The sequence below is a fragment of the Notolepis coatsorum genome, assembly GCF_963971535.1.
Source record: "Notolepis coatsorum genome assembly, chromosome: 18".
NCBI lineage: Eukaryota > Metazoa > Chordata > Actinopteri > Aulopiformes > Paralepididae > Notolepis > Notolepis coatsorum.
This window is the reverse complement of record NC_140182.1, coordinates 17,476,372-17,548,460: the sequence shown is the minus strand read 5'-3', so window position 1 is coordinate 17,548,460 and position 72,089 is coordinate 17,476,372. Positions and strand designations below refer to the sequence as shown.

At 43.9% G+C, this 72,089-nt stretch overlaps 1 protein-coding gene and 1 long non-coding RNA gene across 2 annotated transcripts in view; both read right to left on the bottom strand.

The window, feature by feature from the left end:
• Window positions 1–13,917, bottom strand: part of LOC311245245 (receptor-type tyrosine-protein phosphatase beta-like) — a gene marked incomplete at its 3' end in the record, with an annotated part of 16,668 nt that extends 2,751 nt beyond the window's left edge. Inside the window, exons 1-5 of the mRNA XM_084335080.1 lie at window positions 13,431–13,917; window positions 13,034–13,322; window positions 8,935–9,240; window positions 3,731–4,039; window positions 1,389–1,652 (exon numbers count right to left, since the gene is read on the bottom strand). Of these exons, the coding sequence (XP_084191206.1) occupies window positions 1,389–1,652; window positions 3,731–4,039; window positions 8,935–9,240; window positions 13,034–13,322; window positions 13,431–13,490 (1,228 nt within the window). The 5' untranslated portion in view covers window positions 13,491–13,917. The remainder of the gene's footprint in view (window positions 1–1,388; window positions 1,653–3,730; window positions 4,040–8,934; window positions 9,241–13,033; window positions 13,323–13,430) is intronic.
• Window positions 13,918–26,546: 12,629 nt separating this feature from the next.
• On the bottom strand, window positions 26,547–32,418 carry LOC311244679. The gene is made up of 3 exons (XR_014620711.1): window positions 32,309–32,418; window positions 32,145–32,192; window positions 26,547–26,608 (listed from the first exon to the last, which is right to left on the bottom strand). It is a non-coding gene; the product is annotated as an uncharacterized lncRNA (long non-coding RNA).
• Window positions 32,419–72,089: the final 39,671 nt, after the last annotated feature.

Genomic DNA, 72,089 nt, shown 5'->3' with positions numbered 1-72,089 from the left:
AGGAGGAGGAGAGAAGGGGAAAGGAGGAGAAGGAGGAGAGAGGGGGAAAGGAGGAGGAGAGAAGGGGAAAGGAGAAGGAGGAGGAGAGAAGGGGAAAGGAGGAGAAGGAGGAGGAGAGAGGGGGAAAGGAGGAGAAGGAGGAGGAGAGAGGGGGAAAGGAGGAGGAGAAGAGAAGGGGAAAGGAGGAGAAGGAGGAGGAGAGAGGGGGAAAGGAGGAGAAGGAGGAGGAGAGAGGGGGAAAGGAGAAGGAAAGGAGGAGAGAGGGGGAAAGGAGGAGGAGGAGAGAGGGGGAATAAATTCACTAATGAACAGTATATGAATTTGGAGGATTTCTGAAGCAGGAATGATGATAAAAAAAATGGTAATAAACCTTTTCTGTTATTAATTAATGTCATTAATGTGTCATCACAGCAAACAGCTTTACGTTTGTTTTAGATGATAGTTTCTTTTAGTAGATTAGATTAGATTAGATTAGATTAGATTAGTTTCAGTACAATGAAAAGAAGTTTGGCATCCAACCAGAGTGCAAATGTAGCGGTAAAGTGCAATAGTAATATATAATGTACAGGTGATTAAACTGGATATAAAATATATAAATTAGTACTACTGAGTAATAGTGCTAATCAGATGTATGTACAGAGTTGTAGTATTAACATGTGGGTGCAGTGATACAGGTATAAAGACACTATGGTAGTAAAAGGACCGTCATATATAGATAGGCATTAAGGGCACCACGGTCCCTATCTGAGGACATCTTGTACCAAGGTTTTCTCCTGGATCTGAAATATCTATGGAATTAAGTAGGGGACTCACCAGAGGAGGAAATGAAACCTAGGATCAACATAGGATCTCTTCAACCTCTAGTGAATTTACTAGGGATGTCCGATATTATCGGCCGACCGATATTATCGGCCGATATCGGCAGTAAAATGTGATATCGGAAAATATCGGTATCGGTCAAAAAAAAAGAAAAAACAATAACAATATATGTATATATATATATATATATATATATTTCTTTTTTACATTTATTTAACCTTTATTTACCCAGGCAAGCAAGTAAGAACCAATTCTTATTTTATTTATTGTCAAAAGTATGCATGTTGGTTTAATTCAACAACAAGAGATATGTAATGTTAATTTTTACTTTTTTAATTATCATATTTTGCACAGATAATGCTTACATTTAGAAAGCCTTTTGAATGCATCCAGTGAAATGATTAGTTACCTGAAATTATTCAGTTTTTTGGGGGGAAACCCTGCATATATCGGTATCGGTATCGGAAATTAAGAGTTGGACAATATCGGAATATCCGTATCGGTAAAAAAGCCAATATCGAGCATCCCTAGAATTTACAATCAGTTAATTTCGCTTGTTGGGACTGTACCTGTCCTGCCGCTGCTCTTGGCCTCGGTGCTCTGCTCCCCCGTCCTGGTCCTGACAGACAGCTGGTAGGCACGTCCTGGCGTCAGGCCCCGGAAGAGTGCGTGTGTGGCGTTGGGGGCCAGCCTGCGCTCCTGGGTGGCGGTGCCCAGGGCCGACAGGGACACCAGGTAGGCGTCCACCCCTCCTCTGGCCGACACCCAGGAGGCTCTCAGAGCGTCCGAGCTGCCGTTGTTGTCCAGCCGCAGGTCCGAGACCGCTGCGGGCACTGGGGGAGGGGGGGGGGTTTGACAAGTAACCTGTATTGAACTGAAGCACGAGAGATGAGACCAGCCTTGGTGTAAAGAAGGGCTGGGTGATGTGCTACACTCCAAAAGGATTAAATGAGGACTTTGACTTGCGGCCATTTCCGTAGTGAGTGCTAGACTCTGTGTATGCCCTGTGTCTTTTGGTTTATGATATGTCCTGTGTCTTTTTGATTTATCATATGCCCTGTGTCTTTTTGATTTATCATATGCCCTGTGTCTTTTTGATTTATCATATGCCCTGTGTCTTTTTGATTTATCATATGCCCTGTGTCTTTTTGATTTATCATATGCCCTGTGTCTTTTTGATTTATCATATGCCCTGTGTCTTTTTGATTTATCATATGCCCTGTGTCTTTTTGATTTATCATATGCCCTGTGTCTTTTGGTTTATGATATGCCCTGTGTCTTTTTGGTTTATCATATGCCCTGTGTCTTTTTGATTTATCATATGCCCTGTGTCTTTTTGATTTATCATATGCCCTGTGTCTTTTTGATTTATCATATGCCCTGTGTCTTTTTGATTTATCATATGCCCTGTGTCTTTTTGATTTATCATATGCCCTGTGTCTTTTGGTTTATGATATGCCCTGTGTCTTTTTGGTTTATCATATGCCCTGTGTCTTTTTGATTTATCATATGCCCTGTGTCTTTTTGATTTATCATATGCCCTGTGTCTTTTTGGTTTATCATATGCCCTGTGTCTTTTTGATTTATCATATGCCCTGTGTCTTTTTGATTTATCATATGTCCTGTGTCTTTTTGATTTATCATATGCCCTGTGTCTTTTTGATTTATCACATGCCCTGTGTCTTTTTGATTTATCATATGCCCTGTGTCTTTTTGATTTATCACATGCCCTGTGTCTTTTTGATTTATCACATGCCCTGTGTCTTTTTGACTGTTCTGGTGTTGACATTATATCCTCAAATGTGTGAGTTATATACTTCCTTTGCTCAGCAAGGCCGCAGGCGCCTCGAGTATCTAGTATCTATTTCTTTTATTTTTATTTTTTTAATGTCCTTCTTATCTTTTACATGAAACATAAAACATAACACACAATATAATAATAATAATGATAATAATAAACAAGATGTCACAGGACAATAATAATAATAACAATAACAATAATGACGGTAGCATGACAATAGAAATAACAAAGATTGTAATATTATCTACTTTGTGAGAAGTAGGCATCAAAGTCTGAACGTCTCGTTCTGGAATGAAACGTCCCATTTTCCCAGAGAAGAAAAAGCTGCGCTTGCAACAACCCGCTATCAGATTCCAATCTCTCTCGGCTACGAACAGATTTACAGTGAGACAGTGCGGGGGGCAGGAGGGGCAGGAGGGGCAGGGCTTTAGATGGGGCAGCCAGCTGCAGACAGAGGAAGGGCGGGGAAGAGAAAGGCCTAAAATATCCTGGAAACAGCGACAGAGAGACGGAGAGCGTGACGCTGAGTGCTGTGTGTGAACAGAGAGAGAGAGGAGGGCGCAGCGGCTGGAAAGCAAAACAATGAACTTCCAAGTGAGTCGATTGTGTTGTTAAACCGTTAACATAACCGTTAACAATGCCCTGCTCTCTTGTTAGAGTTGGAGATGAACACACAGGGCTTGAATCGCCCACTTCTCCCCTTTTTTCGCCAGAATTCCTATAATAATTCCATGACTCAGGCAATAGAATTGTGAATTGTGAAGAAGTGCTGAATCCAGGCTAAGTATATTATTGCTCTGAACAGGGTAAATCTGCATTTCGTTATGATGCCCCTCTAGCCGATCAACCTATCTCAAACCTCGCCCTCTTTCCTTGATCCTCCAATCACAACCGTTTTTTTCCCCCCTAAACACTGAAGTTCTGCAAAATTGTAACTGTTCAATTGTTATTCTGGAATCTTAACAGTGGTAACAAAAGTCCTATATACCTTTATCCATAAAAACGGTACTCTAGACTTTTTGTATGGTAATCTAGCGACTCCCTCTGCTAAGATACCGTAAAAGAGACAACGGTGATGGTGACTGTCATCAAAGCTGCTACTGTAGCTACCTGTCACTGACTGTTTGGACACAGAGCTCTGCAGGCCAACAGCTTCAGTCACCACGGTGACGGTATACAAGGTCCCGGGTAGCAGGTCGTTGAGGTCGACGGAGGTGACAGTGTGCAAGGTCCCAGGCAGGTCGTTGAGGGCGACGGAGGTGACGGTGCTCTGCAGGGTGATGTTCCTCACCAGGTCCCCCTCCTGGTCCCTCAGAAGAACCCTGAATAGCTCACTCCTGCCCGGGCCGGCCTGCCAGGAAACACTGAGGCTGTCTGGGGAGGAGGCCGACACCTGGAGGCCTCTGACGGAGGATGGAGCTGGGGGAGAAAATTACAGAAACTCAATATAGACACTGGGTAAAATACAGAGAAACATTTTGATGTTTGAGACTTTTATTTATTATTTATTATTTATAATTTTCTTGACAACCTTTTAGATTAAAGACTTGGCAGTGTTGGGGGTCAGTTCAAGCCCCACCCTCTTTTCTTGATCCTCCAATCACAACGGTTGTTCAAGGAAAAGCAACAGTTGTGATTGGAGGATCAGGAAAAGAGGGCAGGGTTTGAGAAAGGGTCAATAGACCGCAGAAGTGACATTCCATTTGGCTCTGCCCGCTGTCTCAAAAGCTCCTATACTTTATTATGGAGACTGTATTATATTTTGCAATAATAAAACACAGTATCAGCTTGAAACTGTCATAAGCACAGTTGCCATTGATTTCACCCCTTTTGTTGTGCCATGGGATATAGAAAAGCTGTCTCCTAGGGCGGCTAGGTGGTGTAGTGGGCAAGGCACTCGCCACCAGTGTGGAGACGCTAGGATTCGCGTGTTCGAATCCAGCTCTCCACATTGTTTTCAGTTTAGCTGGTCGTCCGCAGTAATACACATTGGCCGTATTACGGGGAGGGAAACTGAAGGGTGGGGATCGAACGTTGTGAACAAGCGACTCCTACAGGTCGGTTGGTGCGCCTGCGCAGTAGAATCAGGAAGTGTCGGGGGCAGCGTGAGCCTCCCACGCGTTACTCCTCGACACTGAGAGATCGAGCTGCGCAGGTGAAAAGATGCGACTGCTGTTACCTCAAGTACCGGAGGGGACTTGTGCTATGTATGACTTAGTCCACATTGCAGCCGGCTTGTGGGAGGCAAGAAACAGCGTTTGTGACAGGGGAGGGTTGAATTGGATGATACGAAATTGGGATGGGAGAAAATATATAGAAAAATGGGAGAAAAAGTGGATCAAAAAAAAAAGAAAAGCTGTCTCCTCATTCACATTTACATTCATTTAGCTGACACTTTTATCCAAAGCGACTTCTGTATGACACGTCATCAGGAAGGGTACAACTCTATCAGCTGAGTAACAATGTTCATCAAAGTGTTGAGTGCTACAGTGTAGGTTAGTTTATTAGGACAAGTGCATGACAGTAAGGTTAGTTAGGGTTAGAGTTTTTTTTCTTCCATTTCAGATAATGATTGAAGAAGTGCGTCTTTAGTCGACGGCGAAGGATTGGACGGGTTTCGGCTGTCCTAACTGTGGTGGGAAGTTCGTTCCACCATTGTGGGGCAAGGACCGAGAATAGGTGACTTCTCTTTGATGACCCTCCCGGAGCTCGGATAGGAGTAGGTCTGAGGCGGCCAGAAGATGCAGAGCGTAGGGGTCTTGAGGGTGTGTCGTTAGTCCTCAACTACAAAGACATGGATTCTGGATTTATTTCTATCTATCTAACAACAACAAAAATCTGCTCAAATGGGGGGGGGAGGGGGTTCCCCAAGTAAAACTCTTATGAAACGGAGGTCTGTAGCATAATGCGTATACATGTTGGGGTTCTTGACAGGAGAAAGGTTGAGAACCACAGCTGTAGACATTTGACACAGAGAAACACACTCTGTGTAGATACTTTAGAATCCAATATCATAGATCAGGTGTTTCAAAAGCACTCTGTTTGTTTGGTTGTGCACCACATCGTGTTGGACAACTTCATAGGTAGTTTGTACCACAACCCATGTCAAAAACACATGTCAGAGGGCGGTCAGGTGGCGTAGCGGAGATTGTGCTCGTCACCAATGCAAGAGGCTGCGGTCTCGACTCCCGGAGAGTCAGCATTGCCTTGGCTTGGGCTGATCGCTATACTAACTCGTTTGGCTGAGTTAGGGGGAGGGAAGCCGTGGGTGGGTCCTGGGCGTTGTGGTCAGCGACCCCTACAGTTCGGTCGGGGCGCCTGCTCAGCGAAGGTAGGATCTGGTGAGAGGTAGTGCGACCTTCCACACGTTACACTCTCCCGGTGAGAATCTGCGCGGCCAGGCTGGCTGCCGGCTGGCTGCACATGCGTCGGAGGAAAGCATGTGACAGTCTCCGGCCTCTCGGACCAACAGTAGGGGGGGGGGGGGTGCGCAACAACCAGGAAGGGGGTTGGGAATTGGCATAACGACTAACAGTGGGATTGGAGAAAAATCTGAAAAAGGAGGGGGAAAAAGATAAGAAAAATAAAAAATAAAAACACTGGACACTGTGTGGTCTGCAAAAATGCCAGCAAAGTGAGAGCTTTGACTGTCTTCCGTTAGAGGCACGTACCACTTTGGGGGTTTTAGGATACTTCCTTTTCATCGAGCATAAAAAATCTATAAAGGAACTATCCAATCAATGGGACTCAATTTACCCAGGGGGTACAACATGAATGTGAATGTAAACACAATTCGTTCCCACACAGACACCTGTACTGTAAGACAATGAAGGTTACTGTAGTGTACGTTATTGTTTCTGCGTATGCAACGTGTGTCCCGTTGCATCCTGTGTGCGTGCAGATACACATCAGTCTCCTGGCGACATACATTCACATTCAGTGAAGTGCAGGATATGAATTGGCTAGCTTTTGGCATGTCCAAGGAGGCAATTTGTAGGGTGTGAAGCATAAAGTAGCTGAAGTTGTTGATAAAGGTGTCAGTTAAAGGAGTGAAACTCTGGAACAATATACCGGATGAAATAAAAAACAGCAGGAGTATTTTCAAGTTTAGAAAGATGTTTAAAAACAGGGTTCTAGAATCTTATAGTAAAATTTAACCTACAATATTTTTTTTTTTTTTCTACCATGAAACTCTGGTATTGAAGATGAATTTTAGATTTTCCTATGTTGGCTTATGTTCTTTTCAGGAACGTTTTTTGTTGATTTTTGATTGTTGATTTATTTTTTTGTTTGTTATATTTTGAAAACTTTAACTTTTTTGAATTTGTTTTTTGAATTAGGGGTAGGTTGCTCTATAAGCCTTCGGCTTCAAACCTATCCTTTTCGTTTGTTTATTTGTGAAAATGTTCGAAAAATTATTTGTTTGTTTATTTATTTGTAAACATTCGAAATAAAATAATTCATTCATAATTCATTCATTCATAAAATTATTCATTCATAACTTGATAGCTGTAAGCCTCACACTGATTCTATGTGAAATATCCCCTCACCTGTAGGGATGAGCAGCATTGAGCACGAATACGTGTTTTGTTACCAGCTACTCAACTAGTGAAACACTAAGATAAATTTGCATACTTCTTTTGTTTTCCCAAAACTGAACAGGAAAAAGTACTTTTTTCATACTAAGGTACCTACCTACCTCCATCAGACTGCTGAACGCCTACTGTAGGTCTGGTGTTATAGTGGTGTTTCTTACTGTAGTTTTAATGTAGTTGGTTTTTTTTTTGTGGTGAGTGTCTATGTATTGTGACTGTATGTTGTCTTTTAACCACTGCACAAATGAAGTTCTGAAAGGAAAATAAAGTAGTTTGAAGTTTGAAGTTGAAGTTAGAGAAACCGCTCACCTGAACCCTTGCATTGAAGAACCATACTAACTCCATGTTTATATTTGTTTGGACAGCCGTTGTAAAGTCCTTTCAAATCACTTGGAGTGTGAATGTGATATATCACAGGAAAGTACTCAACCTCTACTGAACACAACACTCCAACTTACCATCTCTAGGTAACACAGTATGAAAACATTATTCCTGTGAAAACTTAAAACAGAGAGGCGGCTGAGTGGCGCAGTGGGCAAGGCGCTCGCCACTAACGCAGGAGATGCTGGTATCGAGCCCAGCTCTCGGCGTTGCTACCGGCTTGGCCGGCCGTCATACTAACACAATTGGCAGTGTTAGAGGGTGGGAAAGCCGGTGGGTGGGGATTGGACGTTGTGGACAGCGACTCCTACAGGTCGGTTGGGTGACGCCGCGGAAACAGGAAGCATCGGGGGCAGCGTGAGCCTCCCACGCGTTACTCCTCGCCACTGAGAGATCGAGCTGCTGCGGTGAAAAGATGCGACAGGCTGCCTCCTCGTGTACCGGAGGGGGGACACGTGATGCAAGGCTTCTATCCTCACTACAGCCGACCAGTGGGAGGCATAGTCTAGCAACGTTCAAGACAGGGGAGTGAAGAATTGGAAAATACGAAATTGGGATGGGAGAAAAATTGAAAAAATAAGGAGAAAAAGTGGATAAAAAAAAGAAACTTAAAACAGAGTCATGCCGTATGGTTCTTCATCTGAGTCACTCGGTCGAGTACTCCTCCAGCACGAGACCACTAAATGGAACTCCCCATCCCTACTCATTCATTCAATCTTTATTTATACTCGATAATACACTGAGTAATTAAACTCATTTACAGTGCCGTCGAGATGTTACATACACAAGTGTCACAGTGTGTTCATAAATATAAAGACATCAGACAATCAGAATAATTGAGAGCACATTTTAAAATACATTAAAAAAAATTATAATAAAAAATCTTTTAAAAAGAATAAAATAGCTCAAAATTAAAACAGAGGTAATAATTTAAAAACAATTACATATTGTGGTGACCTGATTGGTCATTAAGGTTCTAAACCGACCCATAGACACTAGAGTGTCTAGTTTCAGTGTTTCCATGATGTAGGGGCAGAAAAGCCAAAAGCAGATCTACCAAGTTCAGTACAAACTCTAGGCACTCTAAGTGTAAGCCAAAAACTGGATCGTGTACGACAGGGTCCAGTGGTCCATTCCAATAAAGAACTAATATAATTTGGACAATCTCTAATTATGGCTTTATAGATAAAAAAGATTGCAATGCAACTTACGTCTCTCTGCCAGAGAGGCCCACGCGACCTTATTATATAGGATACAATGGTGAGTACCATAACTATCACCGGTGATAAATCTAATGGCTGAATGATAAACAGAGTCTAAGGGCTTAAGAGTACTCACCTGTGACTGTGGTCGTCTGGACCGGTGGAGCCGTCTTGTTGCCCGCAGTGGCGACCAGGCTGAGGGCATACAGGGTGCCAGGGGTGAGGGCGGTGAAGCCGGACCGGGGCGCAGCGGTGCCCATGACGCGGGTGCTGCGGCTGGCTCCGGTAATAGCCTCCACCAGAGTGAGCTCGTACCAGTCCACGTGCCCCGGGGAGGGGGGCCAGAAGACCCGTAGGCCCGAGGAACCGTTCTGAACCCGAGACTGACTCTTATACTGGGCCTCGTCCGGTTGGACCTCCAGCCTGGCTGGGCCCACTGGGTCTGAGAAAGAGAAGAGACGACAGGGGGGTTTAGGAGTTTGTCTCCTGGGTGGGACTAACTGGACTTATGCCACAACCGGTGGCATGGTATATCCCTGACACGTCCCCGATCCTCATGTGACACCTTTTGACCATGCTCCCAATGTGGTCAAACGGTCTGGCATACCAACCTACAGCTTATAAATGGTAAATGGACTGCATTTATATAGTGCTTTTATCCAAAGAGCTTTACAATCGATGCCACACACATTCACACATTCAAGCAACCATGCAAGGTGCCAACCTGCTCACCGGGAGCGGTCAGGGCTTAAGTGTCTTGCTCAAGGACACTTCGACTGGTGTTTTCCACCAAAGGTATAGGCGCTTCTTTTCACCTGACAGCGAGGAGTTTCACCGGGGCAACGTAACGCGTGCGGAGGTTCGCGCTATTTCCCCCCAGATCCCCTCCCTGCTGAACAGGCGCCCCGACCGACCAGTAGGAGTCGCAGTTTGCAGCGACCAGGACACGTACACCCCACCGGCTTCCCACCCGCTAACACTGCAAATTGTGTTAGTAGGTACGACTGACCAAGCCGGAGGTACCGCTGACAGCTGGATTCGACCCCAGAGTGTCTGCGGTGGTAGGTGAGTACTTAGTCCACTGCGCTACCCAGCCGCACCCACCAGATGTGCCATTCTGATGTATGTATTTAATGTCTTGCTGTATGATAGGGATGTAAGGAATGGATTCATCGATTTGGATTCAAAAAGGCAAAGATCCAATTCAATCACTGGAATGTTTGTATATCAAATCAGATCACTAACATATTGTAAATCAACTATGCCGTTCAGAATGCATTATTTCTTTGTCCAGATTCAGAGAATGGTGCCTCCATTTTTTTTCCATTCAAATGGGAAACAGAGCTTACAATAAAACCGCACTCTCTGTCTCAACCTCAGTCGGTTTATAGAAACGATGTAGCGCGCGATTTAACCTCGATCACAATAGATCAACCATGTTACAGAATCAAACTGAATCCTATCATAGTCAAATATCAAATGAAATATCAAATAATAGCCTTCGTGTTTTTGTCCGAAATGTGCACTGGATTCTCTTAAACACTTCTCTGGTGTTACACAACAGCACAGAGAGGCTATCCTGTCTTTGTGCCTCAGCCGAAGGCCAGTAGTGGCAGCGATGGAGGAGGTTGATAAGATTGTTTTGGTTGCTTAAAGAATGTGTCCTTTCTGCTGGGAGACCTGCATGTGTCTGCATTGAGTGGGAGCCTGGACACAGGAAACGGCAGGGAAAAAGAGCCAAAATGGAGAGGAGCGGAGCAGGTTGGGGCCTTTATATATAGTTCTATGGTTGGGAGGGACCAGCCCCCCCCCCCCCTCCCCACAGTTCAATGCTGAACTATAACCCTCTGTTAATAATGGCTTCCTCTCTGAGGACCCTTCTTTGCTTCCCAAGGAATCCTGTTGGCAGATCGACAAAACCCAGAGGACAATAATGTCCAATACAAAAGGCATAATGGGGCGACAGTTGCTCAGGAGGTAGAGAGCGGTCGTCTGGTAATCAGATGGGTCCCGGTTCAATTTCCGGCTCCTCCCGGCAGCGAGTCAAAGTGTCCTTGAGCGAGACACTTAACCCCTAACTGCCCCCGATGAGCAGGTTGGCACCTTGCACGGTCACTACCTCTGCGGTTGGTGTGTGAATGTGAGTGAATGGGTGAATGTGAGGCATAAGTAAATTGAAAAGCACTTTGGATAAAAGCTGCTATTTAAATGCAGTCCATTTACCATTTACCATGAATGCAGAACCCATTGAGAAGACCAATAGAAGCTATACCAATAAGCTATAGCAACAGGAAAATATGTCTGCAATATGTGGCTGTTGCTAAAACAAATATCTCTAGTCAAGGTTTTTGCGACTAAAGCCGTAATTACAGTTTCAGCTTCCAGGACCCACGCATGTCTTATCTCGTTCTTTATCCTCGACAAACAAAAATCTTCAACCCTTCTCTCGAGGAAAAGAATAACGTCTTGGATTCCCTGAATTCTCTGAACCTAATCTATCCGTCCCACGAAAACAAACGAATTGAAGGCCTCCTGTATCCGTTAGTACAAAGAAACAATGCAAGGCGGGAAGTGGCTCATGGGAGAGAGGAGATGTGTCTGGAAAACAAACACTTAAGATTAGATGCTCGGCATTGTTACCGACCTCTCGTTTTACAACCTAGATGATTGGAGTAGCGGTGTGTCCTAGCCAGGGGCTTTGATAGACTAGTGGACAAAACGGTTTCTGGCAGGAGCTTCTTGGCAGTACACAGAGGTTGTGGCCTTGACAATGTACAAAGGATGTACAGAGGTTTTAATGAAGAAAAAAATAGAGTAGGTCTTTGGCTGTGCTGGCACAGCTTGAGTTGACTGTCATCAAGACACATTAACTTGGATATTCAACTGAGAATACAATTACTGTATCGGCTACAAGGGCACAAATTACAATAATCAGTGAATTTGTGATTTTTGCTTGTTATCTCTTGTGGTGGCACGTGATGTGCCTGCAGCTGCATGGATGGTTTTCTATTTATAAAATAGGTCCATATGCTATATGTTGGCCATAAATACACTGAGATACATTTTCGTGATGTAGCCCTACAGTATAGCCAATAGGCCTAACTAAGTCAAAGAAAAACAAGAATAAATAATGTTTTTCATCTTCAAGAAAGACTTGTATCCTAATAATCTGAATATTTCAAACATTTTGAACCACAACCTTTCTGAGAAATGTTAAAAATCTAGGAGGCACCTGTTCTATAGTCTTCCATTAGTCGACACAAGGCATGGTATGAAAAAGGACATTAGGTTCTGCACAACAGACAATTAGTTTAGCCAAACCATGTAAAGGAATGTGAATCACTACCCACTTTCAAAACCACTCTCAAAGAACACCTACGGGAGACTGCAATTCGAAACGGGCCCCTGTAAATGTCCTAACCCAACCCCCTCCAATGTACAGTAAATGACCAAGTATGGTTTTGTCAATATTCCAATGAACAGTTTTGCTTGTACAATTGTACAATGTCCCCCACCCACCCCTCCTACCCAACCCCCCCACCCAACCACCTCCAATGTACAGTCCCCCCCCCCACCCCACCTACCCAACCTCCTCCAATGTACAGTTTCTACGTCAAATGTATATACTCTCTTTTCTAGACTCTTTTTGTATCACAAACAGTACTGTATTTGCAAATCTGGTATGTCATAAATGTATAGATGTAGCAGTACTGTCTATCTGTATGTCGTGTATGTCATATAATGTTAAGATGAATTGAAAATGGGGGACCCTGATGTAAACAAGACGAAAGTCTTTCTCTGGTCTGCATCCCCTTGCCTTAACAATTGTATGTATTGAGCTGTACTGTACCCATTCTGCAATCTGTTAATAAAGTTTTCAATCAATCAATCTTCCATTAGTCGACACATGGCATGGTATGAAAAAGGACATTAGGTTCTGCACAACAGACAATTAGTTTAGCCAAACCAGTTACAATAGTTGTTTAGTTAGAATAAAGTTCCACAATCAATTGTTCCACAAAATAATTCTACAGTGTGTCGATGACGAGGAGAAAGACTGCTTTTTAAAGGTATATTCTTGCGCAGAATATACAAAGTAGGCTATACATAGAAGGGGTGATAAATGCAGTGATTATTGAATAAATGCATAGCATTATGTATATAACAAATACAGTGGCTTAAATCCCGCATTATATTTTAGTAAAAAATACAACTATTTAAAGGGGAGTTCTTACCTGTGCGCACGGATATGTTGAGCCTCTCTCCATCCTTCTTGGACACCACCCGCAGATGATGCAAAGTCCCAGGTTCCAGATCAATTATCTCGCACATGTAAACGTCACAACCCGCTCCATATCGATCGCAGTCAGCGGTGACGTCTGAGCGAGTGTTCTTCTCATGAGACACCGTGAAGTTGCAGGCTTCGCCAAATGTGGTTAATTTGAGAACAATATAATCCGTGTTGGCGTCGATTTCTGTTACATTGACAGAGCACTTGACAGCTTGTTGTGTGGTGGTCTGGATCTGGAAAAGCATGAAATTAATACAGGTAAGTAAACGGCTGTAGTAGTAGTGTGTGGGAAGAAGAGACACAAATAAAGTCAAAATTATCAAAAACCTGCAACTACTCACCATCAGAAAACTCCACAATAAACAACGTATCAGATAATAACCTGTTGCGCATTTGAACATCGCGGTCGTTGATTTAAATCTGTTTGTTCAGTGAACAATTCCAAAAATATAAAGGCTATTATTATTACGCGATTGGTTGTCATAACTAACGTCTGAAACCAAAGGAAACGATCTGCTTCACAAATGAACTACCATGCTTGCTTGGCATGCTGTACGCAAATCGCTGCCAATGTACGTGTTGTCTCTGTAGCGTTCCAGTGGTTCCTCCAACTCTCTCCTGTGTGTCGTCCTCATCCTGCAGAATCACTGGCGTCGAGACATAACAGTTTTAATAATAGCCTATTATTTGCCTGCAAACCCCTTATCAAACATCTCCTCAAATGAGAGAATATACTTCCCATCTATCTTCATATACTCTATGTATTTCCCAAAGTATCTTCAGTCAGTCAAACAGCCCACACACGATACATTTTCTCAGAGGGCTCCATCTAATCTTAAACTTTCACTCTTCCACTACTAGGCTGAAACAGAAGCAGACAGTCTCTCTCTCTCTCTCTCTCTCTCTCTCTCTCTCTCTCTCTCTCTCTCTCTCTCTCTCTCTCTCTCTCTCTCTCTCTCTCTCTCTCTCTCTCTCTCTCTCTCTCTCTCTCTCTCTCTCTCTCTCTCTCTCTCTCTCTCTCTCTCTCTCTCTCTCTCTCTCTCTCTCTCTCTCTCTCTCTCTCTCTCTCTCTACCCCGGAACTCCACCCTGCCTTCTTTCCTTCCTGCTCGCCCTGGACTTTCTCTGTGGACCTTTTAGGATCAAACTAACCACAATCAATTAGGTGACATAAACTATTGTGTTAGGGTAGGATATAAGTCACAAGTTCCCCTCGAGGAAATAGCCTTCATCAGAACACGGCGATCTAATAATAGCCAATAACATTTTGAGCCCAAAAAATGTAAAGTTAGTAATGGGGAATAAGACCATTCAGTTGAAGAGGAATCCATATAATAGTCCTATGGTGTAACTCTCCCAAAGCCAGACAAATGAGACTGAAACCTGTGATGTCATCAAGATGTTAAATCATCTAAACTCACCATCTTCAATAAAGCACATGTGACTCTTTGATGTGTTAGTATGTCCTTTTAAAACAACTCCAACCCGAATCCAAGTTTATTCATGATATACACATGATCTCCCTCAAATCAAGTCTTTCCTCCTCTAGTTTTGCACTTGGTTTTACAAAGTTGATGTATTTTTCTGATTACTGGCAAGGAAATGGTCATGCTGGACCTACAAAAGGCCTTCGACACTGTCAATCACACCATTCTGATTGACAAACTAAAAGCAATTGGTTTTGATAGTCTATCAGTGAGCTGTATACAATCCTACCTGGAGGGGAGAGAACAGATGGTGGAGGTAAACGGTACCCTACCCCCCCCCCCCCCCTCACAGTGAGCTGTGGTGTTCCACAAGGAAGCATACTAGGACCGCTACTATTCCTAATTTATGTAAATGACATGTCGTCAGCTTGTGACTGCAACTTGTTCCTGTTTGCGGACGACTCAGCCCTGCTGCTCTCGGACAAGAACAAGTTACAGGTTGAAAAAGCCCTCAGCTCAGAACTAGGCAAAATCTGCATATGGCTCGCCGACAACAAACTATCATTACACATGGGCAAAACAGAGTCCATTCTCTTCGGCTCAAATAACAAACTCAGTAAGACCGACGGCTTCGCAGTTACAGTGGGTGACAATATTGTCACAAGGAAAGATGAAATTACCTACCTGGGTTCCATCCTAGAGGCTAATCTTTCCTGTGACAAAATGGCATCCAATGTAATAAAAAAAAGTCAACCAACAAACTCGATTCTTGTACCGGATCTCCTCTCTGGTAAACAAGAATACCCTGAAGACTCTGGCAGGAGCACTCATTCAAGGGTACTACGATTATGCCTGCACCTCATGGTACCAAAGCACCTCAAAGGCACTAAAAAACAAATTACAAACATCTCAAAACAAACTAGTCAGACTACTGCTTGACCTTACTCCTAGAACCCACCTCACCCCTGCCCACTTTGACAAACTAGGATGGCTTAGAGTAGACGATAGAGTACAGCAACTTGCAATGGGCCAGGGGCCTGGTCTACAAGATACACTACACGACCAAGGTACCCATGTACATGTCAAAATACTTCCTAAACACACTTTACACTTTATATTTATTGGTAAAGGATTTGCACTACAACTCGTACACCTTACTGTAAATTGTACCTAAATTGTACCTCATCCCATTTCTGCTCTGCACTATATAGTATTGTATATTAGTACATTGCATAGTATATTGTATATTGGATGGTAACTCAGTTACTTCTATTCTGCATCGAACATTGTACATATGTCTATACTGAACACTGTGACTTTTTTTTTTTTACTTCTATTTTACATGCTATACTATTTTATTTCATACTTATCTTGTCTAGCACAGTCTCTGGAGCGTAACAGTAAGAAGCATTTTGTATAAAAGTATTCTGTACTTCTGTATGACAACTATTAAAGAAACTTGAAACTGTACTGTACCCATTCTGCAATCTGTTAATAAACGTTTCAATCAATCAAAACAAAACTGTAAAAAAAACTTTGTTATAAGCTTATTATTCTGATCAAAACACAATGCAAAATGCAGCTGTTTGTTGAAATGATGACTATGTTTATATGTACACAATAATCATAATATAATTGTTTTCCCTCTCTTACATTAGAACACTGTTATGTCAAAGAAGGGATTCCCTGTTTTATGCGTCTGAGTAGCAGTTCTAGGACCCTCGTTTTTCACGGCAGTGCCTTCTACTGAATTGAATAACCAAGGACTACATTACGAAGACAATCAAGAGTGTGAGTACTGAATATTAATCAAGTTGTATTTGTTTAACGTTAAAAACTATTCAGAGGTGCGTCAAAATTCAGCGAACAAGGCAAGCGTTCGCAAACTATTTAAATTGTTAGCTTTGTGTTTGTGCCGCAAACCATTGCAAACAAACAAAGCGAATGGTCAGAAAAGGTAGTTTGCGGTGAACAAAAAAAACGCTGGACTGAGGGAAATGTACCAGCCAATCACAATCAGCCTTAAAGGCACTACAAACAATCATCTGTTAGCTTATGATAGCTTGCTGCAAAATTAACTCTTAACCTATTTGTTTAATTAAACCGTAGCGCAAGCCCAACTAGGTGTCTATTATTATTTGTTGACTTAATGACTATGGTAATTAATCTTAGCCAGCACATTAATTAAACTCCAGATGATAAAAGCATGTCGATAGCTGTCTGTCAGCTACATTTAATCAGCGGTAGCCTACTGTCTTCAGTGCACATGCTTGTTTAATGCTCATTGTTTTACCAAGTTTAAATAATATTAATAATGAAACTTTTACCCAACAATACGTGTTATCAGCCAGTCTCTTCATGTTGAGATTGTTTTGTAATGTTGGATGAGACATTTGGCATTTTTAATAGTTATTATGTAGGCTTATTCTGCAGGCTACATGATTATAACTATGTTATATTCTGTCATGTACTGTGTAGCCTAATTTATATTAAGTGATTTCATGGACACAGATTAAGCTCAATCCAGGACAGAAGATTCTAAATGTCTTTAGGTTCTTTAGGTAGGTCTAATTTATGTCACTGAAATTATTTCAAAACGTTCAATTAGTCTCTCTCTTTTTAAAGATGCATATCACAAACCTTAATTGAAAAATAAATCTGTATTTTCCTTTATAACTAAGTAGTTGGACAAAGTAGCATTTGGGTGCATTAAAACTTTAAAACTAGGTAGTTGGACAAAGTAGCATTTGGGTGGAATAAACCTTTAAAACTAGGGTCCTAGAAGGCGGCTACGTGGCGTAGTGGGCAAGGCGCTGGGAGAAAAAGTGGATAAAAAAAAAAACTAGGGTCCTAGAAATGTGATCATAAAAAAAAAAATCACAAGATGGTGCTGTGGCAAAAAATGGTCCTAGAAATACGATCCTGAAATGGCAGGGCCATCAAAATAAAGAGATGCAGTCATCCACTCCGCTGCAGCTACCTACTATATAGTGCACGCAGTCTTGCTAAATGATTGCTTGAAAAGTCCAATCATCAAAATCAACGAATAATCAATGTTTCCCTCCCCTATAGACTACAGGTGGTGTCAGGATCATTTCCTTTTCATTGTAAAACGCACTCATACTGCCCCTCTGGTAATTCTGTTGCTCCCATGTCCCAGGAGATGTATAATGGTTGGATGGAAACTCGGGAAGTAGCCTGCAGTAGCTGTTAACTATACAGGATCAAATATACATGCACACTCTGGTTAACAGTACTGTATATTTGCATATCTTGTATGTGACAAATGCAACAGTCATAAATGTCATGATATATATCTTTATGGCCCCACGTAAATGTACAAACCCCACCCTCCCACCCACCCCCTCCTAATGTACAGTTTCCTCCCCCTCGTATGTATATATTTTCTGTTAGGATTTTCTGTTAGGATAACAGTACTACTGTATATTTGCATATCTTGTATGTCACAAATGTAACAGTACTGTATACCTGTATGTCATGTATGTCAGAAATGTGAAGATATATATCTGTATGTTGCGTATGTCATTAATGTCATTATGAATTGAAAATGGGGGACCCTGATGTAAACAAGACGAAAGTCTTTCTCTGGTCTGCATCCCCTTAACAATTGTGTGTATTGAGCCGTACTGTATTGTACCCATTCTGCAATCTGTTAATAAAGTTTTCAATCAATCAATCAATCAATCAATTCCACTTGTGAAACTTGTGAAAGCTCCAATGGAAATGCTTTTACAAATGATGGTGTCCAAACAATCCTCCAATCATTTGACTAAAACTAATTTGTAATATTCATTATTTGCATGTTTCTTATTTGCAACATTGCTATTATGACCTTAAACCAAAGTAACATATCGTTTGACTAGGATATTTACATTGCCCATGTTTTTATCACTGTGTTCTTATAGTCACACATTATTGGAGAATGTATGTGAATATAAACATTTTCATTGTTGATTTCTTTCCCACTACATGAAAATAAAAGTCTAAAACTCAGGGACCTGGGCTTGGGCTATGACCTCTGCCAGTGGGTCTTGGACTTCCTGACTGGCAGACCCCAGGTGGTGAGAGCAGGCAACTGCACCTCCTCATCCATCACCCTCAACATAGGGGCCCCCCAGGGCTGTGTTCTGAGTCCCCTCCTCTACTCCCTGTACACACACGACTGTGTGGCTCAGCGGAGTAGCAATACAATCATCAAATTTGCTGACGACACAGTGGTGGTGGGCCTGATCTCTGCCAACGACGAGAGGGCCTACCTGGAAGAGGTCAAGGTCCTGGCGGGATGGTGCCAGGAAAACAGCCTCTCCCTGAACGTCAGCAAAACAAAGGAGATGATTGTGGACTTCAGGAGGTCGGGGGTCAAGGACTACAGCCCCCTCAGCATCGACGGGGCACCGGTTGAGAGAGTCAACAGCTTTAAGTACCTCGGAGCCTACATATCCGAGGACTTGACATGGACCACACACATTGACAGTGTTGTGAAGAAGGCACGACAACGCCTCTACTTCCTCAGGCGCCTAAGGAAGTTCCAAGTCAGCCAGAAGATCCTTAAGAACTTCTACTCATGTACAATAGAGAGCATCTTGACCGGCAACATCACCTCCTGGTTTGGGAATAGCACTGCACAAGACCGAAGCAGACTACAAAGAGTGACACGTTCAGCCGAACGCACAATTGGAGGGGGGCTCCCCACCCTCCAGAACATTTACAACAAGCGTTGCACGGGCAAGGCTAAGAGAATCATTAAAGACTCCAGTCACCCGAACAACTGCCTCTTTGAACTGCTGCGGTCAGGCAAGCGATACCGGAGTCTCAAGGCGAGCACAGAAAGACTCAGAAGAAGCTTCTATCCCCAGGCCATCAGGCTGCTAAACGAACAATGAATGAACACTACACAACAACAACCACCAAACGCACATAGCACACACATCCACACGCACACACTCACTTTAAACAAACACACTGTAGCACCCACTCCACACACTTTATAGCACACACCCACTTTAAACAAACACACTGTAGCACCCACTCCCCACACTTTATATTTATGGATGAAGGATTGCACTACAACCCGTACACCTTACTGTAAATTGTACCTCATCCCATTTCTGCTTTGCACTAGATAGTACTGTACATTAGTACACTGCATAGTATTGTGTATTGTATATTATATGGTAACTCAGAACATTGTACATATGTCTATACCGAACACTGTGACCTCATTTTTCTTCTTCTAAATTCATGCTATATTATGTTATTATGTTATTTGATACTATCTTGTCTAGCACAGTCTCTGGAGCGTAACAGTAATGAAGCATTTTGTATGAAAGTATTCTGTACTTCTGTATGACAACTATTAAAGAACTTGAACTAAAGGGAGCTCAGCATTATATAAATGTTGCCTCAATTGTGGCAACTAGGCTTGTTTTGTTTTTAAATATGTTGATAAAAATACCAAAAAAAAAGTGACGTTGTTACTTACTTGTTGGGTGGTGGTAACTTCTGTGGTTGTAGCTGGAGATGTAGTCGTTGGCTTAACGGTTGTGGGGGGGGCTGTGGTTGTAGTTGTACTGGGTGTGGTGGTAGTAGGTAGGGTAGTAGTGGGTGTAGTAGTAGGTAGAGTGGTAGTGGGTGTAGTGGTAGGTAGGGTGGTAGTGGGTGTAGTGGTAGGTAGGGTGGTAGTGGGTGTAGTGGTAGGTATGGTGGTAGTGGATGTAGTGGTAGGTAGGGTGGTAGTGGATGTAGTGGTAGGTAGGGTGGTAGTGGGTGTAGTGGTAGGTAGGGTGGTAGTGGGTGTAGTGGTAGGTAGGGTGGTAGTGGGTGTAGTGGTAGGTAGGGTGGTAGTGGGTGTAGTGGTAGTAGGTAGGGTGGTAGTGGGTGTAGTGGTAGGTAGGGTGGTAGTGGGTGTAGTGGTAGGTAGGGTGGTAGTGGGTGTAGTGGTAGTAGGTAGGGTGGTAGTAGTAGGTAGAGTAGTTGTGGGTGTGGTAGTAGTAGGTAGGGTGGTAGTGGGTGTAGTGGTAGTGGGCATGGTAGTAGTAGGTAGGGTAGTAGTGGGTGTGGTAGTAGTAGGTAGGGTAGTAGTGGTGGTAGTGGGTAGGGTAATAGTGAGTGTGGTGGTAGTGGGTAGGGTAGTAGTGGTGGTAGTGGGTAGGGTAATAGTGAGTGTGGTGGTAGTGGGTAGGGTAGTAGTGGTGGTAGTGGGTAGGGTAATAGTGAGTGTGGTGGTAGTGGGTAGGGTAGTAGCGGGTGTGGTGGTAGTTGGTAGGGTAGTCATGGGTGTGGTAGTAGTAGGTAGGGTAGTAGTGGGTGTGGTAGTAGTGGGTAGGGTAGTAGTGGTAGTAGTTGGTAGGGTAGTCATGGGTGTGGTAGTAGTAGGTAGGGTAGTAGCGGGTGTGGTGGTAGTTGGTAGGGTAGTCATGGGTGTGGTAGTAGTAGGTATGGTGGTAGTGGGTGTGGTAGTTGTGGTGATGGTGGGTGTGTTTTCTGGAGTTGTGGGTGGGCCTGTTGAGGTTGTGGTGGTAGAGCGTCTATTTTTTGGTATGGTGCGCGGGACTGTTGACATGGTTGTGGTGGTAGTAGGTGTGGTTGTAATAAGCAGGGTAGTAGTAGGGTTGGTGGGCGTGGTAGTAATACGTAAGGTAGTAGTAGATTTGGTGGTAGTGGGTGTGGTTTCTGGCGTGGTGGGTGGGCCTGTTGAAGTTGTGGTGGTAGAGCGTCTGTTCTTTGGTATGGTGCGTGGGACTGTTGACGTGGTGGTAGTAGGTGTGGTTGTAATAAGCAGGGTAGTAGTAGGGTTGGTGGTAGTGGGTGTGGTTGTGGTGATGGTGGGTGTGTTTTCTGGAGTTGTGGGTGCGCCTGTTGAGGTTGTGGTGGTAGAGCGTCTATTTTTTGGTATGGTGCGCGGGACTGTTGACATGGTTGTGGTGGTAGTGGGTGTGGTAGTAATACGTAAGGTAGTAGTAGATTTGGTGGTAGTGGGTGTGGTTTCTGGCGTGGTGGGTGGGCCTGTTGAAGTTGTGGTGGTAGAGCGTCTGTTCTTTGGTATGGTGCGTGGGACTGTTGACGTGGTGGTAGTAGGTGTGGTTGTAATAGGCAGGGTAGTAGTAGGGTTGGTGGTAGTGGGTGTGGTAGTAATACGTAGGGTAGTAGTAGATTTGGTGGTAGTGGGTGTGGTTTCTGGCGTGGTGGGTGGGCCTGTTGAAGTTGTGGTGGTGGCCTTTGGGGTGGATGTGGTTGGATCTGCTGAAAAGGTTGTTGGATGATAGGGAATTGTGGGACTTGATGGAGATGTGGGTCGGGTCTCAGTAGCTGTGCTTAAAGTTGTACTGGCTGCAGGTGTGGCTTGAGATGTTTGAAGGCCTTTCTCCTCTGTCGATTCATCCGTTATCTCTATTGTCGAAGGAACGCGAGAAGTTGCGGAGGGACCAGCAGTTGTGGTACTTGTGTTTGGAACATAAGTCATTCTCGATGAGATCCTATTGTCAGTTGTCATATGTGCGGTATGCGTGATGACAGAGTTTGGCTTCGTATTGGAAACACCAATGGGAGACGATAAACCTTCAGTATCTGTGACTTCACTGTCAGAAGTCATAGACGTGACTTCAGAGTTAATCGCTGAATCTGTCTCGCCACTTGTGTTGGGCACGGGGGAAACTGTAGAGGAAACCACAGTCCAAGTGGTGGCTGCATTTGACACCTGCTTATCTACATGAGAGGAGGCGGGAATGTCTCGGCCCTCCGAGGGTGTCTCGGCCTCGGTCCCTGGCTCCAGGGTGTTTCTGGACGAACCACTCGCTGATACGTCTGTGGATAAGTCGGTGGTTAGCGAAGCTGTACTGGAAGACTCCGCGCGGCTGTTGTTCAGAGCCGACAACTCTGTGATTGAAGTGGAGGATGTGTCTTCCTCACTGAAATCCACCGTTGCCGTTCTTCTGGTCCGAGTCTTGATAATCTCATTTTCGTAGGTCGCGATCTTATTAGGAGTTGTACTAGAGAGTCTTGATGTCGGAACTTGCCTTGAAGTCCTGTGGGTCTTGATTGTATTTGACCACTGCGTGTTGTCCATAATGACGGTAGGTGTTTTCATCGCCTGGGCTGTGCTGGTGAAATCAGCATTGAATCTCATCAGGGGCTTATGTGTGGAGGAATACATTGTCGTTGAGACGGGGGTTGATTCTAGAAAACAAGGAGAAATATACATGGATGACTCAGTAGAAGGAATAGTGAATTCATATGGAAAGATATGAAATCAATATAAGACATTCAAGGCATAGATTGTTTCATCAGTTTTGTCAATTTGAAAGGATTTTCACAACCAGCGTCATAATTGACAGTTTGTCATGTTATTCTGGACAATCGTTAATAACATGTTTCAAAGAGAGTAGACATTCTTAAGTATAAAATCAGAAAATGTTTTTGAGGTTAGCATTACAGGACTTCTAAAAGGTTTAGTCTAAAGACTGCTCACACATAGTAGATTTCTCAATTTACGGGACACAATATATGATCCGAGAGTCACAACCCCATTGTCTTTGTAATCAGAACATGAAATTCTTGACCATGTCAGAGAGAGAGAGAGAGAGATCCTGATAGATGTAAGGATTTCCTGCTACCGTGAAAAGGGACACGTCTGTCTGAGACGAGCCTTAGCCTTGTGTGTGCTTGGCCGCAGAGTATCAACACCTTTTGGCATATTGTTGGCCATGGAGGGGCTTCTATCGGTCCCCTTTGTGACCGACATTGACAGGAAGAACACTGCTGACGTCTTTCCTGCCTGAGCGAGTGGGCCGATAGAACACTGACAACAATGTGCAGGGAAGTCAGAGTGACTGGTGTCATCCTCTGCCAAGGCCTGACCGCAGTGGACGAGCACAACACTGCAATTTAGACTCGTTCGCTGTCACGCTAACAGCCCGTCATAAGTAATGGATTTATCACAGGGTGAACCGAGTGACGTAAGCCTATTGATCACATGAATATGTTTCTTATCAATATTATGTAGAATAGAATAGAAATACTTGATTCAAAGGGCGGCTAGGTGGTGTAGTGGGCAAGGCACTCGCCACCAGTGTGGAGACGCTAGGATTCGCGTGTTCGAATCCAGCTCTCCACATTGTTTTTCAGTTTGGCTGGTCGTCCGCAGTAATACACATTGGCCGTATTACGGGGAGGGAAAACTGAAGGGTGGGGATCGAACGTTGTGAACAAGCGACTCCTACAAGTCGGTTGGTGCGCCTGCGCAGTAGAATCAGGAAGTGTCGGGGGCAGCGTGAGCCTCCCACGAGTTACTCCTCGCCACTGAGAGATCGAGCTGCGCAGGTGAAAAGATGCGACTGCTGTTACCTCAAGTACCGGAGGGGACTTGTGCTATGTATGACTTAGTCCACATTGCAGCCGGCTTGTGGGAGGCAAGAAACAGCGTTCGTGACAGGGGAGGGTTGAATTGGATGATACGAAATTGGGATGGGAGAAAATATGGAAAAATGGGAGAAAAAGTGGATAAAAAAAAAAAGAAATACTTGATTCATCCCGAGGGAAATTTGGCACTACAAATCGCTCACAGTAAACATTTAGGGAGACAAAACAAGTCACAAGTATAAATTGTATTGTTAAAAAAAAGTACTAAGTGAGGTAGAAAGGGCCTGTTTACCCTTGCCACAAAGTCACGACTTTCGGGGAACCAACCACGACTCCACCTGCTGCTCACCTTTACTTGGACATAAAAACGTTGTCACGTATCTCCCTCCGGAGTCGACGTCGTACTTGGTCCAATTAGAATACCTCGGATCTCCTCGGATCACGAGGCGCTCGCCTTGCTTCTTCAGATACATGGGACTCGTCGCCAAACCGAAAGTCCCCCTGGCGTCGTAGCATTGCCAAGCAGGTGCGCCCGGGCACTCCTCGAGCGTGACCAGGCGCGCGTGCCGGGGAATGTCACCGCTTGGGTTGGCCCAGAGACATCTGGAGGATTGCGTGTGGCGCAACTTCATGTCACTAGTCCATTCCCATTGCTGAATAGGGTTCGTGACGTCGCACTGTCCAAGGATGACGGTCATCTTGTGGGTCGACACGCACAGTTTCTTTGGTGTTTGCACCATAAGGAACCCCCCTGGAAAGAGACAAACCCCCCCCCCCCCGTCAATGAAGGTGGACAACGCTTTAAGAACTGTTCATATTCCATATTGTGTTTACAAAAGCACATTCTGTTTCTAAAATACATTGCATAACATAGTATGCTATCCAATGTTATTCTCTAACAAACCCAATATCAAAATGTAAAGCAAGCCCATACAGGACCTAAAGAAATATTTTGAAGGGACGAATAATAAATATTTTTGTGATAAAACCTCATTAAAGAATGTTAAAAACTGCCACTTTACTTTGGCCACAGTTATTACAAACATTGCCCTTGTCCCCAGCATATCAAGGTAGCCTCCTGATGAAAGACCTATTATCGAAGAAATACTACATTCATTTTCATTTCATTTATCATAAAGTTATAGGTTTGAATATGTTTGTAGTGTAGAGATGGACTCAATGTTACCGAGGACACATCAGTTGAAAGGGAGAATCACACAGCGAGGCAGAAATGAGGTTAAAACAACACGAGGAGTACATGAGGACGTGTTTTGAGTCTAACCATTTTCATAACCCACACCTGTAAGGCCACGTAACATTAAGCAACGTTTTATCAGAATCAAAAATTGTTTGCATGACCCTTCCCTGCATAAAGATAAGGGTTGACACTTCAAGTTTCCGTCACTGGCTTAACTTCTTTCAATATGAACGTGCCTCATTCAAAATACCCCCTCCGCTGTTAAGCAAATCAAATATCCCCATAGCACCAGTAGTAGTACTCACTTGTGGAGGAGAATCGTAGAAGAATAAATATAACAAAAAACAAAGTATCCATTTTACTTTGGTACAGGTTCAAGCGTCTCCTAGGTTCAGATGAGCAGAGTAGGAGCGTTGGAGGGAAGTGCGCCTTCTGGGGAGGAAAGAGTCAGTGAGCAGGGCTTCCTCCTATTCAATTGTTTTGGAGGATTCATAGTAAAGCAGCCCTCAGTGCTGCTGGTCACCGACGTGGAAACGCTCCTCTCTCTCGGAAATGCCAGAGCACATCGCAGATGTTCAAGTACGACTGGCTAAACACTCACCGGCGGGACATGTAAACAGTAAACACCCTGGGTTCGGTGACAGAGATGGACCATTTTTCTTATCAAACTTCACACACTACACACACAAAGAAGAAGAAATTATGACAAGAAGACTTGAGATTATACTTTATTGTCATTGCGTCCAACATCGTCATGTCATCAAAAGTATTAATTGCAATATCATATTGTAAAATAAATAATTATATAATGAATAAATCAATAAATGAAAAACAACCTATTAAGACATACCATAACATAAGTACCGGTACATACAAAAATACTGTAGATTGTATAAAGAGTCAGTTTTGCAGAGTAGGTTCTTACAATGTCAAATCGCAATCATAAACAGGCCTTTTAGTCTGCAAATTAACACAAGATAAATCAGAGGACATACATTTGAATAAATAAACTGTTTAATAGCTACAAGAAAAGATACATATGATCTACGGTAGAATACAATGCCATAATTGACTCCTTACACAACATGCACACATATCAAATGTTGCTATAATGTTCTTAGTTACGATGCACAAATAAACTAGCAAACTACTACTTTTGAGTGCATTTTCAACATGGGCAGTTTTGGAAAGAAAAAACATAAGAAATAAGTTTGATTGATTGATTGAAAAGTGTATTAACAGATTGCAGAATGGGTACAGTACAGCTCAATACATACAATTGTTAAGGGGATGCAGACCAGAGAAAGACTTTTGTCTTGTTTACATCAGGGTCCCCCATTTTCAATTCATCATAAGCATTTTCAATTCATCATAACAACAAATGTCCTCAGGGTTTTCATAGATAACTTTACTGTAAATGTATCTTCATGATTCAGTTAATGACTGAAATGTTACCTCTGGATTCAACCCACAGAAACGGTCAGCATTCAAGGAGACATGTTGTTGAAGACTTGATGCTGCACAAAAACACAAAACAAATGTTGCTGGATGTTAAACTTTGCCAACAGGACTGTACATTAGTGTACATTCGTATACATTAGTCAAGTGTACATTGTTCTGTAACCAAGGGATGCAGTGATGTGAAAACGTTGGTTGATAAACAATAATACATTTTCTGATATTAAAACAACATATTTACCCATATCAATATTATTTGGTCTATAAAAAGGTTAATGTTATACTGAAAGTGGCAAGACATGAAAACACTGTAAAATAATCTTTATAGTCTTTATTTCTCTTTCTGCAGTCTATTTCAATGCTGTTGAGCACAATGCAAGTATCCCCCCCCCCTCCCAAGAAAAGCAATGCACATCGGTTCACATCTTCCTATTTCTTATCTACTACTGCTGCTGCCTAGTTAATATCTCCCCTACTACTGACTACTATAGTTCTGATCTCCCCGCTGTCTATAGTTCTAATCTACCCTACTGCTACCCTATACCTATACCCTACCCTACTGAGGGAGTTCCACAAATCATGTTCAACCCAGATTCGGCTCAAACAAGGGACTAAACACGTTTCGCAATTATGCCACAACAATGTGGAACGCCCTACCCACAGCCGTAAAATAATGTGAATCCCTACCCACCTTCAAAACTGTTCTCAAAGAGCACCTACGGGAGGCTGCAATTCAAAACTGGCCCCGGTAAATTTCCAAACCCCCCCCCCCCCCCCCCCCCCCTAACCCCCTCCAATGTTCTTCCCCCTCAAATGTATATATTCTCTTTTAGAAACTCTGTAAATAAACAGTACTGTATATTTGTATGTCGTGTATGTCATAAATGTTATGATTAATTGAAAATGGGGGACCCTGATGTAAACAAGACAAACGTCTTTCTCTGGTCTGCAGCCCCTTAACAATTGTGTGTATTGAGCCGTACTGTATTGTACCCATTCTGCAATATGTTAAATAAAGTTTTCATTCATTCGTTCATTCGTTCATTCATTCATTCATTCATTCATTCATTCATTCATCCATCCCTTAACAAGTGTGTATTGAGCCGTACTGTATTATACCCATTCTGCAATCTGTTAATAAAATGTTCAATCAATCAATCAAAACTGCTACTGCCTAGTGCCTACTATAGTTCTGATCTACCCTACTACTGCTGCATAAAAGATAACTGGTCTATTTGGGTGGATGGGAGGGGGGTTGTGGTTTGTGGTGTATATACTGTATATATATGCATGTATATATCTTATCTTTTTGCTTACATTTTTTTATTAATCTTTTTAAATAAAGTACCAGAAAAAAAAAGAAAAAAAAAGCAACATGCCTAGCAACATGTGACCATTTCAAAAACGATATTTCTTGATGACCCAAATTCGAAATTCGATATCATTATTTAATGTCCCAGCTAATGTCTTGATAAGCATTGTAGTAATACTTTTGTATAAATGCAATATCACATTGGAGTTGGTACTTTGTACTGTATATCAGCAGCATGCGTTCCCGAATTTCCCCAAGGGGATCAATAAAGGAATATCTTATCTTATCTTATTGTATCTTATCTTATCTTAGCTATGATGACCTGCATTCAGCCTACTTCAGATCCAACGATGCAGGAACATCCTCTGGCTGGACGGACTGTGTCTAGGCTCTGGCAGTGGTTACTGCACGGGTTTGCCAAAGAAAAAAAGAAGAAAAACACAAGCTGCGTGTGGCAAGAAAGTTCAACCAGATTAAATCTTTGCCGTAATGCAACCCCCGACCCCACACAGCGGTGGCCAATCACGTAGGCTGGCGATCAGAGCAGAAGACAATGGAGGAGGGGGTTAAAGCTCACAGCATGATGTCACACAAATGGCCCCATGTAGCGACACATCTGAAGTGACCGCAGGCACGTCATACCTGTACTGATACACAGTATAAAGTACACTGTCTATATTACTTAATGATATAATGTAATAATGATATATAGATGATATATAATGATATATAATGATAAAGTTATGGTGTGAACAGTTTAGTTTTGATTAGTACACAAGCCAATGGACCTATCTCAAGCCCTGCCCTCTTTTCTGGGGGCGACAGTGGCTCATGAGGTAGAGCAGTCATCTGGTAATCCGGAGGTTTGTGGTTCGATACCCACTCCTCCCGGGCAGCGTGTCGAAGTGTCCTTGAGCAAGACACTTAACCCCTAAATGCTCCCGATGTGCAGGTTGGCACCTTGCATGGTTGCCTCTGCCATCGGTGTGTGAATGTGTGAGTGAATGGGCAAAATGTGAGAAACAAATTGTTTGGATAAAAGCGCTACATGAATGCAGCCATTCACCATTTTCTTAATCCTCCAATCACAACTGTTCCCAAGGATCAAGAAAGAGGGCAGGGTTTAAGATTCAATTCAATAAGGTCAATTGAAACAGTCAGTTAGTCTTCACTAATTTTGCTATAAATCAAATGGAGAGATAACTTAAAGGGGCAGAGTTAATGAGTTTGAATATGCCCTCCGGTGATGTCATCGGACGACAGTGAATCCTTGTGTTGTGCTAATCACAGCTCAATTAAATGATGGAGATCAAACGATGGCAATAGGAATTGCATTGTTTTTCCGTCTACATAATGTCATTAAGCTGCGACGAATACAATGATGCAGTGTTCTCCAGGGGGGACATATTCAGACTCGCCAACTATATCAAACTAAGTGAATGTGTACGAAACGTCGACAATTGTGAGATGTGTGTGAGATTATGTGCAAGATAAATCGGCATTGTTTTCTTGGTGAAGTGCCCATGTAACCACTGTCCACATGTTGTACTTTAGGGGAGATCAGGTTCAGAGTCGTCCTCGACGCCATATTTCACATAGAGTTGTGTTTTCATACTCTCCACTCCATAACCTACTATGTCATGTATATGTACAGTATGTGGCGGCTTAAGGAAGACCAGCACTTCCCTTCTGAAGCCCCTCCCTCAATAGAATGTCATGGGTCAGCAGTGTTTCTGGGACGACCACTGTACTCCTTTTTCCTGTCTTATCTTCAGGAGCGTTGGTCCTCTGTGGGACAGGACCCTAAATCAACCGAACCCTCCCCCACCCCGTCTCATCCTCTCCCCCTGCGGAACTCTCTCTCTCCAGCCTCCCCCCCTTTCCCTGACATCCTGTCCTAGTCCAGAGGGGAGGCAGGACATCTCCACCCATCCGCATCCTCCGTCAAGTCTGTGCAGCCCCCGCACAGAGCCAACCTGTTAACCTGAGGTACTGTACAAGCTACCTATAGAGAGGTAACCTGTTAATCTGAGGTACTGTACAAGCTACCTATAGAGAGCCAACCTGTTAACCTGAGGTACTGTACCAGCTACCTATAGAGAGCTAACCTGTTAACCTGAGGTACTGTACAAGCTACCTATAGAGAGCCAACCTGTTAACCTGAGGTACTGTACCAGCTACCTATAGAGAGCTAACCTGTTAATCTGAGGTACTGTACAAGCTACCTATAGAGAGCTAACCTGTTAACCTGAGGTACTGTACCAGCTACCTATAGAGAGCTGACCTGTTAACCTGAGGTACTGTACCAACTACCTATAGAGAGCTAACCTGTTAACCTGAGGTACTGTACAAGCTACCTATAGAGAGCTAACCTGTTAACCTGAGGTACTGTACAAGCTACCTATAGAGAGCCAACCTGTTAACCTGAGGTACTGTACAAGCTACCTATAGAGAGCTGACCTGTTAACCTGAGGTACTGTACAAGCTACCTATAGAGAGCTACCCTGTTAACCTGAGGTACTGTACAAGCTACCTATAGAGAGCTGACCTGTTAACCTGAGGTACTGTACAAGCTACCTATAGAGAGCTACCCTGTTAACCTGAGGTACTGTACAAGATACCTATAGAGAGCTACCCTGTTAACCTGAGGTACTGTACAAGATACCTATAGAGAGGTAACCTGTTAACCTGAGGTACTGTACCAGCTACCTATAGAGAGCTACCCTGTTAACCTGAGGTACTGTACAAGATACCTATAGAGAGCTACCCTGTTAACCTGAGGTACTGTACAAGCTACCTATAGAGAGCTAACCTGTTAATCTGAGGCACAAACTACCTATAGAGAGCTAACCTGTTAATCTGAGGTACAAACTACCTATAGAGAGCTAACCTGTTAATCTGAGGTACGGACTACCTATAGAGAGCTAACCTGTTAACCTGAGGTACGGACTACCTATAGAGATATATGATTAATTTGGATTTTACAGTGCTTTTAGCAGCACATGTTTCTAAACGTATGTTAATGTAGTGAACCTAGAACCTAGTGAAAAGGAAAAGGAACAACTTTTTGCAAGTATTTAGCCAGCAAGTAAGACCCCCCCCCCCATCTATTTGGGAGTACATGAATATGTTACCAAATACTGATGCACCTGCGATGGCATTATCTTGGATGAAAGCCATCAAAGTAAAAGTGCCTTCGTGGCAGTTCCAGTGCAAAGGTCTCAGGTGTCAGATACTGTAGATATCCACACATCCCCATCGCTAACTGAGCTGAGTTCATATCATAATTAGGGCTGTCAGTTTATCGCGTTAATTCGATTAATTAATTACACAGCAAATTATCGCGTTATGAAAATGTACTCAAAATGTATTATAAAAAAAAGATTAATTATTTTTTTTATATAAATCTCATTCATTCCATAAGAATGTAGAATACACATTTACAGACTTTTTTTTTTTAAATGGTCCATTTGCATGTTCTTGGTATCTGATTCTAGGGACATCTATGGATCTATGGTGTCAGAAATACGGTGTCTGTTACTAGGCTTGAGTAAATTGTAATGAACCAAATGAGAATATCAATTCAATTCTTTATATACATTTATTTTTTGACTGTGAATAACACCATGCTAAAATTGACCAGACCTGAAAAATCTAAGCAAATGAATAAAGGGAAGATGATTAAACAGAAGGTTTTGTAGATACAGTACTGAATTCTGCCATCCGGACACATGCAATTTGAAATATGACTATAGAATATAAAATATCAGGCCTAAAATGGTTATGCGATTAAAATGCGATTAATTAGATTAATTAATTACAAATCCTGTAATTAATTAGATACATTTTTTTAATCGCCTGACAGCACTAATCATAATGTTAAACCAATTGGATCACAATTGCATTCGTGTGTGTCCTCTCCTCCCCTTTCCTGTCCGTCCCGCTCTGGTCCCCAGTGTCCCGCTTCCTGAGCATCCCTGTCGTCTCAGTGTCCTCTCCTCCCCTTTCCTGAGCATCCCTGTCGCCTCAGTGTCCTCTCCTCCCCTTTCCTGAGCATCCCTGTCGCCTCAGTGTCCTCTCCTCCCTGCAGGCTTGGCTCGACATAGAACTCAACGTTCACCATCTCACACACCCGACAAACTAACGTCACCTGCTCCTGGACCACAAGTTACAACGACTCCATATTTTACATAATATTCCACAGTTCCATATCTACATATATACTGTAACTTGTGATAGTATCAACCTGATGACCAAAGAGGAGGAGAGCAGAGACGACTGACCTTCGACGTGAAGAACGGTGACGCACCTGGTCAGGTCCTCTTCGGCTGCTGGTGAGAGTATTCAGTGAAAGTATTCAGTGAAAGCTAATAAAACAAATAGATTGTATCCTGGTCTCAGATTATTATTAGTATTATTATTATTATGTCTTTTACAAAGCATTTACCCTCTTATTTAAATACGTCCTTGTACGTGAGCTGGTGTGTGGAGGCTCCAGCCGGGTCTTGGGCACGTCCGCTCCCCGCTGCTCCCAGACTCCGTGTCCCTCCCTCTCGGCCCCCATTGTGTTGTGTCTGGGTGAGAGAGGCGAGAGAAGGGCCAGGTCCCATGGGGCCGGGTAAGTGGAGGAGGGGACGGGGTGGGGTGGTCTCCTGAAACCCCCTCCTCTTTTTCTCGTCTCGTTCGACATGAATGTTTCTCTCTCCTTCGCTCTTCCAGAGTCATCCCTTGGCCCTTTCCAGTTCCTATACCATCTACCGCGTCGTCTCAGCCTGACCGACTAGTCCTTGTCCAACAGTGGCGTCTTGATGAGAATCGCTGAAATAAAGCATACAATGCCAGCTTTCCCAGAATTGGTCAAACGATGGTCCCTCTTCTGCACAATGAAACAATGTCTTTCCATATTTACATTTTGATTTAGCTGAGGCTTTTATCCAAAGAGACTTACAGTACAAGTTCTGTACAAGTCAGCAGGAAGGGTACAAACAGTGTTGAACTTGAGTGCTACAGTCTTGAGTACATAGTAGTATAGACATATTAGCATAGATAGGCAAGGTTGATTTCTTAATAGCAAAGAATAATAGTTAAAGACGGTACAAAGTCGTTTTTCAGATATTGATTGAAGAAGTGTGTTTTTAGTCGATCTATACAGTAGCATGGGATTTACTATGAATTATTTGTGAGGCACCTGTATGACTATAATGACATACATTTTAAGGAAATGACAACACGCCTTCAGTGGCCCATACCACCCCTTACAGTATGTTCGGGTGTAAACCAGTTAGTTGGTTTGTTACACTTTCGTCCATTTGAGAGTCTGATTGACTGCGAGATGGTTAAGTTGAGACCACGCTAGTAGATAACATTCACACAACAAGTAGCAACACAGGTGTGAAGAGATTTGCATTGTAACAGAATTCCTCTATTACAGCCGCTTGCTGTACAGTACCGTTCATTGTAAACCTGAATATTATAATGGGAAGTGGTAGACCACAATTAAAAACCCCACAATAACCTGAATGAGTAAGACAGTTTGAATCATTCATGGTTAATATAAGCAATAAGAATCAGTTATTTTATTTAACCAGGCAGGTCGATTAAGAACACATTTTTATTTTCAGTGACGGCCTGGCGAGAGGACAACAGGTCCCCTCGAAGGGTAACAGGGAAAGGGGACTGCATTTTTTTTTTTTTTAAGAGACAGATGGTACATACTGTACATCACAGAGGTAAGGGGAATAATTAAAACACACCAAACAACCAAAACAAAATTACAAAGGGGCAAACATGAAGCAGAACAGTCAAATGACAGTTAAAAGGCTGGGTGACAGTTGCAATTATACAAACAGACGTGTGATGATGTTCCGAGAAGAATCAATCCACCCAATATGGCAGTAAGCAGGAAAACTCAATGCTGCAACAGGTTTAATCTGACTTTTGCATACATTTATCTTTATAACCTAAAGAAATGTACAGGAAAAGCACTCTACACACTACACCATAAGAACATTATGCAGTATATGATTTGCTTTAAAATACACCACAGAAATTAAGCGCATTCACACGAGCTCTGGTCCAGTCAAACCTAAAGCCGGCCCAGTCCATGTCGTGCCGTGTGTGTGCGTGCGCTTGTATATTTAACCCCTCTTGAAAAGTGTCCTCTTGCTGATTGGCAAGGAGGAAGTTCCACCCTCTACAGGAAGACATGCTCTGTAACCCCGTCTGCATCGGTCCTGGAGGACTGACCCGCACCGCTGAGACACTCAGACACACGTCCTCACACCTACACTTGCACTGTCTAACCTGGGCTTTTACACACACCAGACGCTGCCTTTCCTCTGGGCCAGGGATACGTTTAACATACCGCACCTCTACCCTATACATTGTCTCTGTTGCTCAGGTTGTGCTGCTGGCATTTTGGAAATCCTGAAATGTTTTCACTGCAATATATATATATTATACACATTCTCATTCTTGTCTTCCATATCCTACTATGTGGCTTTAAAGAAACACGCCAACATTTTGGGAAATTAGCTTACCGTCTTCTCCAGAGAGAGAGACAAGAAGATAGATACCAGTTTCCTTTCTGTGCGTTCAGTAGAAAGCTATCTGGCTGCACGTTAGCCTAGCTTAGCACAATGAATGGAAGCGGACAGTGCCGGTTAGCTTAGGCATTGTCCAATAATCCCCTCTCCCAAAGGCTAACCGGCACTGTCCGCTTCCATTCATTGTGCTAAGCTAGGCTAACGTGCAGCCAGATAGCTTTAGATTCCATCCAGGAAACTGGTATCTATCTTCTTGTCTCTCTCTGGAGAAGACGATAAGCTAATTTCCCCAAATGTTGGCGTGTTCCTTTAAATATATTCCAGTTGATGCTGCTATTTTTCGATAAATACACTCTTAGAAAAAAATTAAAAGAAGGTGCAACTGAGAAACAATAGTGGTTCTCTGGAGTGATGCCATCTGGGAACGGTATTTGTTTCCTGCAAGGATGTGTGAGTGTTTGCTTAGGCCCTAGATCAAGTTAGATTGGAATTAGTTTCACATAGAACCAACAACTGTTTATGACTCCTCGTAGCTCGTAGCATGGTTCTCTGTAGCATTCAGGCCTAGAGGTTTCTTTTGTTGTTCATAACTCGGGTGCTCTTCTGTTGTGCCTTGCGTCTTGAACAAGTGCATGTGTAACGGAGGTCCGTGAGTATATCCACAGTCACGATGGACTTCAAGTGTTGTGAAGTGACTGTGGCACGTAGCGGTACTGCAAGTAAACTCATCCACCCATAAAAGGCACGCAGACACGTGAATTCACCTTTTGGTATAGTGGTCTGCGATGTCGCCCGTGGTGCGGGAGACCCAGGTTCGAGACTCACTCGGGGCAATCCCTTAACAGGGCTCGAACTGTAACACAACGCAGAGATGGCAATATGAGCCCGGCTACACATGGACATCACAGTTGAGGAGTATGATGCTCTTTCAACCACAGCTACCTCCTCTAGACGATAAAAACGAAAAGCTTTGTGGAGCAGAGAGGCAGAGAGAACGAGAGCCGATAGCGCGAGAGAGAGAGAGAAGCCTCTCCCGTTTCAGCGCGAGGTCCCCGGAGTCAATCAATAACGCCAACAATATTGGGAAAGCCGACAACGTTAAATAACAATATTTAAATAATAAATACGATTGCATGGCATCTCTGGGTGGCTGGCTCAATATCATCCTTGATTTCATCCAGTAGAGTGATATTCTCCTTTGAAATATTATTTCACGGGCACGCCTGGCATTACGATGCCTGCGTCTGGCAACAATTACTGCTGCCATGATCACCTGTGACGCTGGCATGATGCGCTTAGGGCTTTGTGCTTAGTTACCAGTTACCACCATGTCTGTGAAGACGGTAGGCGCGTAGCATTAACTGCTCGGGGGGCTTTGTGGATTGGGAGCATTTTTCGACGAGGCTCACCACCTCATTTCACCCGTTGCACGTCCTCTGTGGATAGCAAACTGAGTTTCAGAGCTCTATATCGGAAAAAGCCGTGCAAACCCTTTGTGGATCCCGCCCTCAGTCTCTGTAGGCCTATAGCGTGCAGAACCTAGATGGCCGGCCTACAATAGAGAATGTCCCTAACTGACTGACTGGCTGACTGATTTGGGGGCTGACCCCCCATTGTTTTCCATCAGTCCTCCATACTGAGATCACCTTAGCCACTGTTTCTGGGGAGATTTCAGCACGTCGAGTGGTCATGGAGTCATGGACATCAAATCTCCTGCCAAACGTGTCCCAATAATCACTGTAGTCTCTAAAGTTACCCATATCACCGTAAGTTACCCATATCCCTATTTGTAGCCAGCTGGCAAATGGACTTGTTCAGAATTTATGAATAGCCTTAGTACGGGTAATGTGACATTAACTACTTAAATAACTCAGGAGACACCTTAAAACACCTTCTTTCAATATACTTTGTACAGTATCCCTCATTTATACTCGGATGGATCCTTTATCCAGTAGAAGTCTGCACCTTATCGTGCACATACACTTTCTGTGAATAATTTACTATTTTATCATACCTCATTTTATATTTTGTTATATACTACTTTGTTACTACTACTACCCATTGTTACCATTATTTTATTCATTGATGTTTCTTAATTGTGCACTGTTGAGTCTGAGCTCAAAACACAAGCATTTCATTACCTGCAATGCCCCCTGTATTGTTGTGAAATAAAGAACTTGAACTTGAAAGTGGTGAAGAGGGAGTGTCTGAGAATAGTTCCTTCTTCACTCATTTTATATGTCCTTACATCTCAGCTGAACATAAAGAATAACAGACCCTTACTGGACTATATATTTGTATATACACTCAAAACTCTTCATACTCGTTTATACTTTTTGCACATTAATGCTCAATTGCACAGCCCTGTTAAATATTCCATCCCACTGTATTGTTATTTTTATTCTAATTAGTGTATACTAATGTTGTATATACAAAATTGTACAGCCCTGGCCTATTTTATTATTCTATTCTATTCTATTGTACTTTTATTTTAATTTAGTTTATATTCCATTTCATTTTATTCTACCTTAATTGTTTGTCCATTAATGTCGCACCAAACGACAAAATCAAATTCCTTGTATGTGTAAACTACTCGGCAATAAAGACCTTTCTGATTCTGATTCAGTAGAGTAATGAGTGGGTTACATTGTTACAGTATGCTAGCCTATAGGCAAGTGCCTACTATCTTCTTTTATTGTTGTTTATCAAGATCCCTGTTAGCTGCCACACATGGCAGAAGCTACTCTCTTCCTGGGTCCACAATATAATAAAGAAACATGTATAGAAACAGTAGGTTATGGGGCGGCTACGTGGCGTAGTGGGCAAGGCGCTCGCCATGAAATCTGGAGACGCTGGGCTCGCCTGTTCGAGCTCAGCGCTCCACATTTGCTTTCAGTTTAGCTGGTCGTCCGTACTAATACATATTGGCCGTATTAGGGGGTGGGAAACTGATGGGTGGGGATCGGGCGTTGTGGACAGCGACTCCTACAGGTCGGTTGGTGCGCCTGCGCAGTGGAATCAGGAAGTGTCGGGGGCAGCGTGAGCCTCCCACGCGTTACTCCTCGCCACTGAGAGATCGAGCTGCGCAGGTGAAAAGATGCGACTGCTGTTACCTCAAGTACCGGAGGGGACTTGTGCTATGTATGACTTAGTCCACATTGCAGCCGGCTTGTGGGAGGCAAGAAACAGCGTTCGTGACAGGGGAGGGTTGAATTGGATGATACGAAATTGGGATGGGAGAAAATATAGAAAATGGGAGAAAAAGTGGATCAAAAAAAAAGAAACAGTAGGTTATGAATATAACCATGTTCTATGAGTAGTAGTGACGCTCAGCGTCAATTGCACATATCTCGCTTCAGCACATGTGCACTGAATAAAACCACAAATGTACCTTTATCTACCAACACCTGTCTGGCCACACCCCATCCGCCACCTATATAAGCAGGGGTGTGGCCACACACTCACCTCCTTCTCAATCTTTCACCACAAGGCAAGATCAAGGGCCGCAGTGGCGTCCAGACGCTGAGCGTCACTACTACTCATAGAACATAGTTATATTCATAACCTACTGTTCTATATCGTAGCAGCTTCCGCTCAGCGTCAATTGCACCACAGAAGCTGAGCGGGAGCTGAAGCTCGACAAATGTACCCCACTGAGGCCCCCCACAACCATCAGAACCGGGGAGGACCGAGCCCCCCAGAACCCCCCATTGGAGGGCACCCTCCCTATTGGAGGACGGGAGGGAGACGGATCCGACTGTGCGAAGAGGAACTCGAGCAACTTAACGCACAGGGTGAGCAGACTGTGGCTTGACCCCACGCCTACGCACACGCACAACCCGCATGCCACCAGGGAACGAACGGAAGGAACAACCTCGGGACCACCCCCAAATCACGGGGTCAAGAGCAAACTCAACCCCGTGGCAAGGCCGTAGCAGCAGAGCGCGAAGGAGGACCCAGACCAAAAAAGGACTGGATCCCCCCCGGAAAAGGGGGCCCGGAGAGGCCAACGATGCCACAGCATCGAGACCTCACCAGGCGGTCACTAGTGACACCGCCCCCCACATCGCCAGCGTATTCGGACAGGGCTCATCCAAGAGCAGGCCCTTCCCCCCAATAGCACGCCACCTGGCTCACTGACCCTGACATACTCAGGCAGTCAGTATGGCTGTAACTCGAAGCACACAAGAGGCTACACCTACAGCGGGAGCAGGCAGCGCACCGAGGAGACGACCTCCAAAAGAGGCCGATCCCTCAATCCAGGCAGCAGGCACTTGACCCGAGCCTGGAGCACTGCGGACGAGACAGGCGCCAAAGGGGTCAACTGAAAACAGCACCCCGGCGGAAGGGGCGTATGCTGGCATTGTTGAGCACCATGCCAAAGCCTCCACCAAAAAATCCCCGACGCTCTAGAGGGGCCGAGGCAGAGAAGGCTGACACGATTGGCAGACGTCATGAACGTGCAGGGGCACACTCAACCGGATAACCCGGGAGTTGACTCCACTCCAACACACCAGGGAATCAACCACCCCCTTGGTCCAAACATGAGGTGGTTGTTCCATAACCCCTCAGGAAAAAACTCCAAAAACACACCTGCGGGTATACACTGGCTATACCGCAGTACAAGTGTTTTAGTTTTCAAAAAGGGGTTATCCCAGGCCTACGGGTAGACGAAACAATTTCGGACCGGGCCCGGCGGACCGGGACGTACACAGGGACGCCAGAGGAGTTCTATAAGAACCACCTCAACAGCCCCCTCCCAGCCCTGACAGGAGAAGAGAGGGGCGAAAAGAATGGAGAGACCAGGGCCCTCATTCATCAACGTGACTTACGCACAGATATGTGCTTAACCTGTGCGTACGACCATTTCTAAGCAAAGTGTGGGATTCATCAATTTCAACTTGAACTTGACTTTGTGCTTATGTGTACGCACAGCTCTGAGCATGCTTAGCTGACGCCCAGTGGTAGAATATCGTTACTACGGCATATGCGCTGCTCAGTTCATGCATTAGTTTCAACGCGGAAATAAGCTTCCGTGCATTAGTTTCAACACTGGCGTGTTCAACTTCTGTATGACCCGTAATTCATTATAGTTCATTGTAAAATAGCGACAGTAGTGTAATTATAACGGGCTCACACGCGAACAAGAGGTTGGCCTGCTTGTTTGGCACGGGGGGCAGACGCAGAACACCAACCTCCAAACGCGATTAAATATTGTTTCAAATAAAAAGCTAATTATTTTGTGTGTCATGTTTCCAAATAAGATTGGTCACGAAATGCTTTCTACTTCAATTTGTTGGTTAGAATAGATGACCTCCGTTGAAACTTCACTGAGACTAACAGTCTATTTGTGAGCTCCCGCACAGATGTGATAATAATAATAATAATAACAATAATAATAATAATAATAATAATAATAATAATAATAATAATAATAATAATAGCTTCATTTTATATAGCGCCTTTCAAGAGACCCAAGGTCGCTTTACATAGATAGGGGGGGGGGGGAATAACAAAGTAACAAACATAGTGGACAGACACAACATATAAATATGATGATGGAATTCATTCAAGTCCTCTCCACCCTCGGGTCTTTGCCACCGGCACGGTCCATCGTGATATTGGAGATGGATCGAGCAATAGACTGTTACTGTAGCTGTCAAAGCTCCATCACAAATGCAGTTATGTGAATAGAAAGGGATTCCACTCAGTCAATGTTGCGATGCGCATTTGCCTGATACATGTTGTTGCTGCATGCCGGGAGGAAAGGCATGCTGCATGTTTTCAATTCATTAAATAAAACGGATACTTTTTGCAAGGGTTTACTGACTGTCATACAAATAATCAACCAACTACATACTTTTCAGTGCACGTTCTTATTTACATTGTGACAACAGCCTTGTGAGTTCCCGCAGTGACCCGCACACAGACATGATGGAATTCAAGTTCAAGTTTGTATTGATCACATATAGGCAGGCTACACATGGTGTGTATAGGCTACATCATACATGGCAGTGAGATTCATTGTTCTTGTATATGCTCTCGTATTATTGTTTATATAGGCTACCCAATACTGACATCAAAATAGATTGTATGCCTCTAGAAATCATATGCAGCAGGTAGAAAATTGACGGAAAATCCGTCGCGATTTGGAATAAAATTGAGGAGAACTTTAATCCCTGGGTATTAATCAAACAAAACGGGAAAAGGCAGTCATATTCCAGCACGGTCTTTATTAGTGTTTTGAGCTGTCCAGGCAGAATTGCAGCAATGGTCTTAGGGAGCCGTTGATATCTGACATCAATCCGCCTTTTATTTATCCCATAACACGCGTTGTGTCTTCTTGGTTCGGCAGCGCCTCAGTGAACAATCTCCCGTGGAGTTTCTCAGAGTTCCGCTCGGGTCAGTCCATTATTTCACATCCCAAGGGGGGTGTTTCATTACCATATATGGATAATCATGCACGAGCATTGACGGTAGAACAAAGAGGTATTTATCAACACGGAGGGGCATAGGACCTGTGTACGCACGGTTGATAAATCCCAATATTTCTGTGCGTACACACATTCTAAATTCTGTGCTTACGTGTGGAAATAGAACATTTTCTACGTCACGTTGATGAATGAGGGCCCAGGCCCCCTCAGCCTTACAGTGAGGGGAACACGCAGTAACACAACCACGAACATCTCCATAACGTCAAAGACCCTGTGACACCCGGGCCGACCCGGCATTTTTCCCCCTGAAAAAAGCACAAGTCCCTCAGGGTACCAGAACAGCAGATCTGCGTCCCCGGCGGACAACGGGTTAACTGATCTGGACCGGCGCGACCAGAACCAGTCCCGTGCCCTAATCACGCCGACATCCACAACACTAGGAGGGGGGTAGATACGCGTGTCGATCTAAAACAATATAGAGGGCGCCACCCAGACGGTCCCTCATGTACCGCGCTCAGTGGCCCACCCCAAGGGCGTGAGACCCCTCTACCTAAGTTTTGATCTATTCCGTTAACATCCCCCAGATATGAACGAGAATTCGTAGAGACAACACTGGCACTCGGAAGAGACAGGCTCCATCCCAGTCGCCCCACAAAAACGCTGTTTTAATGATGAGCAACCAGGGCGCGCAGACCCATGCGTGATCCCCATGAGAAGCACCCAGGGCCAGCACTATATACACGTCGAGACCCAAACACATCAATGGATAGTCAAAGACACCAGACATTGTTCCTCCAAGTCGCCTGGGAGAACGACAAGAAGCCGTCGTGCTTCGTTTCCTCTTTTGCATAAAAGAGAAAAAACAGACTGACATGAATCCCATACGACGCGGCTGAGGGAAAAAATCTTTTCACTTTTTCACCCCGTCAACGCCACCAAAAAAGGGAGACGGGAATCCTCAGAGAGACTTCCCACGTGAGTCGCAAATCGAAAAGTCAACGTAACATAGAGCCATGTGACCAAAAGGCTCAAGTTACACATTATATCGAGCGTAGTAGAACACCAGTTCCTACGCTCTGCCACGACAACTTGACAACAACAGAGACTCACGGAAGCCATCGTCCAATAGAAACGTGCCCAGTGACGTATTCTATGACGGGGGGAATCCCATGACTCAACTGCCCGTGATAGGTGCGGAGTCAGGGAACCCCCCCCCCCCCCCCGGGCCTAGCTGGCCTATCAGCGTGGCCGGACCGAATGAAAAGAGGGTCAAACCCCCTGACCAATCAGAAGAGGGAAGGAGGGGTTTATACGTTTACCCCCTCACAAACCCGACCCTTGAATACGATAACAACAAAGCCATGATACCTAAGTAGCCAGCATGCTAACGAACAGCTAATAAAGGATAAGCTGCCCTAACGCACGCTAGCCACAGACAAGTCTGTGCACAGGGTTTATAACAAGGCCAAGGTTTATATGTGAACACGACACCCGTGTTTTATGTTAAAGAACACAGAGGTATGACAGAGAGAGCGCGGTCTAAAAGACCGTGGTACCATTACACACACGAGCGCTTCTGTAGACCAACACAACAGTGTTGTGGCTCAATATCACCGTTTTAAGCAACAGAACACACAACTAACCTCTACCTTTATATGAAGAACATAAGTCTTCAGGCCGAGGAAGAAAAAAAAACTCTTTCGACCGAGTGTTAGCCACAGGCCTTGCTAAGCACACATGAACGTGTAGCGACCAACAAAGACTAAAAGTCTAGCCCCCTTATCAACCCACACTAGCGAAGGTAAACACATCGTATCCCCATCATATGTAGTGAATAAACACACAGTTTGTAACAAAATACAGTCTTTTGTTTTATTTGGACAAATTATATGATGGCCGGGGAAGGGAATGGGGGAAAACAATAAGGGAAAAAGTCACTCCTAGCGGCGCCTGCCACGAGCCGCTCGTGGCTTGCCACCCCGTGGAGCTTGAGCCCCGGAGGGACGGTAAGGGGCTGCCTGGCCTCGACGATCCCTACCGTCACCTCCGAGCGTGGATGGGCCGGCTGCAGCGGCGGCGCCCTCTCTCCTCCTGGCCTTCTTCGCCGAAGGGTCAGCAGCGGCGGTGGTAGCTGCGGCGGCTTCAGCCGCGGATCCCCGACGACGAGCCCTCCGCCTGACTTCACCGGCGACCTCGGGCGGGGGGAAATGCGGTTGGAGCACGGAACGCTCCTCCTGCATCTCCCTGCAGGTTGCAGTCATCAGTTGCAACGCCGACCCGAAGAGCCCAGCATCGGAGAGGGGTGCCGTCAGAAGTGGGAACCTCTTCACGTCCGGCACTCGCGCCTGCTCCAGCCAAAGGTGGCGCTGGGATAGAGTGGCCAGGGCGTGTACCTTCCCGGCGGCGATGGCCTGCAGCTGAATCAGGTGCAGGATACCGGCCGCCTGGGCGTGCTGAACACGTTGTTCCTCCGTCAGCACCGCACCGCCCGTCATCATCCCCGACATGAACCTCGCCAGCTGTGCGATGTTGGATGTCGCAGCCAGGGATTGGGTTCCAGCGATGAATGACTGGTCACTCCAGAGAGCCAACCGCCTCGCCGATTTCCCGTGGGGAACCGGCTTCCGCACAGGCTCCCACACCACTTCGGGACAAAGGAGAGACGCCATCGGCCTATCAAGCCGAGGCACCCCATCCTTCATACCCTCTACCAGACCCACCACCCTCGTGACTGGCACGTAGGCAGGGGTGAGGCCCGTGATGTGGGAGACCACCTGTCCCTGACGGACGTAGGCCTCCATTGAGGGGAAAAATGGGCAGACAGCGCCCGTCTCTCTCACAGGACGACGTTGCCATAAGTGACCTATGAGGTCATCAGGGACAGGAGCAGGCAGTGGCTGCGGTAGCGGCACGGCGTTTGCGACTGCCGCCGCCGCCATGAGCTCGGGGAACAAGGCACGTAGTTCCCCATGCGCACCTTCGCCCACCGAGCTCGCATCCCTCAGACCCCTTGCAGAGCCACATTCCGATGTGGACGATAGCAGGGCATCACGTCGCTGAGTCGGAGGTTCTAACCCGACACCAGCATACGAGAGACCCCAGGGAGACATACTACCCCCTGCCACTTCATACTGAACGGGCGGGGGATATGTCTCCACCGGAGCGTCGAACAATAGAGCATCTGCCTCCACCATGTAATCCTCCGTTTCCATCAGCCACGGAGAAACAGACGCACCATCATCTGGCTCCAGCAACTCCCCGAAACCAGGCCGTTCGCGCCTGCAAGCCACCATCCTACGACGGGAGCGAGCAGACGCAAAAAGCTTGCGTCTCAAATCCTCCGCCTCGAGAGGAGCCGGCCGCCCAACGGCAGACGACCCCTCGGTGGTGGAGGAACCAGAGCAGGAACCAGGCCATCTCACAGGAGACGGCGCTGGTGCACCAGCTCCTTGGAGAGGCAAGCTACCCACCGGACGCCTACCGGGCACGGATGACGTCCACGACAGCGGCGTCAAACCCGCCCCAAGACGCACGGCAGAGGCGGCAACAAAGAACCGCTGGTGAAGGGCGACGTTGCTAGTGCAACCCCCCGAGGTAAACATTATAACTTTTTTCTGTCGAAATTTATGAGAGAAGAAAAAAACAAGAAATAATGTGAACGCTTTTTCTCAACTTTCTTCAGCTAATAACCTCGTCAAGTGATTGATAGACAGGCACTTTCTTGTGGTGAAAGCGAAGAAGGAGGTGAGTGTGTGGCCACACCCCTGCTTATATAGGTGGCGGATGGGGTGTGGCCAGACAGGTGTTGGTAGATAAAGGTACATTTGTGGTTTTATTCAGTGCACATGTGCTGAAGCGAGATATGTGCAATTGACGCTGAGCGGAAGCTGCTACGATATAGAACATCCTTACAAATAGTATACATTACTTATGTGAGTTAATTATGTACGTTTTATGGTAACTTACGTAAGACGGAAACCTAAATCCCCTCCATCCAGCCCACTGCCCTCAACCACTTGCAACGTCCACAAACCACCTGCAACCGCCACAAACCTTTCACCTGCAACCCCCACAAACCACCTGCAACCGCCACAAACCTTTCACCTGCAACCCCCACAAACCACCTGCAACCGCCACAAACCTTTCACCTGCAACCCCCACAAACCACCTGCAACCGCCACAAACCTTCCATCTGCAACCGCCACAAACCACCTGCAACCGCCACAAACCTTTCACCTGCAACCGCCACAAACCTTTCACCTGCAACCCCCACAAACCACCTGCAACCGCCACAAACCTTTCACCTGCAACCCCCACAAACCACCTGCAACCCCCACAAACCTTTCACCTGCAACCCCCACAAACCACCTGCAACCCCCACAAACCACCTGCAACCGCCACAAACCTTTCACCTGCAACCGCCACAAACCTTTCACCTGCAACCCCCACAAACCTTTCACCTGCAACCCCCACAAACCTTTCACCTGCAACCCCCACAAACCTTTCACCTGCAACCCCCACAAACCTTTCACCTGCAACCCCCACAAACCTTTCACCTGCAACCCCCACAAACCTTTCACCAAAAATGAAAGCATATTTAGTGTTAATAGTAACACCTACAGTAGAACAATGGACTACTTGTACAAAACATATACATAACAAAATTCCTAACTTGGAAGCAATATAAGTGCAATATAAACAAACCAAAACAAAAATCCAAACATGATTTAAAGTAATAGAATTAAAAATAATGTAAAGCTTATACTAAGAGTGAGTAATATAACATAGCCAAACAAAACCAACTACCACGGAAATAACCTGTAATTTCAGTGTTTCACCAACATACCTTTTTTAAGACTTTAAAACCTTTGTAACCTGTATACTGATCATGCACTTCATCAACATGCAAGATACTAGAATAAAGACATTTAGACTTGGTCTGAATACACATTTTTATAAAAAAAAAAAAAAAAAAAGGGAACATGATGTTATATCAGGTGTCAATGTGCAGAGGGGTGGACAGACTCCTGAATGTGCACGTGCACACACACACTCCATGCGTCCATTCTCTCCCTCTGTTTTAACAGCCTCATAAACCTCTTCCTCCTCGTCTTTCACCTCCATCCAGACGCGGCTCGGCCGCTAACGCCGGCTCTCAGGAAACCTCCCGTTCCTCTGCAATTAGACGCTTCCTCAGCCAATCAGCCCTCGGCGACCTTGAACGCACGCCCAGACCCTGACCTCCGACCCCCTTGGCGAGAGATGGATAGGCTGCACTGTCTGCGTACTGTAACGGGGTGGAGTGCCAACCTGGCACGCTAGTGGACTCAGAGTATATTGTGCCCATGCAATACAAGCCTTCTGGGTATATCTATTGTTCTCCCACACTAAGATGGTTAAAGGCAGCATTATTATAATTGTTCAAATTGCTGTGTGTGTTACTTTAGGTATAATTTGCCTAAGTTACACTGCGTTTGCTTAAGATACACGTTATGACAAGTTTATCTTTGATTAAAAACTTGACTTCTCTGGCATTGCCTTACGGAGCAGAGGTAAGGAGAAAGGAGGGGGGACAGGGGGGGGGGGGGGGGGGGTTGTTCCCCTGCCAACGGAGTATTCTGCCAGAGAGCTGGATGGCTGAGACACAGCACACCTTACATCCTGTATAGGAAAACAAAGTGACTCATGACCCCAGCCTGTGCCTTTTATGATCAGGCAAGGCTCCTAATGACAAGTGGTGGACACCATGTTCTCTAATATGTTCTATTGACTCTGATTACCTTCCTCTTTTAAGTTGGGTTGAACTATGAAAGTGCACAATTCTGAATTATTCATAAATGTATCTAACCTGATTTGTGTAAAAAAAACAAAAAACACACACATTTAATTCAAAGTCATTAATAACAGGTAGCTTCAGATGAATGTTCCCTACAATGGAAATACTTCAACTAGAATAGAAGTAACTCAAACCGGTACTTAAAGTACCCTACAGTACTTAAGTAAAAGTATTTAGTTATTTTCCTCTGCTCCTCCTTGAAGTTGACTTTGTGTCGTTGAAAGGCTTCCAACTTCCTGTTTTCCGTCACCTTATAGTTAAGACGGACATTTTTGATTTAGTAAATAATAGAGAACAAAATGTTTTTGCTTCCACAGTCTGATGTTTTTCAGCATGAAACAGGATGTGTCGGGGCTTTACCGTACGTACGCTGAGAAGGGACTCGATTAAAACATAATAATAACAACCAAGTGGAGAGTGATGTTGACGTTAGCCTTCACTCCACTGATTAGGACCGTTGGGGGGAAAGCTATATTTGATGGCAGGTGGTAAAGTCGATGATCATATACTTCATTCCTAATGCCATTAAGGCATTCAATTAATCTTGCACTCGTTAGACCCGGTCCTTGTTGATGTATATATTGTATTCCTACGTTATCTGCACTTTTCCATTATAGATGTATGTATATTTATACAATGGCATGCAAATATCTTGATTCTGATTGGCTGAAACAGTCAAGTTAGCCGTTGTTATTTCGTATAACACACTCCACGTGACCCCAGATCCCTCCCACAACCGAATTATTATTATAATATTTTTTTTTAATGATTCTGAATGAGTCCGCCATAGATAGACAAATGGAAGTATGAATATCTTTTGAACGATTCCTCCAAAAAAGATAGTCAACTGGAATATGTTAGTTTGTTACACATATGTTGGATTATGTAATTGGTTTGTCATCATGACCCATTGTGGAAAAAAAAGAAAAATCGCGGACATAAAAATAAATGGCCGTTGATTTTTTTATTATTTTTTTGTCAGACCATTGGATCTACTATTGGATCTACTTTCTCTCTGTGGATGGTTTTGTGAATACATCTCCATTATGCTTCAATTACTGTGTGTTTATTGTATAGCAATAGGGTTGGGTGAATTGGGCCATTGTATAAAAGCATTACATCACTTGAAGTTGTGTGTTATACTCATTAAATCACGCCTAGGGGGGTCTAACGACCCTCCGCTGTGCGTCGGGCCTAACAACCACCCCTAGGCGTGATGTAATGCTTAAGTATGTCTGCTGTCATTGTCATTGTTGTTGATTTATTTGATTTATTGCTGGACAATAAAGTGAAACTAAACTAAACATATTCTATTGGATGGAATTTTTCTGTAAGGCTCTACTGTATGTGCAGGATGTGTCACTGACTGACCAAAGATCAATGGAATAATACAATAATAAAAGTAATAATAAAATGTCCTTTAAAAGAAAATAAAATTTAATTCTTATTTTTGTTATAATTGGCACATAACTGTACAATATATCCAGGGATATGAGTTTCAGTTCCCCCACTTCAAATGTACATATAAGGACTAACTATTTTTGGTGAAACCAGTCATTTGTTTCCTCCTTCCTGTAGCCAATGTGATAGCTGCGGTCGAATGGTCCATTCTAGATTTCTCCAGTGAACCTATTGCACACCTATATTATAAATGTTGATGAAAAGAACTGTTTAGAAATTCAACAGCAGGGTTTGATTTTATTGAAGTTTATTTCAAATATGCAACAACAACAAACAAACAACAAGTACAGATATAGCCTTAAGCCATTCAAATAATAAATGTATATATATAAAAAGAAAAAACCCAAAAGTCTAACACATTTTTTTTTGTCATTATATATTTGAAAAGGAGTGGGAAGAGGTATACACTTATTTAATCCCACCCCTTTTTACTCATCATCAGATCATACTTTAGTAACTTTACTAACTGCTGTCTTTATTGTCAGACTTATAATGATTTTTTTTTAAATAATTCCTTATTATTATTTGCCAAAACTGTATACATTTCTCTAGCCATTTTATACTGTATATACATACATACACATACAGTTATCAAACCCCTTCTTCATCTCTGTACCTCTGGAAAACCATTTGACTATATTTTATTTTTGACATTGCTTTAACTCCACAATCAGACCGTTCCATAATTTTACTCCGCAAATTGAAATACAAAAAACGTTTCATGGTCGTTCGAAAAACTGTATATATATCTTTTAATATAAAATGTTCCCCTTAAATTGTAACCCCCAGCTTGCATGTTGAACCATTTTTGAATATTTCCTGGGAGTTCCAAACGTATAACTATTTGTAGTATCATTACGTGTTCCGATACACTTGTGCGTACAGGAAAATGATCTCTGGAAGGCAGTTCCCAACTGTCACACACTCATTCTCTATCACAGGACATTAGTGTTGCCGACATCTCCATGTAGGGACATTACTCAGCGGCTGTGATACTACAGTGTTCAGGAAATAAATCACCCTACTGTAGGTACAGCGTACAGTAGCAAGAACACATTCCTCTGAAAAGGACCATCGCCACTCCTATGGAAAACGTGTTGAGTATAGATGCGGTTCTGTATTACACAATACAGCAGCAGTCAGACATATGATTCTCAAAACATTAGAAAACACAGCTTGGACATCCTAATGTCGTAATTCTTTTCTTTTTTTACCTACTGATCCTGTTGTTTCGTTTTTGTTTATTTTGTGTTACCGTTTCTTCCAAATGGACTGCACCTTGCTTCCTTTTTAATTTTAATTTTGTTTTATTTTCCTGTTGTTATTATACATATATATTCATACTCTTATCTTGTCTTTTATATAGCTTCTCTTTTTATGTAAAGTGTCCTTGAGTCTGAGAAAGGCGCTTCTCTCTCTAAATCTAATTTATTATTATTATTATTATTATTATTATTATTTTATTATTATTATTATTATTATTATTATTATTATTATTATTATTATTATTATTATTATTATTATTATTATTATTATTATTATTATTATTATTATTATCACTCTCCTGCATATGAGCAGCAAACAGAACAGCTAGACTTTTCTCTGTGTTGGAGTTTGTGACACTCTGTCTGGAACAGAATAAACAGGAATAAGGGCATTGTTCTTGAGCGAAACACAATTAAATCGCCATTGTTTGCCTTTGTGGAAAATAATCAGAGAAATGCTAAATAATAAAACGACAAATAACTCGGTCTCTTTAGGCCTATGGCGTGCAGGACCTGGAGGGCCGGTGTAACTGAGGGGTACAATTCCCTGACTGTATTGTTAGATATGATATTTAATACCACTACCTCTTGTACTTTAACTTCTGGCCATCCAGTACATGATATAAGTATGATGAACACTTTCCCACCTGATGAAACGAATCCACACAAATGTACCAAATCGAATATTTTATATAGCAAAAGGTATATACAACGTTCACTTAATTACATTTATGATTTGAAATATGAAACATGCACTTTTATGGCAAATGAGTATTCATAGGTAAATCAACATTGAATGTCCAATCTCTGGTTACGCAGGGAGTAAGTATACAACCTGGAATATTTAGGAAACGATAGCGATGGTACTTAAATGATTATAGCTGGATACACTAAGGGGGGGGGGGTCCCGCTGGTTGTAAGACAGTAGGAGGGGGGGGTTAGAGAAGCCGCTGGCGGTATCCCATCTGGCCGACGGTGTCTTGGGAGAATCCAAAGTCTTGGACACGGTGCCCACAGAACCTCGGTCCGCAGACGAATACAGCTGGACCCTCTGTGGACGGTATCTGCCGGTCCACAACGGAGAGACGTGAGGCGACCTCACTGGTGTAGAGCGCCGTCTCACCTGGAGTCCTCTCCGGGGGGTAGTTCCAACACTCCGCAGTGTTGGCCTTTATCCATGGAATAATCAAAGCACCCAAAGCATAATCCAAGCCGTGGAAGGCTCGCCGTCGTCCGGGTAGAGTAATCCAATATACAGGTCCAGTCGCTCTTGGCCCGGAGCTCCTCGGATGCAAGCACCACTAGGGGTCTGCTCAGCCTGGTTAAGCGTCCAGATAACGTCAGGAACGATGGGGGTACTGATAACTTTAGAACTCTAACCGAACGATGCACCATACATAAATAGACTATTATTAGCTTAATAGAATACGTCCAACTCGACGGTATAGTGCCAAACTATGACTATTCAACTATTAATCTACACGATATCTCAATGCCTATTCTGGGCCAAGTAGGCCTTACTACACCACACGTGCGTCGTGGGGAGGCTTCTGCGTCTGTCACTCTGTTGGAGGGTAAAGAACTGGACTAAAAAGAAAGTTCTACTTTACTTGCGCCATATATATATGCGCTATGAACAAATAGTACCATTCGTATTTCGCCCGACATATTCCTGCGCGGAACCGGGGCTTGCCACGACATGTTAGGCGGCACGATTGAACTTGGACCTAGGGGTATGGCAACCTGGCGCCAGGTTCTCGTCCAATGGTAGAATGAAACTATTATGGGCTGTTTAGTAGACTAAAGGGATATTCAGTGCATATTGTACAAGGAATATACAGGGGATATCAAACGATATACAAATACAATTAAATATATATATATAAATAAATATATACATTCGGTTTAATCTGATCCTTCACAACAGCCGGCCTACAATAGAGAATGTCCCTAACTGACTGACTGGCTGACTGATTGACTCTCCCCATTGTTGAAACATGTCAGTGTCGTGGGCAGGCCCATCTTAACTAGGCTTCCCTATATTAAGGGCCAACTCAGGAAATGGCTGTTAGACAGCCAAATATGCACTCATTAGGGATGTTAGTGATGTTGTACTGACTGAATGTCATGTTAGTGTGGTCATGTCAGTGATGTCAGTTTTTATGAATGAACGTTGTATGGTCCGTTTTGTGTTTGTTTTATGTTAGGACTACGGGTGGAAATTAGCCCTGTGCTATTCCCGGCATATTTACGTCCTTATCATGCTGTGATGTTATGCATACACATGTAAATGATGTTCATTAATTTGCATTGTCCTTAATAAACAAATCTTAATCTTAATATAGTCCTGTTCAATTGCCATTGTTAAAGGTTTTGAATGTCAGTTTTCTTTATAATTAAAGTGAAAAAATATTAAGTGTTAAAATATACAAGTTTACATTTTAACTTCTTAAATCTTAGATGTCAATAACATGGAACAGTTATTGTTACAAAGGAGTTGAAACTCATGAGCCGCCAGTGAAATTACACATTTCTAAAATGATCAGCTTCCCAAAAATCTTTGTTTCATTGTCCTTTAGGCTAGTAGACCAAGCTGCAGACTGTAAAAAAAAAAAAAAAAAAAAAAGGATCTCCTTTTCTTTTTATGCATGCAAAGACAATTCAATTTCAGCGGTGCAACATCCCAGCAACCATCCAACAACAACCATAAAATCTTTCCTCTATGACATCATCTGATGTCATTTTATGATACGATATGAAAGCTATTATAACACTAAGAATAGATTAAATGGACTTTAATCAAATAGCTTTTCAAATTATTATTATTTGCCCCCTTTATGACTCTCCCTTGATGTTCTGAGAAGCCCTGCTGTCGAGGAGACGAGCTCAAGGCACTGTAAACCTACTGGGTTTGTAATCAGATACCACTGTACAGTACATAGTTTAGTCCAGTTTCAGCTGTTTGTGCAACGCAGCACTGGTGCAGTGAGAAGGAGCTGACAGTATGCCACCAAGTAAAACATGTGGGAGGTAGCGTCCTGCTGTGTGATTCAGCTGCAAGGGTCACTGGTCTGGAGGAATGACTGCAAACAATCTTACGGGCACGGCACCATCCGCCACGCAACTACAGGTATAAGGCCAACTCTCCCAAGCCTGGCAGCCATACCTATAGTGTTTGTTCCAAATAGTTCTATTCTATCCTGTTGGGTTTCTTCACACCTCATGTCTGATACGGTACGTAGCTTGATCTCTAATTGTGATTGTTTTGAAGTCTTTTCACAGTCCAACAGTACTATATACCTGTATGTCATGTATGTCCCTATGCCATAAATGTCATGATGTCATGTACTGTATGTTGTGTATGTAATAAATGTCACTATGAATTGAAAATGGGGGACCCTGATGTAAACAAGACAAACGTCTTTCTCTGGTCTGCATCCCCTTAACAATTGTGTGTATTGAGCCGTACTGTATTGTACCCATTCTGCAATCTGTTAAATAAAGTTTTCATTCATTCATTCATTCATTCATTCATTCATTCATTCATTCATTCATTCATTCATTCATTCATTCATTCATTCATTCATGGGTGTATTTTCTGATACACTGGGGGGCGTTCTTTTTTTTCCTAGCCGCATTTCTCGGAGACGCTCTCTGATTGGCCACTGACTGACGCTCTCTGATTGGCCACTGACATGTTTGCCCAATCGCATGACGAGCTGTGTCTTTGCCCATTTCCGCTCGAACAGCCTGCAAACTACCTGGCGTTCTATCGCCATGCTCTAAGACAAACTCTAACCTTAACCAACTTCGAAAGAGTGCCTACACTTAACCGTCGAAAGAACTTGCCGTCACGCTCTAAGACAAACTCTAACCTTAACCAACTTCGAAAGAGTGCCTAAGCTTAACCAGTGTAGAAACAGGCGTCGGCCAATCAGAGAGCGTCTCCGAGAAATGCGGCTAGGAAAAAAAATAACGCCACTGGGGGGCGCTCCAAGTAAAGCAAGATGGAGGGATGCATGGAACGTTCTTCCAATTCTATTGATTGATTGATTGAAAACTTTATTAACAGATTGCAGAATGGGTACAATATAGTACGGCTTAATACAAACAACTGCTAAGAGGATGCAGACCAGAGAAATACTTTCGTCTTGTTTACGGGTTAAGTGATCATTATATGATATTCTGTACCCGCAAAAAGCTAAAACAAAAGGCTGGCTGTCACAAAACAGTCACATCTAGAGACCTCAAAACCTACTCTAGCGAGGACTTTAACCTTGAACTGGAGGGTCTGGACTGGTCAGATGAGCTCAATGGTACACTGGTTGAAGAAACATGGCTTGGCTTCAAAACCAAATTTTCAACGATACTAAACAACATGGCGCCCCTAAGAACCACCAGGTGAAAACCAGAGACAAAAAATGCTCTGAGTTCGTAAAAGTCAGTCAAAGCTTACCATAAGCACGAGCAGTGAACTCCAAGCCCACGTGACTGAACTCAAACTGGAAAGAAACAGACTAAGAAATGATGTAAACTCCATGATCAGAACAGCAAAAAAAAATGTCATCAATGACAAAACCGAGGAAAACAAAAACAAACCACGTGAACTTTGGAAATTACTCAATAACCAACTAGGCTGCAGTAAAAAACTTAAAACCAGATTCTCAAACATAAACATAAAGACGGACAACACGCTCATCACAGAAAAGCTGGATGTAGCCAATTACTTAAATAGTTTCTTCACAAACATAGCCACAACACTGGTAAACAAACTACCCTCCCACTCAGGGCATTATGGGGTAGAAGTAGAACACATAGTAGCATACTACAAGAACCTAGGGGTCCACAAAGACGACTTCAAACTGGAAATGGTAACAACAGATGAGGTACCCAAAAAAACGAATCTACGAATTCCAATCTGGCTTCAGAACATCCCACTCCACTGACACATGCCTTCTCTATTTAAACGACCACATCAAACAAGAGGTGGACGCGGGCAAATACTGCGGCATGGTCATGCTGGACCTACGAAAGGCCTTCGACACTGTCAATCACACCATTCTGATTGACAAGCTAAAAGCAATTGGTTTTGATAGTCTTATCAGTGAGCTGGATGCAATCCTACCTAGAGGGGAGAGAACAGATGGTGGAGGTAAACGGTACCCTATCCCCCCCCCCCTCACAGTGAGCTGTGGTGTTCCACAAGGAAGCATACTAGGACCGCTACTGTTCCTAATTCATGCAAATGACATGTCGTCAGCTTGTGACTGCAACTTGTTCCTGTTTGCGGACGACTCAGCCCTGCTGGTCTCTGACAAGAACAAGTTACAGGTTGAAAAAACCCTCAGCTCAGAACTAGGCAAAATCTGCATATGGCTCGCTGATAACAAACTATCATTACACATGGGCAAAACAGAGTCCATTCTCTTCGGTTCAAATAACAAACTCAGCAAGACCGACGGCTTCTCAGTTACAGTGGGTGACAATATTGTCACAAGGAAAGAAGAAATTACCTACCTGGGTTCCATCCTAGAGGCAAATCTTTCCTGTGACAAAATGGCATCCAATGTAATAAAAAAAGTCAACCAACGAACTCGATTCTTGTACCGGATCTCCTCTCTGGTAAACAAGAATACCCTGAAGACTCTGGCAGGAGCACTCATTCAAGGGTACTACTACTATGCCTGCACCTCATGGTACCAAAGCACCTCAAAGGCACTAAAAACAAAATTACAAACATCTCAAAACAAACTGGTCAGACTACTGCTTGACCTGACTCCTAGAACCCACCTCACCCCTGCCCACTTTGACAACCTAGGATGGCTTAGAGTAGACGACAGAGTACAGCAACTTGCAATGGGCCTGGTCTACAAGATACACTACACGACCAAGGTACCCATGTACATGTCAAAATACTTGGTCAGTGAATACTACAATCACAACACCAGAGGGAGCTCCACAAATCATGTTAAACCCAGATTCGGCTCAAACAAGGGACGCAATTATGCCACATCAATGTGGAACGCCCTACCCAAAGCTGTAAAGGAATGTGAATCATTACCCACTTTCAAAAACAATCTCAAAGAACACCTACGGGAGACTGCAATTCGAAACTGGCCCCTGCAAATGTCCTAACCCAACCCCCTCCAATGTACAGTAAATGACCAAGTATGGCTTTGTCAACTACCATTTACCGGACACAAAATCGAGTACGGTGATAAGAAAGCTGAAGGCTCACTTTGCTCGTCAGGGGATCGCAGATGTTGTGGTTTCGGACAATGGGCCACAATACTCTTCACACGAGACACCAGACGTCATCCCCTGGCTACCCTCAAAGCAACGGGAAAGCAGAGTCGGCGGTCAAAACGGCGAAGAGACTCATGATGAAAGCCAAGGCGGCAGGGGAGGACCCATACCTGGCGATCTTGGATCACCGCAACACTCCATCTCAAGGGCTAGACACAAGCCCAGCTCAGAGACTGATGTGTAGGAGGACCAGAACCCTGCTACCAACGAGGGATAGTCCTCTGCAGCAGGAGGTGAAACGCACAACGGCAGAGCAGATGAGACGAGGACAAATGAGACAAGCAAAATACTACGACAACAGCGAGAGATTTGGACACGCTAAAAGTAGGAGAGCATGTCAGAATTCAACCCTTCGAACCGCACACAAGCTGGAGAAAGGCGACAGTGGTGCAGCCTGTTGACCACAGATCCTACAGAGTGGAGCTGGACACCGGAACTGTTCTTCGACGAAATCGACGACACCTGAGACGGGACAGGGGTACAGAGCCAGGTGGGCCGGACCTGACTGTATCTGTTGAGACCCACAGCACACCAGAGTCTACCGCTACTCTGGGCAGGGACATAGGGGACACACAGACTGTAACCACAAGATCGGGTCGAGCAGTTGCTAGACCAGGATATCTCATGGACTATGCAAGCTGAGTGTGTGGGGCACAGTGTGTTCAAGAAAAAGAGAAAAAATAATGGTTTTGAAAGTAGATTTTTATGTCATTACCGTTTAGCTCCATGTTAGTTCGATATTAATGGCATTCACCGTTTAGCTCCCTTTAGTTCAGTAAAAGAAAAGGGATGTTACAATAGGATCTTTTAGTTCAGTAAAAGAAAAGGGATGTTACAATAGGTTTGTATTAAACTAAGATTTTGTTTCCGCACGGACGGAGTTGAGTGTGACACAGCTAGGTGGAGAGCTGGATGAAGTATGTCAACGTGAGATTATAATAAAAGTGTAAGCAACTTGGAGAATGCTTCAATCGTCAATTCTGTAGTTCAGGGTACAGTATAAACCAAGGCAGAATTTAACACACTGTATCAATAAGCAATGTATCAATAGCTGTGGACTATCGGCGAAGCAAGAAGAGGTCCCCTGCTCCCATCACTATCTGACAGTGAGGTAGAGCAGTCGTCTGGTAATCAATCGGAAGGTTCCCGGTTCGATCCCCAGCGTGTCGAAGTGTCCTTGAGCAAGACACTTAATCCCTAATTGCTCCCGATGAGCAGGTCGGTACCTTGCATGGTTGCCTCCGCCGTCGGTGTGTGAATGGGTGAATGTGAGGAACAAAATTGTAAATCGTTTTGGATAAAAGCTGCTATATAAATGCACCATTTGCCATTTTACAAGGCCCTCTAATCTACAGGAAGGGACAGAGCAGGCTCAGGTCTTTCAACACGTGCAGCCTGTCTGCTACTGCTAATGTTTTACCAGTCTGTAGTAGCCAGCATCCTCTTCTTTGCCGTGGTATGCTGGGGGGGGGGGGGGGGGGGGTTACATCAACTCAAGAGACCCTAACAAACGGAACAAGCTGGGGAGGAAGGCTATATCTCCAAAGTGGGAGTCGAACTGGTTAAACTAGAGGTGGTGGCAGAGAGGTCAAATACGATATTATTACTATACTGGAAAACCCCTCCCACTGCCTCTAGGAGGCACTAGCCAAGATGAGGAGCACGTTCAGCCATAGACTTAGCCCCTTTGTCGATATTCCAATGTACAGTTTTTTTACCCAACCCCCACCCCACCTACAGTTTCTACGTCAAACGTATATACTCTCTTTTTTAGACTCTTTTTGTATCACATACAGTACTGTATTTGTAAATCTGGTATGTCATAAATGTATAGATGTAGCAGTACTGTGGGCGGCTAAGTGGCGCAGTGGGCAAGGCGCTCGCCACTAACGCAGGAGATGCTGGGTTCGAGCCCAGCTCTCTGCGTTGCTACCAGCTTGGCTGGTCGTTCATACTAATACAATTGGCAGTATTAGGGGGTGGGAAAGCCGGTGGGTAGGGATCGGACGTTGTGGACAGCGACTCCTACAGGTCGGTTGGTGCGCCTGTACAGCAGAATCAGGAAGCAACGGGGCAGCGTGAGCCTCCCACGGAGACCCTCGTCGCTGAGAGATCGCACTGTACTCCTCGTGTACCGGAGGCGACGCGTCTATTCGAATACCAACTGGTTCATGCTTCCGCGTTTGCGTTTTGCGAATCTGATTGGCCACTGCCGTTTCTGGTGTGATCTGATTGGCCACAGGCGTTTCTGGTCATGTGACATGTGCGCCCAATCGCGTGACGCGCCCATTTCCGCCTCGACCAGCAGCAAACTACCTAACGCCTAGTTTATCACTGGTTAAGCTTAGGCACTCTTTCGAAGTTGGTTAAGGTTAGAGTTTGGAATCAGGGCTGGCGTTCTATCGCCCTGCTCTAAGACAAACTCTAACCTTAACCAACTTCGAAAGAGTGCCTAAGCTTAACAGGCGAAAGAACTTGCTGTCACACGATTGGTGCGACCAGAAACATCAGTGGCCAATCAGAGCGCAAAACACGAACGCGGAAGCATGAACCGGTTGGTATTCGAATACAGGCGGAGGGGACACGTGATGCAATGCTTCGTTCACATTGCAGCCGACCAGTGGGAGGCATGGCCTAACAGCTTCAGGTTCATACTCCGTGATGCCTTGATATGTATATCTACATATCCCTTACCTACTCTAGTTACGCTGCTGGCCAGTATGACTTACTACCATAGTGTCTTTATACCTGTATCACTGTACATATTAATACTATATCTATATCTGTACATATCCCATACCTACTCTTACTAGTTACACTGCTGGCCAGTATGACTTATGATGTACATGTCAAAATACTTCCCAAAGGTCATAGTGAATACCACGATCACAACACCAGAGGGAGATCCACAAATCATGTTAAACCCAGATTCGGCTCAAACAAGGGACTAAACACGTTTCGCAATTATGCCACATCAATGTGGAACGTGTTGCGTGAGACATTTTTGTCAGCAGAAGTCTCCATGTGTGCAGTCAACCAAAGTAATTAGCATTCGACATGAAGAAATAGACACGACCACATGGACTGAGTTTCATCTAGGCTAAGGGGCGTTTATTTAGTGTGCATGCTCTTTTATATCAAAACACCTTGTCTGTTGTACGCATGCACACAGTGATGTCATACAGGAGCAGACACATGACTTTGTCCACCAATACAAAATATGCTCAACAGAACGCCCTACCCAAAGCGGTAAAGGAATGTGAATCACTACCCACTTTCAAAACCACTCTCAAAGAACACCTACGGGAGACTGCAATTCGAAACTGGCCCCTGTAAATGTCCTAACCCAACCCCCTCCAATGTACAGTAAATGACCAAGTATGGTTTTGTCAATATTCCAATGTACAGTTTTGCTTGTACAGTTGTACAGTGTTCCCCACCCACCCACACCTCCTACCCCCCGATGTAAACAAGACGAAAGTCTTTCTCTGGTCTGCATCGCCTTAACAATTGTGTGTATTGAGCTGTACTGTATTGCACCCATTCTGCAATCTGTTAATAAAGTTTTCAATCAATCAATTCAAACCACACAGTACATACAGTAACAACAGCTACCACTAGGTGGCAGTGAGATCCTGTCACACCACCTCATTGCATATCGCGCTGTCTGTCCCTGTTCATCCCGCGTGATTACCAAAACAAGCCGCATTTCTCGGAGACGCTCTCTGATTGGCACTGACTGACGCTCTCTGATTGGCCACTGACGCGTTTGGCCAATCCGTGACGAGCTGTGTCTTTGCCCATTTCCTCGTCAAACAGCCTGCAAACTACCTGGCGTTCGATCGCCATGCTCTCTGCTGAGGGGAGGTGCTTCAGTTTTAAATATAGCTCCTTATTTCACTCGTTTCTGCTAAATGTAACTCATTTAAGTTTTAACTTGTAATAGATAATGCTTAACGTTCATTTTATTACATGGTTTTATGACATTTGTGCTCATTTGACCACTCGTTCTAGTTTTATAGGTAGGTTAATGATTGCTAGCTACGGCCATTCCATGCAGATTCCATTATCTCTGTTCTCTGAGTTATTATTATTCTGGTGAAAAAAACGAATGAATTGTTTAATTTACCTAGTACATGTAGTTATGAGTTATTATGGTGAAGAAACGAATGAAGTGTTTAATTTACCTAGTACATGTAGTTATGAGTTATTATGGTGAAGAAACTAATGAATTGTTTAATTTACCTAGTACATGTAGTTATGAGTTATTATGGTGAAGAAACTAATGAATTGTTTAATTTACCTAGTACATGTAGTTATGAGTTATTATGGTGAAGAAACGAATGAATTGTTTAATTTACCTAGTACATGTAGTTATGAGTTATTATGGTGAAGAAACTAATGAAGTGTTTAATTTACCTAGTACATGTAGGTATGCAAGATGTGCAGCGACCAGAAGACTCCAGCGATGTTGTTTTATGTGTCTTCTGCAGGTATGTGGCTCCATGCATATTGTATGTTTATCAATTGATTGATTGATTGATTGATTGAAAAGTTTATTAACAGATTGCAGAATGGGTACAGTACAGTACAGCTCAATACATACAATTGTTAAGGGGATGCAGACCAGAGAAAGACTTTCGTCTTGTTTACATCAGGGTCCCCCATTTTCAATTCATCATAACATATATGACATACATGACATACAGATAGACAGTACTGCTACATCTATACATTTATGACATATCAGATTTGCAAATACAGTACTGTTTGTGATACAAAAGTGTCCAGAAAAAGAGTGTATATACATTTGACGTAGAAACTGTACATTGGAGGAGGTTGGGTGGGTGGGGTTGGTGGGGGGGGACACACTGTACATTGTACATTGGAATACTGACAAAGCCATACTTGGTCATTTACTGTGCAACTGGGTTAGGACATTTGTAGGGGCCAGTTTCGAATTGCAGTCTCCCGTAGGTGTTTTTTGAGAGTGTTTTTGAAAGTGGGTAGTGATTCACATTCCTTTACACACAGCTTTGGGTAGGGCGTTCCACATTGATGTGGCATAATTGCGAAACGTGTTTAGTCCCTTGTTTGAGCCGAATCTGGGTTTAACATGATTTGTGGAGCTCCCTCTGGTGTTGTGATCGTGGTATTCACTGACCTTTGGGAAGTATTTTGACATGTACATGGGTACCTTGGTCGCGTAGTGTATCTTGTAGACCAGGCCCATTGCAAGTTGCTGTACTCTGTCGTGTCTACTCTAAGCCATCCTAGGTTGTCAAAGTGGGCAGGGGTGAGGTGGGTTCTAGGAGTCAGGTCAAGCAGTAGTCTGACTAGCTTGTTTTGAGATGTTTGTAATTTGTTTTTTAGTGCCTTTGAGGTGCTTTGGTACCATGAGGTGCAAGCATAGTCGTAGTACCCTTGAATGAGTGCTCCTGCTAGAGTCTTCAGGGTATTCTTGTTTACCAGAGAGGAGATCCGGTACAAGAATCGAGTTCGTTGGTTGACTTTTTTTATTACATTGGATGCCATTTTGTCACAGGAAAGATTAGCCTCTAGGATGGAACCCAGGTAGGTAATTTCAATCTTTCCTTGTGACAATATTGTCACCCACTGTAACCGAGAAGCCGTCGGTCTTGCTGAGTTTGTTATTTGAACCGAAGAGAATGGACTCTGTTTTGCCCATGTGTAATGATAGTTTGTTGTCGGCGAGCCATATGCAGATTTTGCCTAGTTCTGAGCTGAGGGCTTTTTCAACCTGTAAGTTGTAACTTGTTCTTGTCAGAGACCAGCAGGGCTGAGTCGTCCGCAAACAGGAACAAGTTGCAGTCACAAGCTGACGACATGTCATTTGCATAAATTAGGAATAGTAGCGGTCCTAGTATGCTTCCTTGTGGAACACCACAGCTCACTGTGAGGGGGGGGGGGTACCGTTTACATCCACCATCTGTTCTCTCCCCTCCAGGTAGGATTGTATCCAGCTCACTGATAGACTATCAAAACCAATTGCTTTTAGCTTGTCAATCAGAATGGTGTGATTGACAGTGTCGAAGGCCTTTTGTAGGTCCAGCATGACCATGCCGCAGTATTTGCCCGCGTCCACCTCTTGTTTGATGTGGTCGTTCAAATAGAGAAGGCATTTGTCAGTGGAGTGGGATGTTCTGAAGCCAGATTGGAATTCGTAGATTCGATTTTTTTCCGCAAGGTACTTTTCGATCTGTTCGATCTGTACTATTTTTTCCATGACTTTTGAGATGGATGTAAGGATAGAAACAGGTCGGTAGTTGCCTGGGTCTAATTTACTGCCCTTTTTGTGCAGGGGTGTTACTCTCGCAATTTTGAAGTCCTTGGGGACGTGTCCCTGTTTTATGGAGAGGTTTATTATGTGTGTGATGACTGGGGTGATGGCTGCTGCTGAGTCTCTGAGGAATTTGGAGGGGATGTTGTCATGGCCAGTGGCCTTGTTCGGTTGGAGGGCGCTCAGTTTTTTGAGTACCTCATCTGTAGTTACCATTTCCAGTTTGAAGTCGTCTTTGTGGACGCCTAGGTAGGGCTGGGCGATATGACCAAAAACGTTATCGCGATAAAATTATAAAATTATTTTCATATAATTCGATATCGATAATTATCGTCGATATAATGTCTGTCAAGTTTAATTAACTTCTTATGCTGCTGCGAATGTCTCAAGTCGAGTTGATGTCATCAGTCCGCGCGCGTTAGCAGTAGCCGACAAGCGGAGTATCTCATGACAATAAATATGACACTAAAACTCTCTTCCGCCACAATATATTGAAACGACGTCCACTGTATACCCCACACTACTTAAACGTGGCCTCAGAATTCAAAACACACACATACTCGGCACGTAAATATATAAAACAACGCCGTGCAAGCTAATTAGCCTAGCTAGCCTGTTTATAAGTGGTGTATTCCATGACAATGTGCTAAATATTACACTAAAATACTCTCTTCCGCCACAATATATTGAAACGACGTCCACTGTATACCCCACACTACTTAAACGTGGCCTCAGAATTCAAAACACACACATACTCGGCACGTAAATATATAAAACAACGCCGTGCAAGCTAATTAGCCTAGCAAGCCTTGTTGTTGAGTGAGTCCTAGTACCTCTGGGTCTCCTTCCGGATCTCGTTCGCTCTCGGCCATCTCCTTCACTGATTGGTTGTTAGCTGTTGTGCGTATGCATGTCACGTCATCACGTAACGTTGGTTGTTGTTAGTGGGTGTGCTGAGCCGAGGCTGAACGGAGCCAAGCTTGGAAATCGATATATCGAAACTTTGCGACCACGTTTCATGTTTATTTCGAGGAAATAATTTATCGCGATAGTTATCGTTATCGTTTTATCGCCCAGCCCTACGCCTAGGTACTGTATGCTACTATGTGTTCTACCCCATACTGCCCTGAGTGCAGGGGGCGAAATTAAAGCCCGCCGCCCGCCAGGGGCGCTCAGTTTTTACCTTTGTCGCTTGCCACTGGGGGGTCTGCCCGCCGTGTGGCGTGTAGACGTGTAGTTCATAACGATACTCTTATTTTGAAAATCTGTGCGGGTCTCATTTCCGCTCCAAGCGCAGCTCCAGTCATAATATCGATGGCTCCGGCAGTTAGCAGCATTCGGTTCGTATGATACTCTTATTTTGAAAGAAACCGTGGCAACGAGTCATATCTGCCCAGCCCTGCAGCGAGATACTATTGGCTTCTGCTCGTATCAACACAGAGGCAGTCTGCTCTAGTCTAGACCGGACCTCCATGAGCTACCGTTACTGTTTAAACAATGACCCAGTCAACTATTCACTTTTAGTTTAATACATGATGAGGCATTGTCTAACGGTATCTAGCTGGCTAGCTACTGATATCAACAAATGCTCCAGCAATAGTCGACTCGAGTGCATAATACCTCCGTTCCCTCGTTAGCTAGCTCACGTTAGATCTATATGTCCCAGTAAACTAAATTGTCTTAACGTTACCTAGCGGGCTAGCAGTAGCTACAGATAGCTCCTGATATCAATGTCTTATAACATTGATTCAATGCGTATTGTAGCTGAGGGCTTTATGAATGTGATTTGACCAAAGAACCCTAACATTATACCAATAGGGTCCAGCTGCAGCGCCGGAGAATCCTTGCATGCTGAATGTAGAGTATTAGTATAGGGTCCCGCTGCAGCACAGGAGAATCTTTTTTGGAGCTGGAGGCTACTAGAGTACACACAGACAGTGGAGCTGTTTGCAGATAGCGAGCATTTTGACTTATTGCGTGGTGGCGATGTCTCGCCGATAATACAACTACAAGTATGATTATATAATATATATTTTATTTAAAAAATCTTTTTTTATATAAAATATATATATATATATATTCTTTGTAATCAAAAAAAATTTGGCAGGTAAGAAATATGCTTGGCGGGTAGATTCTTCCCATCTACCCGCCACTGGCCGGTGAGTCAAAAAGTTAATTTCGCTCCCTGCCTGAGTGGGAGGGTAGTTTGTTTACCAGTGTTGTGGCTATGTTTGTGAAGAAAGTGTTTAAGTAATTGGCTACATCCAGCTTGTCTGTGATGAGCGTGTTGTCCGTCTTTATGTTTATGTTTGAGAACCTGGTTTTACGTTTTTTACTGCAGCCTAGTTGATTGTTGAGTAATTTCCAAAGTTCACGTGGTTTATTTTTGTTTTCCTCAGTTTTGTCATTGATGATTTTTTTTTAGCAGTTCTGATCATGGAGTTTACGTCATTTCTTAGTCTGTTTCTTTCTAGTTTGAGTTCAGTCACGTGGTCTTGGAGTTCACTGCTCGTGCTTTTGGTAAGCTTTGACTGACTTTTACGAAACTCAGTGTAAATTAATTTACCTGCTAACTCTATGCACTGTGGCATTTCCTGCTATGTTCAGCAGGTGGTGCTAGCTTACCATTCCTGTTTTAAGTAATGTTTTGATTTTATTTTGGTTTAGTGTGTAAGAGTTTAATTGTATAAAGCTTCCAGCCATACACATGTCTAGACTGTAGCTTATGTACTGTGTCGTAGTACGCAAGCGTTTTCACGGCGCGTCATCAAACCGTAAAGTCGACCATTTTGGAGATACTGAATGTTTACAACGCAACTGAACTCACAACTGTTCCTGGTCATTGTTGCTCAAAAGGGTCAATTATTGTTGTGTTTTTGGCTGTACTAATCGGTCGGACCGGGAAAAGCAATACACATGTCCCCTCCCACCCACCCACTCCCTCCTAATGTACAGTTTCCTCCCCCTCGTATGTATATATTTTCTGTTAAGATCTCCGTTTAACTACTGTATATTTGCATATCTTGTATGTCACAAATGTAACAGTACTGTATACCTGTATGTCATTTATGTCATGATATATATCTGTATGTTGCATCATTTATGTCATTTTAATCATGGGCCGACAATACATAGTGAACTACCTAGTTTTTCCACCATCTATGTTCTTCCTGTGCTCCAGGACAGTTCAGTCACTATGTTCTTCCTGTGCTCCAGGACAGTTCAGTCAGTATGTTCTTCCTGTGCCCCAGGACAGTTCAGTCAGTATGTTCTTCCTGTGCTCCAGGACAGTTCAGTCACTATGTTCTTCCTGTGCTCCAGGACAGTTCAGTCAGTATGTTCTTCCTGTGCCCCAGGACAGTTCAGTCAGTATGTTCTTCCTGTGCTCCAGGACAGTTCAGTCACTATGTTCTTCCTGTGCTCCAGGACAGTTCAGTCAGTATGTTCTTCCTGTGCTCCAGGACAGTTCAGTCAGTACGTTCTTCCTGTGCTCCAGGACAGTTCAGTCAATATGTTCTTCCTGTGCTCCAGAACAGTTCAGTCAGTATGTCAGTACATACTGAGGAAGAACATACTGACTGAACTGTCCTGAGACACAGGAAGAACATACTGACTGAACTGTCCTGGGGCACAGGAAGAACATACTGACTGAACTGTCCTGGGGCTCAGGAAGAACATACTGACTGAACTGTCCTGGAGCACAGGAAGAACATACTGACTGAACTGTCCTTAGACACAGGAAGAACATACTGACTGAACTGTCCTGAGACACAGGAAGAACATACTGACTGAACTGTCCTGGAGCACAGGAAGAACATACTGACTGAACTGTCCTGAGACACAGGAAGAACATACTGACTGAACTGTCCTGGAGCACAGGAAGAACATACTGACTGAACTGTCCTGGGGCTCAGGAAGAACATACTGACTGAACTGTTCTGGGGCACAGGAAGAACATACTGACTGAACTGTCCTGAGACACTGTCCCTCCCACCCACCGAACCACCTCCAATGTATAGTCCCCCCCCCCCCCCCCCCCCCCCCCCCACCTACCCAACCTCCTCCAATGTACAGTTTCTACGTCAAATGTATATACTCTCTTTTCTGGACTCTTTTCGTATCACAAACAGTACTGTATTTGCAAATCTGGTATGTCATAAATGTATAGATGTAACAGTACTGTCTAGGGATGGGAATTGATAGGATTTTATCGATACGATTCCATTACGATACTGACTGAACTGTCCTGGGGCACAGGAAGAACATACTGACTGAACTGTCCTGGGGCTCAGGAAGAACATACTGACTGAACTGTCCTGGAGCACAGGAAGAACATACTGACTGAACTGTCCTTAGACACAGGAAGAACATACTGACTGAACTGTCCTGAGACACAGGAAGAACATACTGACTGAACTGTCCTGGAGCACAGGAAGAACATACTGACTGAACTGTCCTGAGACACAGGAAGAACATACTGACTGAACTGTCCTGGAGCACAGGAAGAACATACTGACTGAACTGTCCTGGGGCTCAGGAAGAACATACTGACTGAACTGTTCTGGGGCACAGGAAGAACATACTGACTGAACTGTCCTGAGACACTGTCCCTCCCACCCACCGAACCACCTCCAATGTATAGTCCCCCCCCCCCCCCCCCCCCCCCCCCACCTACCCAACCTCCTCCAATGTACAGTTTCTACGTCAAATGTATATACTCTCTTTTCTGGACTCTTTTCGTATCACAAACAGTACTGTATTTGCAAATCTGGTATGTCATAAATGTATAGATGTAACAGTACTGTCTAGGGATGGGAATTGATAGGATTTTATCGATACGATTCCATTATCGATTCTGCTTATCGATTCGATTCTTTATCGATTCCCTTATCGATACCTGATCAATTTATAATTTAAATAAATAAATTGGAAATGCAACAGAACTACATTTAGTCATTTAGCTGACGCTTTTATCCAAAGCGACTTACAAGTTCTGTACGACAAGCCATCAGGAAGGGCACAACTCTTATCAGCTGAGCAACAATGTTCATCAAAGTGTTGAGTGCTACAGTGTAGGTTAGTTTATTAGGACAAGTGCATGACAGTACGGTTAGTTAGGGTTAGATATATTTTTTTTTATTCAGATAATGGTTGAAGAAGTGCGTCTTTAGTCAACGGCGAAAGATTGGACGTGATTCGGCTGTCCTAACTGGGGTGGGTAGTTCATTCCACCATTGTGGGGCAAGGACTGAGAATAGGCGACTTCTCTTTGATGACCCTCCCGGAGCTCGGATAGGAGTAGGTCTGAGGCGGCCAGAAGATGCAGAGCGTCGGGGTCTAAGCTGGTTCGAATAACAACATGCAACTTGACATTTCTGATTGTCATTTATTGTTGAGCCCCCATGTCAGAAAAATACAAAAACTGTAAAAAATAAAACATTAACTATAGCCTACACTTAAATAAAATAATGTATTTGAGATTCTCTTAAAATGTATTTATTTTTTTATTCTTAAACTAATTTAATCTATTGAATAACAGGTTGTTATTCCTCTGACTTCTGTCTCTCACTCACACTCTCTCTCACACACACACACACACACACACACACACACACACACACACACACACACACACACACACACACACACACACACACACACACACACACACACACACACACACACACACACACACACACACACACACACACACACACACACACACACACACACACACACACACACACACACACACACACACACACACACACACACACACACACACACACACACACACACACACACACACACACACACACACACACACACACACACACACACACACACACACACACACACACACACACACACACACACACACACACACACACACACACACACACACACACACACACACACACACACACACACACACACACACACACACACACACACACACACACACACACACACACACACACACACACACACACACACACACACACACACACACACACACACACACACACACACACACACACACACACACACACACACACACACACACACACACACACACACACACACACAGAGAGAGAGAGCTCCCTCCCCGGGCCCCTGTCCTTTATGTATTGGCTTGTGTTGCTACACGGACACATTTGTATGTTGCACCACTGTACTTCCTGGCTAACTGGCTTACAGACTTGTAAACAAGCACTCACGTCTCTCATTATATGTGAACTAAAGAGTACAAGGTTTACACAACAGCCCCCACCTGCTGTTTTATTGTATTTGTACCTGTACTATCCGCTGTCAGCTGTTTATCTCTCTTTGTGAGCTTGATTAAATAGCGTTAGCTCACGTTAGCTCACGTTAGCTCCGCGGCTAATTTTAGCTCACCCTGATCTAAATCAATGACTAGGTTCTAAAGCATTCAAGTAGTTTTCACTGCACATAGAAGTAGCCAAACAGCGGGAGCATTTCGGGAGCATATTACCAAAACCCAGGCAATTTCGAGCCCTTAAGGAATCAAATAGAGTCTGCCATGGCTACATGCTAACGTAACGTTATTGCGCAACTGTAGGCAGCGATAAGGGAATCGAAAGTCACAGGAGCCACACGGTTCCAGGCATCGGCCAATTAGGAACCGGTTCCCAATGGGAACCGGTTTTCGATTCCCATCCCTAGTACTGTCTATCTCAGTGGTTCCCAAAGTCGGGGTCGTGACCCAAAGGTGGGCCGCGAGCAGCCATGGGAGGGCCGCGAGATGATTTCCAAAAAAAAAAAAAAAAAAAATCTTTTCAGGCCACTGAACTTAGAAGCAGGCCAGGACAGTGTTTCTAGTTGTATTCAAAAATTCTATTCTATTGTATTCTAAAATGTGACTATATGGTTTTATATTAACTTAATAAATAAACAAAAACGAAAAATCGACTTATTTCAACGAACATTTCAAACTAAATAACAGAGTATGCACATAAAACGCTGAAAACAACCGAAACAACAATAGTATTTTAATGAGGCTATTATTATTATCATTATTATTTTGCAACAAGTTAGCCCTCTCATAAATAGCACATATAAATGAATAACTAACTTGAACTAACTTAATAGGATTGAAGTGATATTTGGCTTAAAAAATCGGTCGCCTGGCAAAAATAAAAAAGCCTGACGATGTGCATTGGGCCGCGGCTCTCTGACGCCTTATTTTCTGGGTCCCGGCCTGAAAAGTTTGGGAACCCCTGGTCTATCTGTATGTCATGTATGTCATAAGTTTTTTTTTTATCCACTTTTTCTCCCATTTTCTATATTTTCTCCCATCCCAATTTCGTATCATCCAATTCAACCCTCCCCTGTCACGGACGCTGTTTCTTGCCTCCCACAAGCCGGCTGCAATGTGGACTAAGTCATACATAGCACAAGTCCCCTCCGGTACTTGAGGTAACTGCAGTCGCATCTTTTCACCTGCGCAGCTCAATCTCTCAGTGGCGAGGAGTAACGCGTGGGAGGCTCACGCTGCCCCCGACACTTCTACTGCGCAGGCGCACCAACCGACCTGTAGGAGTCGCTGTCCACAACGCCCGATCCCCACCCATCAGTTTCCCACCCCCTAATGTGTATTAGTACGGACGACCAGCTAAACTGAAAGCAAATGTGGAGAGCCCAGCGTCTCCAGCATTTCGTGGCGAGCGCCTTGCCCACTACGCCACGTAGCCGCCATAAAAAATAAAAGTTAAAAAAATAATAATACTAATTTGGGGCCTCTTGTGACGAGGGGCCTCCAAAAGGCCTCTAGTCACGAGGGGCCTTCAAAAAAAATTAAAATGAAAGTTAAAAAAAAAATTGGGGCCTCTAGTGATGAGGGGCATCAAAAAAAATTAAATTAGAAATTTAAAAAAAAATTAAAATTAAAAGAAAATCATTTTTTTGGAGGCCCCTCATCACTAGAGGCCCACGGGCCGCGGCCCGGACGGCCCGGTCCTTAATCCGGCCCTGGACTGAACTGTCCTGGGGCACAGGAAGAACATGTGTGAATTCTTAAAATGGGTGGCTTTCCAATAGTGACAGCAATTACAACTATTCATGTTATTATTCTGCCTCCCTCCAGACCCCCCACAGCTCTCTGTCTGTGAAGAGGAGGTTGCCCCTGAGCAGCAGGAGAGGAGCCCCAGTCTGAGCCAGGAGCAGACAGAGCTCCTACAGATGAAAGAGGAACAGGAGGAACTCTGGACCAGTCAGGAGGGAGAGCAGCTTCAAGGTCTGGAGGAGGCTGGTATCATCAAGTTCACATTCAACCCTGTCCCTGTGAAGAGTGAAGATGATGAAGAGACACCTCAGTCCTCATGGTTTAACCAAACCCAGGACCCAGAGCTCCTACAGATGAAAGAGGAACAGGAGGAACTCTGGACCAGTCAGGAGGGAGAGCAGCTTCAAGGTCTGGAGGAGGCTGGTATCATCAAGTTCACATTCAACCCTGTCCCTGTGAAGAGTGAAGATGATGAAGAGAAGACTCCAGCGATGTTGTTTTATGTGTCTTCTGCAGGTATGTAGCTCCATGCATATTGTATGTTTATCAATGTAAATTAATTTACCTGCTAACTCTATGCACTGTGGCATTTCCTGCTATGTTCAGCAGGTGGCGCTAGTTTACCATTTTTGTTTTAAGTAATGTTTTGATTTTATTTTGGTTTAGTGTAAGAGTTTAATTGTATAAAGCTCCCAGCCATACACATGTCTAGACTGTAGCTTATGTACTGTGTTGTAGTACGCAAGCGTTTTCACGGCGCATCATCGACCATTTTGGAGATACTGAATGTTTACAACGCAACCGAACTCACAACTGTTCCTGGTCATTGTTGCTCAAAAGGGTCAATTATTGTTGTGGTTTTGGCTGTACTAATCGGTCGGACCGGGAAAAGCAATACACATGTCCCCTCCCACCCACCCACTCCCTCCTAATGTACAGTTTCCTCCCCCTCGTATGTATATATTTTCTGTTAAGATCTCCGTTTAACTACTGTATATTTGCATATCTTGTATGTCACAAATGTAACAGTACTGTATACCTGTATGTCATTTATGTCATGATATATATCTGTATGTTGCGTCATTTATGTCATTTTAATCATGGGCCGACATAGTGAACTACCTAGTTTTTTCACCATCTATGTTCTTCCTGTGCTCCAGGACAGTTCAGTCACTATGTTCTTCCTGTGCTCCAGGACAGTTCAGTCAGTATGTTCTTCCTGTGCTCCAGGACAGTTCAGTCAGTATGTTCTTCCTGTGCTCCAGGACAGTTCAGTCACTATGTTCTTCCTGTGCTCCAGGACAGTTCAGTCACTATGTTCTTCCTGTGCTCCAGGCAGCGTTTCCGTTAGCCGGTAATTACCGGTATTTGACCGGCAAAATATGTTGAAGTCCGAATATTTAAATCTCTCCGGTCATAATGTCCGGTGAAAATTATTCCTCTAAGCACAATTTTATTATTTGAATTGTATTAAAATAGGCTAAAATTAAATAGCCTATGCGATGAACGAAACAATCATTACATTTGTTTCATTGTTGCTTCACTCTGATAAAGCGCGGATGGCGCCGCTCAGATGTGAATCTTTTTTTTCTTTCTTTTTTTGAGCCTGTCTGGCCACCATAACGACAAACGGGTATACGAGCGAGAGAGAGAGATGGCCAAACAAGCTAAGCTTAACAAATATTTCATGAAACCAAGCACAAGCAGGTCTAATAATAATGACAATGAAGATGAGTCTTCTGAAGTCACAGAGACCGCCGATGCCGTGGTGGCTCCCGCGGAAAAGAAACAGAAATGTCGAGCGTTCAGGCCCGAGTGGAAAGTTAAATTCTCCTGGCTGAGGTGCGACATTATAGTCTAGTAGTCTAGCCTCTATGATGTACGAGAGATAACAGTGATTGAACGTACACAATGTACACTTTATTGATTGAACCACAAAGAGCATCCCCAGTCTGCTGCTACCGTTGCGAGCCTCGCAGACGTCCACCTGTTCCAATGGGGATATCAAAGTCGAACCAACCAGACTACCCCGCTGTTCTCGCAGGTACAAAACG